At 47.6% G+C, this 72,089-nt stretch overlaps 2 long non-coding RNA genes across 2 annotated transcripts; one reads left to right on the top strand and one right to left on the bottom strand.

Annotated features, from left to right (window-relative positions):
• Positions 1-59,580: 59,580 nt before the first annotated feature.
• Positions 59,581-60,417, top strand: LOC311244509. Its single transcript, XR_014620699.1, has 2 exons — positions 59,581-59,721; positions 59,947-60,417. It is a non-coding gene; the product is annotated as an uncharacterized lncRNA (long non-coding RNA).
• Positions 60,130-60,811, bottom strand: LOC311244508. Its single transcript, XR_014620698.1, has 3 exons — positions 60,692-60,811; positions 60,414-60,562; positions 60,130-60,268 (listed from the first exon to the last, which is right to left on the bottom strand). It is a non-coding gene; the product is annotated as an uncharacterized lncRNA (long non-coding RNA).
• Positions 60,812-72,089: the final 11,278 nt, after the last annotated feature.

The raw sequence follows: 72,089 nt of genomic DNA, 5'->3' as shown, positions 1-72,089 counted from the left end.
TACCCTATCCCCCCCCCTCACAGTGAGCTGTGGTGTTCCACAAGGAAGCATACTAGGACCGCTACTGTTCCTAATTTATGCAAATGACATGTCGTCAGCTTGTGACTGCAACTTGTTCCTGTTTGCGGACGACTCAGCCCTGCTGGTCTCTGACAAGAACAAGTTACAGGTTGAAAAAACCCTCAGCTCGGAACTAGGCAGAATCTGCATATGGCTCGCTGATAACAAACTATCATTACACATGGGCAAAACAGAGTCCATTCTCTTCGGTTCAAATAACAAACTCAGCAAGACCGACGGCTTCTCAGTTACAGTGGGTGACAATATTGTCACAAGGAAAGATGAAATTACCTACCTGGGTTCCATCCTAGAGGCTAATCTCTCCTGTGACAAAATGGCATCCAATGTAATAAAAAAAGTCAACCAACGAACTCGATTCTTGTACCGGATCTCCTCTCTGGTAAACAAGAATACCCTGAAGACTCTGGCAGGAGCACTCATTCAAGGGTACTACGACTATGCTTGCACCTCATGGTACCAAAGCACCTCAAAGGCGCTAAAAACAAAATTACAAACATCTCAAAACAAACTGGTCAGACTACTGCTTGACCTTACTCCTAGAACCCACCTCACCCCTGCCCACTTTGACAACCTAGGATGGCTTAGAGTAGACGACAGAGTACAGCAACTTGCAATGGGCCTGGTCTACAAGATACACTACACGACCAAGGTACCCATGTACATGTCAAAATACTTCCCAAAGGTCAGTGAATACCACGATCACAACACCAGAGGGAGCTCCACAAATCATGTTAAACCCAGATTCGGCTCAAATAAGGGACTAAACACGTTTCGCAATTATGCCACATCAATGTGGAACGCCCTACCCAAAGCTGTAAAGGAATGTGGATCACTACCCACTTTCAAAACCTCTCTCAAGGGACACCTACGGGAGACTGCAATTCAACACTGGCCCCTGTAAATATCCTAACCCAACCCCCTCCAATGTACATTGTCAATAGTCCAATGTACAATTTTGTTTGTTTGTACAGTGTCTCCCCCCCCCCCTCAATGCACAGTTTTGCTTGTTTATACAGTGTGCCCCCCCCCCCCCAACCACCTCCAATGTAAATTACCCAGTATGGTTGTCAATATCCCAATGTACCCAACCCCCCCCCCACCCAACCTCCTCCAATGTACAGTTTCTACGTCAAATGTATATACTCCCTTTTCTTGACTCCTTCTGTATCACAAACAGTACTGTATTTGCAAATCTGGTATGTCATAAATGTATAGATGTAGCAGTACTGACTATCTGTATGTCATGTATGTCATATATGTCCTGATGAATTGAAAATGGGGGACCCTGATGTAAACAAGACGAAAGTCTTTCTCTGGTCTGCATCCCCTTAACAATTGTGTGTATTGAGCTGTACTGTATTGTACCCATTCTGCAATCTGTTAATAAAGTTTTCAATCAATCAATCAATCAATCAATCAATCAATCAATCAATCAATCAATCAATCAATCAATCAATCAATCAAGTCCTGTCTGCAGTGGGACCAGGCTCCAGGCCCTGAAGTCCTGTCTGCAGTGGGACCAGGCTCCAGGGCCCTGAAGTCTGTCCCTGTCTCTCTGTCTCTCTGTGCGTGGATGTCTCGTGGTGACGACCAAGGTGGTGGATGTCCCATGGTGATGGCCAAGATAATGCGATCCTCTCTACGTTGCCCCTATACTTCCGATCCGAACGGAATACATACTCGTGTGCAAACGGAATATGACTCTGATATTTTGAGCCTTGACATTTTTAGCCTCTATCCTATTTTCATACTAGCGCTCGTTTCCCTATGCTTTAAGAGATAAGATAAGATAAGATATTCCTTTATTGATCCCCTTGGGGAAATTCAGGCATCATAGCAGCATGGGGGGGAGGGGGGGGGGGTACAGGTAGTAAAACAACACAGTATACAGGTAGTAAAAGACAACACAGGCAGTGTAAACAATTTGATCAATATGGTCAATATAATTTACTATCTGACTAGCTGAGGAATATTCACATTATTCACAGTGTCACATGAGGTGCAGTATGCAAGAGGTAGTGTTATAATTTGCTATCTACTGAGTATACATTAATCAAAGTACCAGGGTAGTCTACTTTGTCCCCCTTGGGTTCCTATAAGTCCCAGGTCAATGTCTGGTAGCAGTCGCTGTCGCTGCCCCCTGTTGTGGGGCCTGGAGGCTGCTAGTCGCTGCCCACTGTTGTGGAGCCTGATGGCCGCTGGTATGAAGGACTGTCCGAGGCGGTTAGTTGAGTGTCGGGGGGGGATGAGTCTGTGGCTGAACGAGCTTCTCATCTTGACTAGCTCGTCGTAGAGGGGGTGGTAGGGGTTCTCCATGATGGCATCCAGCTTCCTTATCATCCCCCTCTCTACCATCACCTCAAGTCTAGGTAGCTCGACTCCCACCACGGAGCTAGCCTTCCTCACCAGCTTGTTGAGCTTGTTGGTGTCCCTTGAGTTGATGTAGCCTCCCCAGCATGCCACAGCATAGAAGAGGATGCTGGCCACAACAGACTGGTAAAAGGACTGCAGCAGTTTGTTGCACACATTGAAGGACCTGAGTCTCCTCAGGAAGAACAGCCTGCTCTGTCCCTTCCTGTAGAGGGCCTCTGTGTTGTCCGACCAGTCCAGTTTATTGTTCAGGTGTACCCCAAGGAACTTGTATGAGTCCACCATCTCCACATCCACCCCTCGGATGGAGATGGGAATCGGGGGGGGGCTCTTCTTGCCCCTCCGGAAGTCCACCACCAGCTCCTTGGTCTTACTGGTGTTGAGTTGGAGGTGGTTGCTGTCGCTCCACCCCACGAAGCTCTCCACCAGGGCTCTGTACTCCTCCTCATCATCGTCGGTGATGTAGCTTACGATGGAGGAGTCGTCTGAGAACTTCTGCAGGTGGCACCCGCTGGAGTTGCGGCAGAAGTCTGAGGTGTAGAGGGTGAAGAGGAAGGGTGACAGCACAGTTCCCTGGGGGGCGCCGGTGTTGCTCACCAGTACGTCAGACTGACTGTCCTTTAGTCTGACGTACTGTGGCCTCTCAGTGAGGTAGTCCTTGATCCAGGCCACCAAGCCGTGCTCCAGCTGCATCGCAGAGAGCTTCTCCGCTAGCAGTGACGGCTGGATGGTGTTGAAGGCGCTGGAGAAATCAAAGAACATAATCCTCACTGAGCTGCGCGGCTTCTCCAGGTGCGTGTACGCTCTGTGGAGCATGTAGATGATGGCATCCTCCACCCCGATGTTTGCCTGGTATGCGAACTGCAGGGGGTCGAGGGAGTCACGCACCAGGGGCTTGAGGTGTTGCAGGACCAGTTTCTCAAACGTCTTCATGACGTGTGACGTCAGAGCGACTGGCCTGTAGTCGTTGGGGGTGCTGGGACGTCCCTTCTTGGGCACCGGGACAATGCAGGAGGTCTTCCAGAGCTGGGGCACCCTCTCCAGCCTCAGGGAGAGGTTGAAAAGATGCTGGAGCGGTGCTGCCAGCTGCTCTGCACATACCTTGAGCACCCTGGGATTGGTGTTGTCCGGTCCTCTGGCCTTGTTTACATTAATTTTGGAGAGCTGCCTACTGACCTGACTGGTTGTGATCGTCAGGGTTGGGGGTGGTGGGCAGTCTGCTGGTGTTGGGGGTGGGGTGCCGTTGCTGATGGGTGTGGGGGGGTGGGGGGTGGGGGGGCTGCTTTGTAGGTGTGATCTGGTGCTGGTGTCGATGGGTGGGGGGAGGGGTGTGGGGAGGCCACTCTGGTCAAAGCGGTTGAAAAACGAGTTGAACTCGTTTGCACGCTCTGGAGGGCCCTCCACAGCTGTGCCCTGCTGTTTGAAACCAGTGATCTTCCTGACCCCCGCCCACACCTCCCTGGTGTTGTTGGCCTGTAGTCTGCCCTCCAGCCTGTCCTTGTAGCTGACCTTGGCTGCCCTTAGCTCTTTTTTGAGCTCCCTTTGGACAGCCCTGGCCTGCTCAGTGTCCCCTGCCATGAAGGCCCTCTTTTTCCTGTTTAGCAGGTGTTTAATGTCCTTGCTAATCCAGGGTTTATTGTTTGAGAAGCAGCGTACCCTCTTTGTGGGTACGATGCTCTCCTCACAGAACCTGATGTAGTCTGTGATGCAGTGGGATAGTCCATCAATGTCATCACCGTAAGCCCTCTCAAACTCAAATATCCCAGTCTGTCGACCTGAAACACTCCTGTAGCTCCTCCTCGACGTCGTCAGACCACTGTGGGACAGACATGGTGGTCGGAGGCTGTCTCTTAATGAGAGGCGTGTATGTGGATACAAGCCTCACAAGGTTGTGGTCTGACTGGCCGAGGGGGGGGCAGGGAAGTCGCACTGAAAGCCTCCTTCACGTTAGCATACAGGAGGTCCAGAGTTTTGTCTCCCCTGGTTTTGCAGGTGACATACTGGGTGAAGTTTGTCAGGGTCTTGTTCAGTCTGACATGGTTGAAGTCCCCATTGATAAAAATAAATGCATCCGGGTGTTTTGTCTGAAGCGCCGCGACGGTGGAGTGTATGACGTCACTCGCCTGCGCCGCCGCCGCGCTGGGTGGAATGTAAACAGTGAGAGCCAGGACGTGTGTTATTTCTCGCGGTAAATAGTATGGCCGCAGACTCAGTGCCAATAGTTCAATGTCGGGGGAACAGATACGTTCCTTAATGGTGATGTGCCCCGGGTGGCACCATTTGGAGTTAACGAAGACAACAAGCCCTCCGCCTCTCCGCTTGCCGCTCTGTTTACTCCGGTCGGCGCGCACCACCGTGAAGCCCTCCTGTTCTATTGCACTGTCCGGGATGTTCTCGTTCAGCCAGGATTCGGTGAAGCACAGTAGGCTTGCCTCCTTGTACTCACGCTGGTTGATCATCAGGGCTGAGAGCTCGTCGGTCTTGTTGACCAGCGATCGCACGTTCCCCATGACGACAGCGGGCAGGTAAGGCTTGAATCTCCTGCTGTCCTCTTTCCTGTCCTTCACGCTCGTGCCAGCTCGATTTCCCCGTCTGCGAATCCTTATTTCGGCTGGTAGATTCCTCGGTGGTTCTGCAACTCTGTTTCGAAAGCAGAGGAGAGCCTCCCTCGGGTAAACCAGCCCGCCGTTGTTGCTGTTGTTGTTGTTGTTGTTGTCCTGCCGCGGGTAAACCAGCCCGCCGCCGGTGTTGTTGTCCATTGTTCAGAGCTGTGCTCGACCGAACTGCCTAACTCAGCTAACTTCACAGAAGTTGTTACAAATGCCTTAACTTGGTCTAAAGCAACGCACAGTCACTTATACACCTATTATGTAAGTATAATCACAAAAAGAATAATTAAGAAAGTAGTAAACGCGATAAGAAGTAAAGGGGTGGGAGCTGCTATGAAAAGGCTGCCACTCTCCTCGGCGCCAAATGTAAAAAAAAAAAAAAAAAAAGAAAAAAAAAATAGCTCTATTCTATTTACATCTTTAACATTTTATCTTTTTTTTTAAACTTAAGTTTGTATTAACATTTATAGACAAACAACACAATACCTACAATGACATCAATAACACAACAGTATATCAACATGGGCCCCTTGAATTTGGCTGCGTTCAGCCTCCCAGACCCCCATGAGAGGGACCCCTCCCCCTCCCGCCATCCGCCCCTAGAAACCGGGCTCCCCCACATCCCAGGTCCGTCCCACATGGGACCGAGCACTCAGCGACACGGGTCCCTTGAATTTAATTGGGCCAGGCTCAGTGGAGGGGCGAGGGGTGGTACTCCCCCCCACCGAGCCAAGCCCGCTACCTCCCATGTCACCAAGCCCCCCACCCCCCGCACAACGCAACCACAACCCACGAGACCCCACTCTCCCGGCACAAACCGCGGAAACGATGGTCCCCCCCCCCCCCCCGACATTCCCCCCCCTGAGTTAAGCCCGTAGAACTCCCCCATATCCCAGGCCGATGCGCACGGAGCCGGGCCCCCAGCGACACGGGTCCCTTGAATTAATTGAGCCAGGCCCAGCAGAGGAGAGGGACAGATTCTCCCCCCCACCGAGCCAAGCCCGCTACCTCCCATGCCACTGGGCCAAGCTCAGCCACTCTGACCCCCACAAGAGAAACCCCTCCCTCCCGCCCTCCTCCCCGAGCAACAGAGCACCCCCATATCCTGGTCCACCATGCACAGAGCCGAGCACCCAGAGCCCCTACCCGCCCCCGCCCCGACCGCCAGCCCCCCGGCCTACGAGAACCCCAAGCCCAGGCCCGCAGAAGGCCTAAGCATCACGCCTCAATGGTCCCGCGACCCCAAGCCCGGTGCCCCCCCGGCCCAGTGACCATACCGCCCGGGCCACGGCAGTATAACACGCAAGGCCCCCCCTCCCCCGGGTCGAACCGCTGGAACGATGGCCCCTCCCCCCGGCAACCCCCCCACCGAACTCAGCCTGCCCGCCTCTGCACCTCCCATGTCACCGATATCACTATATACACAAAATAGCACTGACAACACAATAAGAAAAAATTATAAAATAAGCCATATGTTTAGCACTCTTTCCCCCGTTGGTGGTTTGGAGGGGAATCAGCTCTCCTATTGATGAAGCCCCCCCCCCCCCCCCCTAGAGACGGAGATATCCCCCAAAGGAGATTCTCCAAGCCTCTCTTCATGTCCAACATTTTGAATTCTTGTCCTTCACAATTGTCCATGTGCACATTCAAAGCAACTGCTATTCTAACATAACTCAGAAACAAATATTAAAGACAATTGGCACTTCCCAGGTAATTCTTTTTAACCCCGTTTAACCCCCGTTAGCGGGCTGGAGGGGTAAGGCTCTCCTGGAGAGGGCCCCTCCTACAACGACGGAGATTCCCCAATGGGGATTCTCCAATGTCCCTATTATTGTCCAACATTTTCTTTGAATAGTACAGTTGAATAGTCTTTCTTATGATAGTACAGTTCCAGAGCTCCCGGTCAGGTCTCCGAATGTTTTTCCCCATGTTCCCCGTCAGTTTAGTCTAGTACGTGTTATTTATATTATATGTCCCGAATCAAGTCCCAATTTTCCCAACTAATGTGTTTACCTTGTCTGTATTCCCAGTGGTCTGTGTGTTATCTGCAGTGTGTCTCGAATCATAACATCCATTCACTATCAAATAATATGTATATGTGGTATTGAATCTTGGTCATTGTGTGTGACCTCAGTGCTCGAGTCCTGTTTGGTGTGTGAGATCTCGTTATTTGGATCCTGGCTGGTCTGGCTGGTCTGGTTGATCTCGGCGCTCGGCTCCCGGTTGGTGTGTGTGGCCTCAATGCTCGCATCCTGGCCGGCCTGGGCGACCTCCGTGTTTGCCTCCCGGACGGTCCGGCCGATCTCGGTGCCCGATTCCTGGTTGGTCCGATTGTATCCAGCGTCTCTTTGTCTCTCTTTTGGGGGCCGTCCGTTCCACTTCTCCCGAATTAGCCTCCATGCTCCTTTGAATATTCTGTATTGCATCGAGTCCAGTCTGCGTGTTGGTTTGCACGTTAGCATCGTTAGCATTCTGTATTGCTTCCAGCCTGATCCGGATGCTAGCTTGCATATCCATCATGCTAGCTTCCATGTTAGCTTGTAGCTTCGTCTCCGGCCTCGCTGTTGTCTAACTTATTTCTTTCTTTTGAATTAGCCTCCATGTTCCTCTGAATATTTTGTATTGCTTCGAGTCCAGCCTGCGTGTTGATTTAGCATTCTGTATTGCTTCTAGCCTGATCCGAATGCTAACTTGCCTATTCATCATGTTAGCTTCCATGTTAGCTTGTAGCTCCGTCTCCAGCCAGACCTCGCTGTGGCCTAATGTTATACTTGCTGCGTTATCTCCTCGTGTTGTACCTCTCCCTTTGTCGTATTTTCTTTGTCGGGGGTCACTCTTCTCTCACTTCTCCTCGAGTTTTGTGCACTGGGTCTTGTCATCTTTCTTTTATCTTCGAGTTGTTACTTTTTATCGTGTTTTATAACTTTTTATTACCTTTCTTGAATTTTGGACCGGGAGCTCTGTTCTGCAGCTGCTCACCCGCTCCTCCGGAGGCATCTTTTCATCCAACATTTTTTCTTATGTACCCCAGTTGCTATTGCATGTACATATTTGTGTTTTATTACACATATATCATACATACCAACTATTTAGACAGTTTTCTCCACCCAGCGATCATCCATAGCAACACTACTATCACCGATATCCAAGAAGGGGGATTCCCCCTTAAACGGCCCTTCTAAGGTTTCTCTCCTCCACTTTTTTCCTATTGCTAGGCTTTTAGTGAGTTTTTCCTTACCTTCGCTGGGGTATGTCTGGGAGTGTTGCATTTATTTATTTTACATTTATTTTGGATTTCATGGTGGGTTTTTTGTTCTTGATTTATTGTGATGTTTCTTCTTGACTTGTTTAAAGAAGACTTGTCCAGCCCATGGGGACATTACCTTGTGATTGCAGGCTTTACATATACATTTGATTTAAGTCCTGTCTGGTATGTCTGGTATCGTCCTGTGAGACTCACCTGGAGCCTCATCACATTTCCCTGGCTTTCATGAAACACAAGCTAATTGACCCTGCAGAGAACATTGAGGACAAGATATGTAAGAACCACAATAGACCTATGGAGCTGTTCTGTTAGTACTGACCAGATGTGTGTATGTCAGTTCTGTTAGTACTGACCAGATGTGTGTATGTCAGTTCTGTACTAAGACAGACCACAAGTTACATCACATTGTTCCTCTGGTAGCTGCATTTGAAGGAAGGAAGGCTCAGCTGGGGAAGACAGAGGCTCAAGTTCAGCAGATGATCCAGGAATGACAACTGAACATTCAGGAAATCAAACACTTGTCTGACTTACCACCTAAACTGCACAGACTAACGTTTGACATATATCATGCCAGTTAGGGTACCTTATGTATACTGCACCTGTTTATACTGTATACTTTACTTACTCATAGTTTATATTCAGACTATAAGTGTTTAGTGCCCATATTTATTGTATTGTATAATATAACTGATAGGGCATACAGACCCTCATCTGTACCTTCGATTACACTGCCTACCTGCTCATATGCTTATATTCAGAGCTAATGATATTGTTTACACTGCTTATTTTTATCTGTACTATAATTGTATTGCCTATATTATGTATTCTACTATTACCCTGCCCATACCTGTACCTCCCCTCCCCCCTCTTATCTTATCTAGTAGAGTTCAGCAAGAAAGAGGCAGACAGAGAGATAGCAGACAGTGTTCATGTCTTCACTGCTCTGGTGGCCTCCATTAAAAGAAGCCGGGCTAAGTGGATTGAGCTAATGGAGGAGAAGCAGAAATCAATAGAGAAACAAAGCAAAGGCTGGTGGAGAGATTGAGCAGGAGATCACTGAGCTGAAGAAGAGAACCACTGAGCTGGATCACACTCACACACTGAAGATCACCTCCGCCTTCCTCCAGAGCTTCCCATCCGTCTCCACCGTTCCACACACCAAGGACTGGACCAAAGTTATGTTCAGGGACAGTGAAGAGAGCTCAGCTGGAGGAGAACAATCATTTGATTTTAATTATTTAAAATGTAATTATATACGTTTTTAATCCAACTGTACATTGTTCGGGTTATAACAGAGGAGGACATTCTCATAAGTCATTCTTCTACATTCTCTCATTGGGATAATGTCTAGTGAATACAATATTAGTCAAATTAAACTATTTCTCGTTTTGCTGGTGACCCCTTGGAACCATGTGAAGGACCCCTGGGGGTCCCCGGATCTCACTTTGAGAACCACTGAGCTAAAGAACATCCAGCAGTATGCAGTGGATTGACTCTGGACCCTGATACAGCATATCCCAAACTCCTCCTGTCTGAGGATGGAAAACAAGTGAGTTATGGAGACATGCAGTAATAAAGAATCTCCCAGACAACCCAGAGAGATTCTCCTCTGGCACCAGAGTTTCAGGAAAGCAGAGCTTCTCTTCAGGGAGATTTGACTATGAGGCTCAGATTAAAGAACCATTGCACTACTTGTATTGTCTTTTATACCTATTCTTATGTCTGCACTTTATGCATTGCTTTTATTCTGTATGCTAATTGTATGCCTGTGTTCATTTTATGCTATTTGCTGTGAAGCACTTTGAGCTGCTGATGAACGGTGCTATATAAATAAAGTTCTATATCGTATTAGCTGCCGCTCAGCGTCAATCTGCACATATCTCACTCCAGTGACGTGCACTGAATAAAAACTTCACAAATGCACCTTTACATACCAGCATCCGTCTGGCCACACCCCCATCTGCTACCTACATAAGCAGGGGTGGGGCCACACACTCATCTCCTTCTCAAATTTCACCCCAAGAGAGTGCCTGTATACCAATCACTTGACGTGGGAAAGAAAGTATTTAGCTGAAGAAAGGAAAACAGAAGAACAAGGAGATACGTTGATGTTATATCTTTATTTTCTCTCTCACTTTTTTCGAGAAAATACGGCGATAATGTCTTCGTCACTGGAGTGTCTGGAAGATGATGATCATTCTGACCTCCACCGGTTTTTTCGTATTAGGGGCTTGCGTCGCTGATATACTCCCCACCTGCAGTCCTCCTTGCTGCGGCTGGATAGGTATTGAACCTCCGGTTATACAGCTGGACTGTGGGAGGCACCGGCTGTTGTGAGAAACTGGTTGCTTCCGAGCTGGGTGAGTAATGTTTTGCTTGCGAGCGCCAGTTGTCTGCTAATGCTATGGGGGTTAGCTGACAATTTTACGAAGGCCGGCCCCAGATTGGGGTCCTCTGCTCGGCCTCTTAGGTGGCGGACGGAGGGTCCTGATCTGACGCCCATAATGGTCAAACTAGTGGGCCGCGACCGAGATCTGGTTTGAACCCGGGATTCTCTGGACAAGCGGATGCTTCTCTGTCCCGTGCAGGCCCCATCTTTCACATGAATGTGAGAGTACACCCTAAAACATGAGGAAATGTGGGTATGGATCTTCTTTATCGGTAGTTCCATGCTCAAGTCGGCTGCAGCCCGTATGGGAATTGTGCCGACTCCGCTGTATGTCTGGTAAATCACTGTTGAAAACTGTGTTTGACATTTCTTTTTCTCTTCTCTCTTAGGATGAGGAGGGTTTCAGGCGGCGGCCTGTCTGAAGTGTGGCTTGTTATGTCGTTGTGTACAGTTCAGGTGATAGCTGCTTAGCTTGCGTGCTAGTTTGTGGCCTACTGTTAGCCAGTCAGCTGTTAGCTGCGGCGCTAGCTTGTTGTGTTCACTAGGCTAGGAAACGTTAGCTTGTTGCTATCAGTCGGGCGGCTGTTAGCTTAATGCTACACTGTTGAACGTTACTGTGAGTATAACATGCCTTAAACACTCTGACTACGACGTCATCTTTGACAGGATGTTAGTCGACCCTACACCGGGTGCCATGCCAGCGAGGACTTCGTCAACATGGAGAACGGCGGCTGGGTGGCGTAGCGGACATTACCCTCGTCACCAACGCAGGAGATGCCGGGTTCGACTTCGGTGTCCCGTTAACCAGTGTTGCAGTCCTCTCGGCCTGCGCTCAGGGTGGAGGTAGGAGTCCTGACCGGACTTTAAACACTTCTTCTTTCCTTCCCTTCTAAATGTTTTGTAATAACGATGTTTTCCAAAACGTGTGTTGCTGCAATAGATTGAGGATACGACGCGTGTTGTGTGTGAATTGTCTTGTCACTGGTATAGCTTCTCTCTACATAGAAAATCGGCGTTTGTAAAAATGAACTGGTTAGTTGTGATGAGAACATGTGTGTTCATGTAACGTTTGTAACGTGGGTGAACTCACAACTAAGTGGGTTAATTAACCTGTGAAGCTATGCTTAGTGACATGCGATTGAGGAATGAATTCTTTTCTCAGCCTGTGATGACAATGAACAGCATGTTCACATATTAACAGGGGTACCTGTTCAACCTGGTCGTATCAAGGGTAAGGTAGGAGGGGTGACCCCCCCGGTTTTTCCCTGGGGCTTCCCCCCCCTCCTCTCAGACATGTTTGTTTACAATATATTGTGTCACTGTGTTTGTGGGGATACGATGTAACCCTCAGCTTAAGCTGCTGGGGCTGTGTGTCTGCTTGAGAAACGATTCTTTTCCTAGGGAAAAGGTTGTTTGGTCACTATCATGTGTGCTTAGCAAGGCCTGTGGCCAATACGTAATCAAGGACTTATGTCTCTCTCATTATGAAAAACGGCGTTCCTCTGTAGTAAGAGTGTACTTTTGCCATTTTTTTTTGTGATGAAGGGTTGTGTGTGTCGTTGAGATCTACAACTGGGTTAGGTTTTGGCCCACAGAAGCACATGTGTAAGTCTGGTACCGGGGCTCTTAAAGGGGCCCTCTCTGTTCTGTGTTTTTTCCTTAGTAAAAATCAGATAGCAGGTTAGCACATGAGCTATGTGAAGCTGTTAAATGCTTCATGTAGCATGCTATGACTGGGTCATGGCTCTACTTTGTCATTACATCGTATCAGGGGTGAGGGGTCGTAAAGGGGTGAACTGGTAAACCTTTCCTCCCCTTTTCTGATTGGACAGGGGTTAAAACCCCCTGTCCTTCAGGGTTCCTGTCACGTTGCTGTTCGGCACGTTACAGGGTAGGGGGGGGTGGTTTCCTGGTCCCACGCCCTGAAAGATTGGGCGTGTGCACCGCGGAAATTCCCCCGCCATAGAGTACGTCACTGAGCGCGTTTCTATTGGTAAGACTTCCGTGAGTTGTTCAGGTTCCATGTTATGGATCTGTTTCAGGGAGTTATCAGAGCCTCCTCCTCACGAAGCTCCTCCTCAGGGAGAAGTTCCTTCTGTGAGTTCGGACCCTCCTTCCCAATGAGGGAGCCTCCTCAGAGTTTCAGAGCCTCCTCCTCAGATTGTCAAGGTGAGTAGAACTTCAAAAAGGAGTTCTGCTCTATTGTATGTGTATTCGATTCAATTCGATTATTGAGTGTGTATTGGTTCAGAGCCTCCTCCTCGGAGAGTCCTAACCCAAGTGTTACATAGCTCAATGTTGCAATATTTCTTTTCAATCTATACAGCTCGCATGGGAAGTCTCTCTGGGGGTTCCCCGTCCTCTCCTTTTTGGAGTAGGTGGACGGGGTATTGTTAGGGTTTCCCTGACTCCTCACCTTACGGGTCTGTTGAGTCATGGGTTTCCCCCCGTCATAGGGGTACGTCGCTCACCGTCCCCTCTTATGAAGTGTGATTGACGGGGTGGTGTTTCCCTCAGCCGCGTCGCATGGGACCCATGTCCGTATTATTTTTTCTTTTTTCTGAAAAATTTAAAATTAAAAAAGCAGCTTCTTGTCGTTCCCCAGGCGGCTTGGAGGAACGGTATCTGGTGTCTTGTTAGACTATCCATTGATGTGTTTTGGGTCTCAACGCGTACATAGTGCTGGCTCTGGGTGTTTCTGATAGGAATCACGCATGAGACTGGTGCGCCTTGGTTGCTCGTTATTAAAACGGCGTTTTTATAGGGCAACTGGGATGGAGTTTGTCTCTTCCGAGCGCCAGTTTACTAGGTTTGTCTCGACGAATTCTCATTCATATCTGGGGGATGTTAACGGAATAGATCAAAGCATAGGTAGAGGGGTCCCACGCCCTGAAAGATTGGGCGTGTGCACCGCGGAAATTCCCCCGCCATAGAGTACGTCACTGAGCGCGTTTCTATTGGTAAGACTTCCGTGAGTTGTTCAGGTTCCATGTTATGGATCTGTTTCAGGGAGTTATCAGAGCCTCCTCCTCACGAAGCTCCTCCTCAGGGAGAAGTTCCTTCTGTGAGTTCGGACCCTCCTTCCCAATGAGGGAGCCTCCTCAGAGTTTCAGAGCCTCCTCCTCAGATTGTCAAGGTGAGTAGAACTTCAAAAAGGAGTTCTGCTCTATTGTATGTGTATTCGATTCAATTCGATTATTGAGTGTGTATTGGTTCAGAGCCTCCTCCTCGGAGAGTCCTAACCCAAGTGTTACATAGCTCAATGTTGCAATATTTCTTTTCAATCTATACAGCTCGCATGGGAAGTCTCTCTGGGGGTTCCCCGTCCTCTCCTTTTTGGAGTAGGTGGACGGGGTATTGTTAGGGTTTCCCTGACTCCTCACCTTACGGGTCTGTTGAGTCATGGGTTTCCCCCCGTCATAGGGGTACGTCGCTCACCGTCCCCTCTTATGAAGTGTGATTGACGGGGTGGTGTTTCCCTCAGCCGCGTCGCATGGGACCCATGTCCGTATTATTTTTTCTTTTTTCTGAAAAATTTAAAATTAAAAAAGCAGCTTCTTGTCGTTCCCCAGGCGGCTTGGAGGAACGGTATCTGGTGTCTTGTTAGACTATCCATTGATGTGTTTTGGGTCTCAACGCGTACATAGTGCTGGCTCTGGGTGTTTCTGATAGGAATCACGCATGAGACTGGTGCGCCTTGGTTGCTCGTTATTAAAACGGCGTTTTTATAGGGCAACTGGGATGGAGTTTGTCTCTTCCGAGCGCCAGTTTACTAGGTTTGTCTCGACGAATTCTCATTCATATCTGGGGGATGATAACGGAATAGATCAAAGCATAGGTAGAGGGGTCTCACGCCCTTGGGGTGGGCCACTGAGCGCGGTACGAATGGGACCGTCTGGGTGGCGCCCTCTATAATGTTTTAGATCGACATGCGTACCTACCCCCCCCTCCTGGAGTTGGGGATGTCGGCGTGATTAGGGCACGGGACTGGTTCTGGTCACGCTGGTCCAGGTCAGTTAACCCGTTCTCCGCCGGGGACGCAGATCTTCTGTTCTGGTACCCTGAGGGACTTGTGCTTTTTTCAGGGGGAAAAATGCCGGGTCGGCCCGGGTGTCACAGGGTTGGGCGTTTGGAGACACTGTTGTTTGGTACATGTTGTACCTTGTGCTGTCATGAAGGGGCTTGGTTCTCCATTCTTTTCGCCCCTCTCTTCTCCCGCTTACGCATGGCTGAGAGGGGGCTGTTGAGGTGGTCTTTATAGAACTCCTCTGGCATCCCTGTGTGCTTCCCGGTCCGCCGGGCCCGGTCCGAAGTTGTTTTCATCGACCCGTAGGCCTAGGATAACCCCTTTTTGAAAACTGAAACACTTGTACTGCGGTATAGCCAGTATATACCCGCAGGTGTGTTTTGGAGTTTTTTCCTGAGAGGTTATAGGAACAACCACCGCATGTGGAACCAAGAGGGTGGTTGATTCCCTGGTGTGTTGGAGCGGAGTCAACTCCCGGGTTACCCGGTTGAGTGTGCCCCTGCATGTTCATGACGTCTGCCAATCGTGTCAGCCTTCTCTGCCTCGGCCCCTCTAGAGCATCGGGGTTTTTTGGTGGAGGCTTTGACATGGTGCTCAACAATGCCAGCATACGCCCCTTCCGCTGGGGTGCTGTTTTCAGTTGACCCCTTTGGCGCCTGTCTCATCCGCAGTGCTCCAGGCTCGGGTCAAGTGCCTGCTGCCTGGATTGAGGGATCGGCCTCTTCTGGAGGTCGTCTCCCCGGTGCGCTGCCTGCTCCCGCTGTAGTGTAGCCTCTTGAGTGCTTCGAGTTACAGCCATGCTGACTGCCTGAGTATGCCAGGGTCAGTGTGCCAGGCGGCGTGCTAGTGGGGGGAAGGGCCTGCTCTTGGATGGGCCCTGTCCGAATACGCTGGCGATGTGGGGGGCGGTGTCACTAGTGACCGCCTGGTGAGGTCTTGATGCTGTGGCGTCATTGGCCTCTCCGGGCCCCCCTTTTTCCGGGGGGATCCAGTCCCTTCTGGGTCTGGGTCTTCCTTCGCGCTCCGCTGCTACGGCCTTGCCACGGGGTTGAGTTGCTCTTGACCCCGTGATTTTGGGGGCGGTAACGAGGTTTGTTCCTTCCGTTCGTTCCCTGGTGGCATGCGGGTTGTGCGTGTGCGTAGTCGTGGGGTCAAACCACGATCTGCTCACCCTGTGTGTTGAGTTGCTCGAGTTCCTCTTCGCACGGTCGGATCCGTCTCCCTCCCGTCCTCCAATAGGGAGGGTATCCCTCCATTAGGGAGGGTCGGGGGGCTCGGTCCTCCCCGGTTCTGATGGTTGTGGGGGGCCTCAGCGGGGTACATTTGTCGAGCTTCAGCTCCCGCTCAGCTCCTGTTGTTCAGATTGACGCTGAGCGGCAGCTAATACGATATAGAACGTTAGGTTATGAATATTAGTGACGCTCAGCGTCTAGACGCCACTGCGGCCCTTGATCTTACCTTGTGGTGAAATGATTGAGAAGGAGATGAGTGTGTGGCCCCACCCCTGCTTATGTAGGTAGCAGATGGGGGTGTGGCCAGACGGATGCTGGTATGTAAAGGTGCATTTGTGAAGTTTTTATTCAGTGCACGTCACTGGAGTGAGATATGTGCAGATTGACGCTGAGCGTCACTAATACTCATAGAACTATGGTTATATTCATAACCTAACGTTATTATTATTATTAAAGGGAAGACTCGTTGGGATTTAGGAGTGGCTGCAGAGTCCACCAACAGGAAGGGAATTATGACACGTAAACCTACAGCTGAATTGTGGGCCATATGGTTGAGGAATGATGAGTACAAGGATTTTGCTGACCCTGCTTCTCCTCTCTCCGAGAGAAAAGCCCCAGAAAGTGGGGTGTTTGTGGTCTCCTTTTATGATCTGGAGGCCAGAGCTCCTATCTACTCTTACACTGGCTGCACCTTCACTGAGAACCTCTACCCACACCCTTGCTAGTGGCAAAAACTCTGCATCTCTGGTGCAGCTCTCACACCCGCCACTGCACTTTGTATCAGTCTTTAGGATGGTCCTCTGTATCAAAGAAGACAATCACACATGTTGATTTTTATCCTGAAGTCATTGCTAGGTAAGCTGCCCTTATATATCTCCAGACTTCTGTCCTTTTATACTCGGTTTTTTAATACCAGACGAGCAGCAAATGGGATCCTTTTAAATGTCCCTTTGATGCAGTCAGAGCTTGGTAAAGCTGCATTCTCCCACTATGCTCCCTTTTTATGGAATATGCTGCAAGTGAAACTTTGTCTAGAGGCACTTCCTACTGTGAATGATTTTAAAGGTATGCTACGATTAGCCCTTCATGAAACATGTAACTGTTTACCTGATGCTATTGCTGATCTGATTATGCTTCTTGCCACTGCACAAATGGCCTTCTGTGTTTGTATTTGATTTGTATGTTTTTTGTTTAATGCCCTTGTTTTTATGTTGAAACTTGTTGTGTGCTGTGTTGGTCAGGACTCCCTGGAAGAAGAGATCTTGTATCTCAATGGGACATTCCTGGATAAATAAAGGATCAAATAAATAAATCTCTCCTGCTAAAATAGGTTAAATTAGTTACAGAAGACTGAGCTGGTTCATGTTCATGCATGGTAATAGTTTTACATAGCTATGGGGTAATACTTTTTAATTTTGTAGTTAGTTAGTTAGTTAGTTAGTTAGTTAGTTAGTTAGTTAGTTAGTTAGTTAGTTAGTTAGTTAGTTAGTTAGTTAGTTAGTTAGTTAGAGTAGACAATAGTGGTATTCAAGCATTAAAGGCTTCTAATCTACAGTAGTTGTAGTATTGTAAAATAATATATGTTTACCTTGTGGATATACCACCTGTACTGTAGACCTATTAGTAGATTCTTCCAATGGAGAGATCTTCATGGAGACAAAAATGTATTCTAGAGCCAAGTTTATTTATATCTGTGAAACCAGTCCAAGTCAAGTCTCAAGTAATTTAGACTCTTTTAAAATACAGTGCAGTCACTATGAATGAAAGTACAGGTAGGTACAATGGCAGTTTGTCATGTGAGGGTCATGTGAGGACTCCCCAATGCAACACACACAGAGCATTATCAGCTGTAATGTAATCGTTGGGTTATGACTATAACCAAGTTCTGTTAGTTAGGGGCGATGCTTGGCATCGCTACTGCACTATCTCGCGTACGTGCACGCGTACTGAATAAACCACAAATGTACCTCTAATACCAGTATTAGTCTGACCACACCCCTCATCAGCTTACCTTCATAAGCAGGTGTGTGGTCACCTGCTCTCCTCCTTCCCAAGCTTTCACCACAAGGTGAGGACAAGGGCTGCAGCGGCCGTCCGATGCCAAGCATCGCCCCTAACTAACAGAACTTGGTTATAGTCATAACCCAACGTTCTGTATCGTTAGTGGCTTAGCTTGGCATCGCTACTGCACAAGGGAGGCCAAGCGGAGCCACTTGGCTGACAAATACACCCCGCTGACAGCCCCCCAAAACCATCAGAACAGGGAGGGCCGAGCCCCCCCGACCCCCCCTAATGGAGGGTAGCCCCCCTATTAGGGACGTCACGGGAGGGCGACGGACCCGACCGTGCGAAGAGGCACTCAAGCAACTCAACGCACAGGGTGAGCAGACCGTGGCTCGACCCCACGACTACACACACGCACAACCCGCATGCCACCCGGGAACGAACGGAGGAACAACCTCGTTACTGCCCCCAGAATCACGGGGTCAAGGGCAAACCCAACCCCGTGGCAAGGCCGTAGCAGCGGAGCACGAAGGAAGACCCAGACCCACCAAAAGGACTGGACTCCCTAGAATGGGGGCCCGGAGAAGTCCATGATGCCAGCATCAAGACCCCACCAGGTGGGCACGTAGTGCCCCGCCCCCCACATCGCCAGCGTATTCGGACAAAGGCCCCTCAGTTACTGCACCTGGTATTCCCAGGCGGAACCAACCAGGCCAGAACCTGCCCAGCTTCCGAGATCGGACGAGATCGGGCGTGTTCAGGTCGGTATGGCCGTAAGCCGAGCGGGCCCCGTCCCCCCAATAGCACACCGCCTGGCACACTGACCCTGCAGAATAGGCAGTCAGCATGGCCGTAAGCACACAAAAAGGTTAACCAACGGAAGCAGGCAGCGCACCGGGGAAAAACCAGGCAACAGGCTGTTAACCCTAGCCTGGAGACTGCGGACGAGACAGGCGCCAGAGGGGACAGCTGAACACAGCCGCCCCGGCGGAAGGAGCGTAAGCTGGCGGTGTTGCATGACCAAGCCTCCATTTAACAACCCCCACCCAGAGGGGTCGAGGCAGAGAAGGCTGACACGATTGGCAGACGTCATGAACGTGCAGGGGCACCCTCAAACGGTGAACCCGGGAGTTGACACTGCTCCAACACACCAGGGAATCAACCACCTCGGTGTTACCCAATGCGGTGGTTGTTCCTATAACCCCTCAAGAAAAAACTCCAAAACACACCTGCGGGTATACACCGGCTATACCGCAGTACAAGTGTTTCAGTTTCCAAAAAGGGTTAACCCAGGCCTACGGGTCGCAAACATCACTTCGGACCGGGCCTGGCGGTACGGGAAGCACAGGGTCACCAGAGGAGGTCAAAAAACCACCCCCACAGGCCCCTCTTCGCCATGCGTGAGAGAGGAGCGAAAAATAATGGAGAACCAGCCCCTAAGCACACCGTACCTGGTATTCCCCGGCGGTCTCCCAACCAAGTACTAACCAGGACCAACCTGTGTAGCGGCCGAGATCCGACGAGATCGAGCGCGTACAGAATGGCATGGCTGTAAGCCATGACGACAGTGCTGAGTAAAAACATACCCAACCAGGGTCTCCATAGCGCTTAACCCTGTGACACCCAGACCGACCTGGCATTTTTCCCCCTGAAAAAAGCCCAAGTCCCTCAGGGTACCAGAACAGCAGATCTGCATCCCCGGCGGACAACGGGTTCAACTGATCTGGACCAGCGTGACCAGAACCAGTCCCGTGCCCTAACCACGCCGACATGCCTACTCCAGGAGAAGGGCAGATATGCGTGTTGATCTTAACATGAAAAGAAGGCGCCACCCAGACGTTCGGACGAACCGCGCCTGGTGGCCCACCCCAAGGGCGTGAGACCCCACTACATATGTTCAGATCCATCCCGTCATCATCCCCCAGACATGAACGAGAATCCGTCGACAACCCACCCAGGTCATGGGATGTGGTCGCCGGAAGAGGAAAAACCCCCATCTCAGTTGCTTTATAAAAACGCTGTTTCAACCACAAGCAACTAAGGCGTGCCAGTCAATCGCCTGTTTACAGCGAGCTAGCACTATACGTGCGTCGGGACACACCCCCATCAATGAACAGGCTATTTAGACCTGTCATTGAATCCCCAAGGCGCCCAGGGGAACGACAAGAGGGGTGTGACACTCCCTAACTCCAACACTTCTGGAATAGAAAGAAGGAAGCATCAACAGTATGTATCCCAGTCTACACAGCCGGGGTAAAAAATGTTCACATTTTTACATCCCACCACCCTCCCATAGGAAAGAGACGGGGATCCCCAGAGAGACTTCCCACGCGAGCTGTACAGATTGAAAAGAATATATTGCACCTTGAGCCATGTAAAAAACTGGTTTTAGGGCCTCCGGGGAAGAGGCACCGAACCCATACACACTCAATAAACGAATTGAATCGAATATACATACAATAGAAAAGGACCCTTCTAGAGGGTCCACTCACTTTGACAATCTGAGGAGGAAGGCTCTGTACTCTGATGGAGGCTTCCTCACATGGAAGAAGGAGTCCGAACTCACAGAAGGCCTGAGTAGGCGCTTGGTGAGGAGGAGCCCTGACCACCCCCCCTGAAAACAGATCCATCACATGGACCTGAACAGCACACGGAAGTCCTACCAACAGAGACGCGCACGGTGACGTACTCTATGGCGGGGGAATTCCTGCGGTGCACACGCCCAATATACCAGGCCGTGGGACCAGGAACTCCCTCCCCCCCCCCCCCCCCCCCCCCCCCGTAACGTGCCGAACCGCCACGTGACGGGAACCTTGAAGGACAGGGGGTGTACCCCTGACCGACAGAACAATGGGGAGAGGAAAGGTTACCAGTTCACCCCTTTACGACCCCACACCCATGATACGACGTAACGACAAAAAGAGAATATGACACAGTCATAGTCAGCTCTATGAAGCGTTTCACAGCTCCACACAGCGCACGAGCTAACCTGCTATCTGATTTTTACTAAGGAAAAACACAGAATAGAGAGGGCTCTAAGAACCCCGGTCCAACATACACATGTGCTTCTGTGGCCAGTACAACCCAGTTGTAGGTCACATGACACACACAACCCATCATCACCTACAAAAAATGGCAAAAACACTCAACAGAGGAACGCCGTTTTTTTCACAATGAGAGAATACATCATTCTTGATTAGTATCGACCACAGGCCTTGCTAAGCACACATGACAGCAACCAAACCAATTTCCCTTTAGGAAATAAGTTTCTCCAGCAGATTTAGCACAACCTCAGCAATCAAGCTGAGAGTTACATCGTATCCCTACCACACAAAAGACACAATTAATGCACAACATGTCTGATAGGAGGTGATAAAGTCCCCAGGGAACCGGGGGGGGAAACACAATCCTCCTATTTTACCCTCAATACGGCCAGTTAAAACAGGAAAACCTGTTAATGTGTGAACTCACTGTTCATTGTCATTACAGTCTGAGAAAGAACATTCTTTTACTCACTCGTCACCAAGCATAGCTTCATAGGTTAGTTGCCTTAGTAGTGAGTACACGGTACACATAAACACCATGATGTTTCTCACACAACAACCAGATCAATACATCACGATCTGCACGGAGAAGCTAACTGCCAGTGACAAAAACAGCTCACACACAACCCGCAACGTACCCCAAATGCATTGCAACAACACACGTTTTGGGAAAAAACACCGTTATTCACAATACATTTAGCAAGGTAAAACCAGAAGACGTGTTATGAGGTCTGGCCAACCCCGTACCTACCCGGAACGCAGATCAGCGAAGTGCAGTCACAAGATACCGTAGAACACAGCCGTCCTGTGTTGTTCGATCCGGGCAGCGTCGCCGCTCCACCAGTCGCTACAGTCCTCTTTGTTGACGCAATCCCCGTCTAGGCTCAGGCAGGGTCGACGAACATCCCCTGTCAAGGATGACGTCGTGGTCAAGAGTGTAAAACATGTTAAAATCAAAGCACGTTCAACAGAATAGCATCAAGCTAACGGCTGCTCCAACCGTTCGGGTGCTATTGCTTCCGCTCGCGAGACGCCGATCTACGACGCACGCGATCAGGAGCGAGCTCCCGGCGGCGCGCGAGAAGCCAAGCTACCCCGCGCCAGGCCACCGACCGGCTAACCGTAAGCTATGAACATGTAAACAATGACATAACACTCACCCAGACAGGCCGCCGTTCTGAACCCTCCTCACTTTTTAAGAGAAAAGAGAAAACAAGACGTCAACACCGCTTCACAACGGTGACATTACCACGTCCGGCGGAATCAGCACAGTACCAACTGGCCTGTATAGCTGACTTTGAACATGAATCTGCCGCTATCGCACATTACATGCACATATCCCCTCGTGAAGGAATACTCTCATTTGGATATGAAAGATGGGGTCTTAACACGGTGACAGAGAGAATCCACTCGTCCAGAACACACAGGGATCACCAGTGTCAATGGTCGCGGCCCACTAGTTAAAACTATAATGGTCGCCAGACCAAGGCCTTCTGTCGCCTAGACGGCTAAACAAAGGACCCTAGCCTGGGGCCGGTTTCCATAAACTTTGTCAAGTAGCCCCCATAGCACTAACAGACAAGTGGAGCCCGCCAGCAAACACTACTCACCCAACCTGGAACGCACCGCTCCTCACAACAGCGGCATGTCCGACAGTTCAGCTGTGGCCTGACAGGTTTCACCCCAACAAACACAGCAAGGAACTGCAGTTGAGAAGCATGCAGCGGCGTGCTCCCAATACGAAAACCGGTGGAGGGTTTGTAGAATGATCATCATCTTCTAGACACTCCAGTACGAAGACAATATCGCCGTATTTTCTCGAAAATAGTGAGAGAGAAAATAAAGATATGATGTCAACGTATCCTTGTTTCCCAAGCTGTTCCTAATCCAATTTCTTCCATCATGGTGTCAAGTGTGGGGATCTACCGAGGCACCTCTTCCTTGTGGTGAAAGCGAGAAGGAGGAGAGCAGGTGACCACACACCTGCTTATGAAGGTAAGCTGATGAGGGGTGTGGTCAGACTAATACTGGTATTAGAGGTACATTTGTGGTTTATTCAGTACGCGTGCACGTACGCGAGATAGTGCAGTAGCGATGCCAAGCTAAGCCACTAACGATACAGAACCTTGTCTCCACTAGCCAGGGTTTAGCCATGCCTGTAAAGGCAGCCCAAGAGTGCTTCCGCGTTTCTCTGATTGGCCGCAACGCCCCACGTGACAACGCCTAGCACGCCCCGCGGCAGAGCGGAAATAGGCTGCTGCTCCGGCGAAAGAGACAGGCATTCTATTGCCATGCTCTGCGACAAACTCTAACCTTAACCAACTCCGAAAGAATGTCTAAACTTAACCCTAATCTTAACCAACTCCGAAAGAATGCCTAAACTTAACCCTAACCTTAACCAACTCCGAAAGAATGCCTAAACTTAACCGGCGCAAGAAAGAAAGGCATTCTATTGCCATGCTCTAAGACAAACTCTAACCTTAACCAACTCCGAAAGAATGCCTAAACTTAACCCTAACCTTAACCAACTCCGAAAGAATGCCTAAACTTAACCGGCGAAAGAACGTTTATATAGAGAGATGATAAATTAATTAAACATAAAAAAAAAATTAAAATTAAAAATCAAAGTGATTTGAACTTGTCCCCAACTGACCACAGGATCCACAGCAACCTGAGGAACGAGTTGAGCTAACCGTCAATGTTAAAACAGGGGAGATTAGGAATACATAACCTATGCACCGCTGCCGCTCTGCCGCGGGGCGTGCTAGGCGTTGTCACGTGGGGCGTCGCGGCCAATCGGAGAAACGCGGAAGCACTCTTGGGCTGCCTTTAATATATAGGCTGCCTGCGTAGCCTGTCTGGCACACAGTGAGCGTCTCCATTGTCTTTAGGAGATTGTTAGGTTTTAGTGAGTTTTTCCTTACCTTCGCGTGGGGTACGTCTGGGAGTGTTACATGCATTTATTTTGAGCTTATGGTATTCTTGTTTTTTCTTGACTTACTGTGTTACTATGTATTTTATTATTATTTTTTTTATCTCTTTTCTTGACTTGTTTAAAGAAGACGTGTCTCTGTTAAGCACTTTGAGCTGCACTCCGTGTATGAAAGGTGCTATATAAATGAAGATTATTATTATTATTATTATTATTTAGAACTTGGCCAAATCTGGCTGAACCCCGGCTGAGACAGCCACCGTTCACAACTTGACCAGACTTGGCCAAAGCGGGCTGGGACTGTTGTATCATCATGGTTTAGCTTGTGTACCACGGTTTGAATAGTTGCCTATATAAATATAATAATATTTACTGTAGTTGCTGGTGTGGTACTGACTTTTAATGTTCCCAAAGACAGGACGCGTGTATCGCTTCCGCAACGGAATTTGGTTTCCGGGTTCCTCTGATTGGCCGCGACCCCCACGTGACCCGCCCCCCTATCCACCGCTCTGTCGCTGCCGCGCGCGGTAGAGCGAGCGGCCACGGACTCGCTCGCTTCCTCAATTTATACGCATGGAAGTATTGACTGAATGAATGAATGAAAACTTTATTTAACAGATTGCAGAATGGGTAGCCTACAGTACGGCTCAATACACACAATTGTTAAGGGGATGCAGACCAGAGAAAGACGTTTGTCTTGTTTACATCAGGGTCCCCCATTTTCAATTCATATAGAACGACTACGCCGTAACAAATCATTAAAAAAATATACCGTTAACTGGAATATGTTGTGCCTTTACACATATGTTGGATTATGTAATTGGTTTGTCATGACAAACAAATAAAAAAATCGCGATTTACCCGCTGGCTACAACAACACACAGTGACTGCATGTAGAGCTCAGTTGGGGGTATTCATCAGACAAATCGGATGCAGGGATTCGGCTCCCATCAGGCGGGCAAGAACTGCGGGTTTTCAGCCTCTCCCCTCTCTCCTGGAGCTTAAGGGGGAGCTTAGTATTCCTGCCGCGGAGGAGGTGGCTACAACATCAACACACAGTGACTACATGCAGTCACTGTGTGTTGTTGTAGCCATTCATTCATTCATTCATTAATTCAGTCAATACTTCCATGCGTATAAATTGAGGAAGCGAGCGAGCAGAGCGGCCACTTGCTCTACCGTGCGCGGCAGCGGCAGAGCGGTGGATAGGGGGCCGGGTCACGTGGGGGTTGCGGCCAATCAGAGGAACCCAGAAACCGAATTCCGTTGCGGAAGCGATACACGCAGACAGGACAGTAATGGCTAGAAGGCATCCACATTACAGCCGGCTGCATTGCATTGTGGACTCCTCACATGACCCACCTGACGTCACAGCAGCTTTATGGAACTATGCCATTTCAGTGACTTTTACGTCTCCAATTTTACTACGGATGTCAATGGATAAATCAGACATTGAAACTTTGTGTTAGGGTTTGTAACCGACCTCAAGCGCAATGGCACAGAGAGAGTTGTTTCAGAGTTAGCCAAAGCAAGGGCGTATTTATTCTCAGAGTCACAAGGTTGAATTAAGTTGAGCAACAGAACAAACGGGGAATCTGGCATGTGAAGATTGTTGCGGCTCTGCAGATTCTCCCAGTAGGTGATGGTGAGGAATTAGCTTGTGACGTCTGAAGCCGCTCTGCAGATCCTCCCAGCTTTCACTCCAGGTGGAAACGGAGAGAGAGAGAAATCTGAGTTAGCCCAGCGCACAACAGAAACAGAGAGGTGACTGATCCAAATAAATATCCAAGTGACTTGATCTTCGGTGTAACACACAGAGTTAGCAGAGTCCAGAGAAAAAACAATACGGTAATCCAAAGTGTAAATCCAACACAAAAATAGGTGAGAACAGTATAACAAAAACGGGATCTCTTCGGTGTTTCACAAACACACAAAAAACTGGTGATCCAAAAAGAACTGTTTCCAAAAACTCACCAGAGCGCAACGCGTAAAGCGGGCAGATAAACGAGGCGCAGCTTTGTACGGGGAATCAGGTTCTCCACAGGGATTACTTCACGAAAGTCCTGGGGAGCAACAGACAGGGAACAGCGACGGGAAAGACAGGCAAATGCAGGAGTATATTCAAAACGATCCAACCTCGATATTAGGGGGATCAGGGTATATAAAGCCACAGGGCGCTGATGACAAGCTGTGACAGCTGCGGGATGAAATTGATCATTGCTCCAGAAGCGTGTGGTGGGGAGAGCACCAATCAACACGGCACTTTACAGGAACGGAGCGTGTGGCGGGGAATGCAATTAATCAACAAAGTACCTTAAAGGAACGGAGCGTGTGGCCGGGAACGGACCAATCATCACAGTACTTTAAGAAGCCTGTGGTGGGGAAAGAACCAATCCTCACACTTTGACTTTTAATAATGCATGGTAAGACATTCCTGTTGTGATTATGGGCACTGGATAGGTGATCATATCCAGCACCACCACTGCCACACCCATAATTCCAAAATATTTAGTTATTTTTTTGTATCTACTTTTTCTCCTCCTTTTTCTGTGATTTTTCTCCCCATCCCAATTTACATCTTGTGCCAATTCTCCCTCCCCTGTCCTGATCGTTGCTCGAATATGCCCCCCACTGGCCGGTTGTAGGGAGGATAGAAGCCTTGCATCACCTGCCCCCTCCGATACATGTGGAGGCAGCCTGTCACATCTTTTCACCTGCCAGCGCGGACTCTCATTTGGCGAGGAGTAACGTGTAGGAGGCTCACACTGCCCCCGCCATTTTTCCTGACTTTGCTGTGCAGGCGCCGCAACCGACCTGTAGGAGTTGCTGTTCACAACGACCAGACTACCACCCTTCGACTTTCCACCCGCTAACTCTGCCAATTGAGTTAGTATGACGGCCGGCCCAAGCCGGAGGCAACGCCGACAGCCGGATTCTAACCCGGTGTCTCTTGCGTTGGTGACGAGCACAATGTCCGCTGTGCCACCCAGCCGCCATTTATTTTAGTTTTTAAAAGGAGAGTGGCCAGTCCACTCCACTCATGATGATTCACTGAGGCAGTAGGGATGCTGAGAGAGAGAGAGAAAAAAGTCCTGCTGTCCTCCAATGAACCCTGAGAATGGATTATGTGGACTATATGGCAGAGGAATGGAAATGAGTACAAAGCTCTTGCCCTGATGGCCTCCTCTCTCTGAGCGAGAAGCTCCAGAAGGTGGGGGTGTTTGTGGATTATGAGGAGGGTCTGATCTCCTATGTAGAACCCAGGGATCACTCTGGCACTGGCTGTACCTTCAGGAGAAACTACCCATGTTTTCGTCCAGGTGTTAACGGTGGTGGTAAAAACACTTCCTGTCTGATAATCTCTCAGATTAATCACACAGATTAAGGTAATCCTTGGATTTTCAAAGAGGATACATTATTGTAGCCATGGCTTCCGGTCCAGTGCAGGGTTGATTTTAAACTGTTATTGACCGTCTTTAAAGCCCTAAATGGCCTTGCCCCTCCCTACCTTGCAGATCTCCTGCATTTCCACACCCCGTCCAGAGCTCTGAGGCCCTCTAACCAGATGCTCCTGGACAAAACCAGAGGCGATCGAGCCTTTGTTGTGGCTGCCCTGTGCCTGTGGAACAGTCTACCTGCTAACATTAGGTCTGCCCAGTCACTTGCCACTTTTAAATGACTGCTTAAACCCATATTATTCAGCCTGGCCTTCTAAATCCGTTGTATAGAGCATCCGCCTAGTTTTAATGTGATTTTATATGCTTTAATAGTTTGATATGGTTTGAATATAGTATCTTGAATTCTGTGTAAATTGTTCAACACTTTGTCAACTGCTGTTTAAAATGTGCTATATAAATAAAATTAACTTGACTTGACTTGACTTGACTTGACTTGACATTTTCATTTGAGATACGAGATTTACACATTGTACTGGTTTAACTAAGATTTACATGGGATATGCATACTGAAGATGCTACCTGGTAACAAAAAGCCAATAAAGTAAACCTGAAGTGTGTAGAAGTACCAGAATTTCACAAAATGAAGTCACAATAGGAATGAGGTAGAACTATTTAAGGAGATGTTATATTTCGTATATAGCTTACGCTTTGCTCTATTGGAACTATCCCTTTAATCATATTCTATAATGAAAACTTTCACCACGTGTACGCACCTGCCCACCTGCCTGACCACTCCCACATCTGCTCCTATATAAGCGGGGTCATGGCCATACTACACCTCCTTCCCTACTTTCACCACCGAAGCCTGTGTAAAGCACTGCTTTAAGTTTAGTGTTAAAGTAGTTAGTTGGTAAAGGAGCTGCGTTGACATTGTACCTTTTTTCTCTCTCACTGATTTTCGGGAAAAAATAAAGCGAAAATGTCTTCACCACCGGAGGACTTAGACAACTACCGTTCTAACCTCCACCAGTGCTTCACTGTCGAGTCTGTCGCGGCTTCCTCCGTGCGTCGTGGGGCGTCCCTGGCTCCACGTTTGTGGCAGGCAGGTGCGTCTGAGCGGCGTCCGGAGGAGAGTGTGTGTCGCTGAGGCGCAGACTCTTCACCTCCTCTCGCTGCAACGGTGAGCAGCGGGGGCGGACAGCTTAGCGGCGGTCAGGCCCGGACTGGCCATCGGGAGCACCGGGAGTTTCCCGGTGGCCTGGCCTGCACAAATTAAAAAAAAAAAAATTATTAAAAAAAAAAAAAAAAAAAAATGTATTATTATTATTATTATTATTATTATTATTTGCCAGGCCATTGTTTCTAGTTGTGGCGGCGGCGCGGCGCGATAGTTAGATAACCTAGGTGGGTGGGGAACAACCAGGATTTCACTGTCTGCAAGTGCAACACAGTTGGAGAACTATCTGACTCTCCCTCACGCGGATCACACACACACAATGGAGCCGTGCTGCCGCTTGTGATTGGTGGAGGCGGGACCAGGCGATACAACTGATTGACAGCGGAGGCGGCGAATGGAATGGCAGACGGCACTCAGATGCAGAATAACAGCCAGGCAGTGAGCCAGTACAGGTAGTGAGGGACTCGGGAGAGATACAGTAGAGCGAAAGTCAATTAACGTTGATGTCAAGATGGACAGTGGAAGAAAGAGAAAGGGTGGAGGAGAGAGGGATAAAACAAAGAAAAAGAAAGGCCCTTACAGGAGAGAGTGGTTAACTGTATTATAATAGTAAATAGAAAAATATGTTGTGCTCTTGCTTTTTTCTTTTTGAAGGTGGAGGGAGTAGCATTGCTAGTGCCACAACAGTTTTATTTGAGGTCCATAACAGTACATTGTACTAAGCAATTGTTGGCTCATTAGTTTGTGATTCACATGCACTAAAATTCACCAGAATGCAGGAAATTAAGTCTTTGTAACAAAAAATGTCCTGGTGGGGGACCCCCAGATCCCCCGCTTAAAAAGTGGCCTGATTGGGGCTATATTTCGCGCTATATCTCCCGGTATGAATTATTTCACCAGTCCGGCCCTGGCGGCGGTGTTGAGCTGGCTCCGAGCAAGGATTCCCCCGCCTCTTCTCCATATCCGATGGAAACTGAGGATTTCATGGAGGAGGCGGGGACTTTCTTGTTCGAAGGCCCAGGGAGACAAGGCACTCTCCCTCTCGGGGAGTGACAGAGGTTGCTGCGTCTTCCCGGGGACCCTCGTACTCAGGGTGCGAACCATGGGTAAGCTCGGTGAGCCATTGGCTCCCCTAGATCAGACATCAGCTCCCCTGAAAACATGATTTGTGCATTTTTGGGGGGTCTCTAAATTACTGAAAATAAATGCTATTTTTGCCATGCATTTCTAATTTTTCTGTAATTTTCTGTATCATCATCGTGTATAATAATAAACATAGGCTATTTTGATGTAATTCACACACACCGTAATATGGCAACATGCATGTTATTCTTGCAATTACCATTCGGAGCGCGGCGGCGCTGCAGCCTGCAGGCACGCACGGCACAAATCAAACTTGACCCACGTTGTAACCTGTGAGTGACAGTGAAAATTTGACAGGTGTGGTGGATTTTGACGTCTCCAGGGATGGTTAAGTAAAATACAGAGACAAGAGATTGGCCTTAAATCAGCGTGCAAACCACCAGGTTCTCCACGGACATCCAGCAGCCTAAAACAGTGTCACACTGCGAATCAGATATTCTGAAATAATGAAACAGGAGCAGAAAGACAGCCGGAATACTCACGTTAAATGAATACAATACAGGTTTATTGGAAAAGAAAATATATATATACAGTACGCCCATACGGACGGACTTTCAGTCTGTCAGAGTGCATATTCACAGGTCTGTCAGAGTGAAAGTGAAGACCAAGCAATATTGTAATGGCTTAACACAGTGAGATAGAGACGTCTCCTGGTGGGTGACCCCCGCTTAAAAAGTGGCCTGACTGGGGCTATATTTTGCACTATATTTCCTGACCTGAATGATTTCCCCACTCTGGCCCTGGTTAAAAGCCTCCAATGCTTATTAGTGTGTGTGCGTTTGAACGTTTGCATGTTTCAACCATACATTTCCATAAAAATTTAAATAAATATATGAAACCCCTTTTGTGTGGAATATTTGCCTCACCCAGACTCCAGGTAAATTGAGTTTGAGACCCCTGAACTAAATGGATACTTTTTTTTTATCATGGAATGTGCTGTGCAAGCCCAGACCGTCCAGACGGCCGGACCACAACAACAACAAGTGAGTCTATTACAATATGTGTTCTGTAGTTACTGAAACTGATTGAATATATGACAAGATTCAAGAGGTTTATTTGTCACATACATACATACACAAGGCCTACTACAGGCTAGTATGTCGAGTACAGAAAGCGATCACAGTATCCTCCGACAGTCCGGCTCCCCCGAAGACCATGCTATGGTTTGCACACTGCTCGTACTCCGGGACTGGGTTAAAGTCTCCACCCCCGAGACGAGATGCCCTTCTATCGACCGCACCAGATGCTGGCTCCCGCCTATCCATTGCAGACAGTGTGTGCAGCCGCCCGACCGCGAGGGATGCGAGCGAGATGGAAGAAGGTGTGCAAGGGGAGTTGCGTGCCTTGTTCCCTGTGCTCAAGACGGCGGCAGCCCGCATAAAACGGAGCTTGCTGCCGATGCCACTGTATCTCTGGTAACACCATTTTGTGAGAGGGACGGGTGTTGCCTCTCCTTTTTTCTTGGGATAAAGAAGAGCAGTCGGCTGTCTGTAGTGATCGGGCCTGCATCACTATTCCTCACGTTACACAGCTTCAGTAGTAGCCGTTAGCTAACAGTGGGCCCGTCAGAGCTAGTCGTTAGCTTGCTGCTGCGTAAGCCGACGGTGGGCCAGTCAACCTGGAGTTAGCTGTTAGGCTAACCGTTGGCGTTAGCCGTGGGGAGGAGCGGGCCCTGAACACTCTGACTCGGCGTCATCTCTGGTAGAAGATGTTGTCGGCCTGTACCATGACCGGCTGCAGGATGTGGGCAAAGCGCCGGAGCGAGGCTCCAGTCGTCGCCACTTCTGGCCCCGCCAGCTAGAGGCCTCCTCAACATGGTGGACCGGCCATTTGTTGCGGCCATTCATCCTGCGTCCGGGAGTCAGGTAGGACATTACACTATGCCCCACTCTTCCTTCCTCCCCCCCCCCCGAATGTTTTTGGTTAATAACAATGTTTTTGTTTAACAAAACGTGTGTTACTTCACTGCTCACTGCATCAAAGAGAAGTCGCCTATTCTCAATCCTTGCCCCACAATGGTGGAATGAACTACCCACCCCAGTTAGGACAGCCGAAACACGTCCAATCTTTCGCCGTCGACTAAAGACGCACTTCTTCAACCATTATCTGAATTAAAAAAAGAAGAAAAAAAAATTATCTAACCCTAACTAACCATACTGTCATGCACTTGTCCTAATAAATTAACCTACACTGTAGCACTCAACACTTTGATGAACATTGTTACTCAGCTGATAGAGTTGTGCCCTTCCTGATGGCTTGTCGTACAGAACTTGTAAGTCGCTTTGGATAAAAGCGTCAGCTAAATGACTAAATGTAAATGTAAATGTAAATTTTGGGGGATACGACGTGTGCTATGTGAACTCACAGCTACAAATGCTGGGGTTGCGTTTCTTGCTTAGAGTGTTGTGCAGTTTTCTTTGAAAATTGTGTTGGTCGCTATTGTGTATAGCTTAGCAAGGCTTGTAGTTCTAGCACTTGGCCAAGGCTTATGTCCTTCTCTCTACTTAAAGACAGCGTTCTTCTTACGTGAGTAAAAGTGAACTGGGGTTTTTTATTGTATGATGAGAGTTGTGTGTGTGTTTCATGTAACGTTTAGGTAAACGTAGCATTGAGTCCACAACTGGTCTGGGTGTTAGCCTACAGAGTAGTACATATGTGGCATATGACCAAGGGCCTTGAGTCCCTCTCTTTAGCTTGATATTTTTTCTTTGCTTAAGAGTAATGATAAAAATAACGGGTGGCAAGTTTTCACACATAAGCCAGAGTCGTGGAGACATGTCAGTGAGTTACAGGGCCTGTACTACAGACTAGGGCTGCACGATTTTGGGAAATAATCTAATTGCGATTATTCTGACAGATATTGCGATTGCGATTTGCGATGCGATTATAACAGGCGCCTGTCTAGTTCACAGTGCTCCGGGCGCAGGTCGAGTTCTGCTCTTGGGACCTGTCGGCCTGGATTGAGGGATCAACCTCCGGCTGGCCCCACGATATTGTGGGGGGGAAGCCTCTTTGGGAGCGCTTCGGAGCGGCGTGCCAAGGGGAGAAGGGCCTTCACCTGGTTTAGGCCCTGTCCGATACGCTGGCGATGTGGGGGGTGGTGTCACCAGTGACCGTCTGGTGGGGTCTCGATGCCGCAGCCTCGTTGACCTCACCAGGCCCCTTTTTTCAGGGGGTCCTAGCTCCCGGGGTGGCCTGGGGCTGGGACCTCCTCCGCACCCCGCTGCTACGGCTTGCCACAGGGTTGGTTTTTTTTATCCCGACCCCGCGATGTTGGGGGCTGTGACGGGGGTTTTGCTTCACGTCCGTTCCCTGGTGGTGTGTGGGATGCGCGTCCGAGTAGTCGCAGGCCCTTCTAAACAAAGGTAAGTCCCACAGTCTGCTCACCCTGTTCGTTTGAGGCGCTAAACCCTCTTCGCACAGTCAGGGTCTGATCTCCCTCCCGTCCCTCGCTAGGGGGGGCCCGGATGCATCTATTCTTATCCTAACCCATGTTTGCTTCCGCGTTCGTGTTTTGCGCGCTGATTGGCCACTGACGTACGCTAGTTTTGCCCCCCCCCCCCCCGGTATGAGCGTAGAAATAATGCGTGGACACTTTGAAATGGGTATCACAGTAGTAAGTCCTACTGTAGAACATGACATATTAGTATGACATCTGATTTATTAATGCCAATACTAAAGATTAGGAACAAACGCAATTGGCACAAGTGTAAATCATGGAGTGTAAATCTGACTCACTGAGGACCCCACGGTCTTCCGTTTCGGCGGTGAAAGACTGGGGAAGGAGCTGTAGTATGGCCATGAACCCGCTTATATAGGAGCGGATGTGGGAGTGGTCAGGCAGGTGGGCAGGTGCGTACGCGTGTGGTGAAAGTTTTCATTATATAATATGATTAAAGGGATAGTTCCAATAGAGCAAAGCGCTCGCTATTACTCATATAACTAGGGTTATAGAATAACCTTAGTTTATTATTATTGTTGTGAAGAATGATATAATTTCAGACCGATTTATACAACTGCATTATAAATGAAAACATTTCTTTCACATGAAAAAGATTTTATGTAATACATTTCTTTTTTTTAAGAACTAGGCAGAGACTTGTCTGTGTTCGGCCAACAATTCTGACATGCATTTTTGGCCATGGCTGTTAGAGGGTGCAGTGTAATCCATCAGAATTTCTCAAAATATTATGTACAGAAGGTTAACCCTTTCACTGTAGTGTGGTAGTGAAAGGGTTAACCTTCTATAGTGTGGTAGTGAAAGGGTTAACTGTCTGTAGTGTGGTAGTGAAAGGGTTAACCTTATATAGTGTGGTAGTGAAAGGGTAAACCGTCTGTAGTGTGGTAGTGAAAGTGTTAACTGTCTGTAGTGTGGTAGTGAAAGGGTTAACGATAGATTATGAATATAACCGTAGTTCTATGAGTACTAGTGACGCTCAGCGTCATTCTGCACATATCTCACTTCGTGCATATGCACTGAATAAAAACTCACAATGTACCTTTACATACCAACATTCGTCTGGCCACACCCCTATCCGCTACCTTCATAAGCAGGTGTGTGGCCCCACACTCGCCTCCTTCCCAATCTTTCACCACAAGGCAAGATCAAAGGCCGCAGTGGCGTCTAGACGCTGAGCGTCACTAGTACTCATATAACTACGGTTATATTCATAACCTATCGTTCTATATCGTACTAGCTTCCGCTCAGCGTCATTCTGCACAACGGGAGCTGAGCGGGAGCTTGAAGCTCGACAAATGTACCCCACTGAGGCCCCCCACAACCATCAGAACCGGGGAGGACCGAGCCCCCCGACCCTCCCTAATGGAGGATACCCTCCCTATTGGAGGACGGGAGGGAGACGGATCCGACCATGCAAAGAGGAACTCGAGCAACTCAACGCACAGGGTGAGCAGACCGTGGCTTGACCCCACGACTACGCACATGCACAACCCGCATGCCACCAGGGAACGAACGGAAGGAACAAACCTCGTTACCGCCCCCAAAATCACGGGGTCAAGAGCAAACTCAACCCCGTGGCAAGGCCGTAGCAGCGGAGCGCGAAGGAAGACCCAGACCCACTGAAGGGACTGGATCCCCCGGAAAAAGGGGGCCCGGAGAGGTCAACAGCATCAAGACCTCACCAGGCGGTCACTAGTGACACCGCCCCCCACATCGCCAGCGTATTCGGACAGGGCCCATCCAAGAGCGGGCCCTTCCCCCCACTAGCACGCCGCCTGGCACACTGACCCTGGCATACTCAGGCAGTCAGCATGGCTGTAACTCGAAGCACTCAAGAGGCTACACTACAGCGGAAGCAGGCAGCGCACCGGGGAGACGACCTCCAGAAGAGGTCGATCCCTCAATCCAGGCAGCAGGCACTTGACCCGAGCCTGGAGCACTGCGGACGAGACAGGCGCCAAAGGGGTCAACTTAAAAGAGCACCCCGGCGGAAGGGGCGTATGCTGGCATTGTTGCGCACCATGACAAAGCCTCCACCAAAAAAAACCTGACTCTCCAGAGGGGCCGAGGCAGAGAAGGCTGACACGATTGGCAGACGTCATGAACGTGCAGGGGCACACTCAACCGGGTAACCCGGGAGTTGACTCCGCTCCAACACACCAGGGAATCAACCATCCTCTTGGTACCATATGAGGTGGTTGTTCCTATAACCCCTCAAGAAAAAACTCCAAAACACACCTGCGGGTATACACTGGCTATACTGCAGTACAAGTGTTTCAGTTTTCAAAAAGGGGTTATCCCAGGCCTACGGGTCGATGAAACACAACTTCGGACCGGGCCCGGCGGACCGGGAAGCACACAGGGATGCCAGAGGAGGTCCATAAGACCACCCCAACAGCCCCCTCTTCGCCATGCGTAAGAGAGGCGCGAAAAGAATGGAGAACCAGCCCCTTTATGATAGCACAGGGTACAACATGTACCCACCAAAAGGGTCTCCATAAATCAAATCAAATCAAATTTATTTATAAGGCCCAACAACACACGTTAATGTCCCCATGGGCCGTACAGGTCTTCTTTAAACAAGTCAAGAAGAAAACATAACAATAAGTCAAGAACAGAACAAGGACACCATAAGGTCCAACAAATTTAAAATAAATGCAAATAAATAACGCCCAACCCTGTGACACCCGGGCCGACCCGGCATTTTTCCCCCTGAAAAAGCACAAGTCCCTCAGGGTACCAGAACAGAAGATCTGCGTCCCCGGCGGACAACGGGTTAACTGACCTGGACCAGCGTGACCAGAACCAGTCCCATGCCCTAATCACGCCGACATCCCCACTCCAAGAGAAGGGGTAGATACGCGTGTCGATCTAAAACATTAAAGAGGGCGCCACCCAGACGGTCCCATTCGTACCACGCTCAGTGGCCCACCCCAAGGGCGTGAGACCCCTCTACCTATGTTTTGATCTATTCCGTTAACATCCCCCAGATATGAACGAGAATTTGTCGAGACCTAGTAACAGGCGCTCGGAAGAGAAAACCTCCATCCCAGTTGCCCTATAAAAACGCCGTTTTAATAACGAGCAACCAAGGCATACCAGCCTCATGCGTGATTCTTATCAGAAACACCCCAGGCCAGCACTATTTACGCGTCGAGACTCAAACACATCAATGGATAGTCCAACAAGACACCAGACATTGTTCCTCCAAGTCGCCTGGAAGAACGACAAGGAGCCGTCGTGCTTCATGTTCTTTCCTCTTTTTTATTAAAAAAGAAAGAAAAACACAGACTGACATGAATCCCACGTGACGCGGCTGAGGGAATTTTTTTTCTCATTTTTACATCCCGCCAACCTCACCACAGGGAGGAGACGGGAATCCTCAGAGAAACTTCCCACGTGAGCCATGAATTGAAAAGTCACGGTAACATTGAGCCATGTGACCAACAGACTCAAGTTACACATATATCGAGCGTAGCAGAACACCAAGTTCCTACGCTCTGCCCCGACAACTTGACAATAACAGAACCACACATGGGTCTGAAAAAACTCACGGAAGCCGTCGTCCAATAGAAACGTGCCCAGTGACGTATTCTATGACGGGGGGAATCCCATGACTCAACTGCCCGTGATAGGTGCGGAGTCAGGGACCCCCCCCCCCCTGCCAAACTGCCTAACAGCTTGGCCGGACAGAATGAAAAAGAGGGTAAAAAAAAACCTGACCAATAAGAAGAGGGAAGGAGGGGTTTATCCGGTACCCCCTCGCAAGCCCAACCCTCGAATACGACAACAACAAATAGCCATATGATACCTTAAGTAGCCAGTATGCTAATGAACAGCGCAAAGCTAACTCAATGCACGCTAGCCACAAACAAGTCTGTGAACAGGGTTTATAACAAGGCCAAAGTTTTATATGTGCGAACCCGACACCCGTGTTTATGTTGCAAGACACAGAAGATTTGATAGAGAGAGAGAGCGGCCTGAAAGACTGCGGTACCTTTACACACACAAGCATTACTGCAGACCAACACAACAGTATTGCGGCTCAATATCACTGTTTAAGCAACAGAGCACACAACTAACCTCTACCTGTATGTGAAGAACCTAATCTTCAGGTCGAGGCAGAAAAAATCTTTTTCAACCGAGTGTAAGCTGCAGGCCTTGCTTAAGCTCTATAACATGAAATGTAGCGACCAACAAGACTATAAGTCTAGCCCTCCTATCAAACCCACACTAGCGAAGGTTCACACATCGTATCCCCATCATATGTAGTGAATAAACACACAGTTTGTAACAAAATACAGTCCCTCCTAGGAGGGACCTTTTATTTAGACAAAAATCATATGTTGGGCCGGGAAGGGAACAGGGGGAACCAATAGAGGGAAAAAGTCACTAGCGACGCCTGCCACGAGCCGCTCGGGGTTTGCCACCCCGGGGAGCCCCGGAGGGACGGTAAAGGACTGGAGGCTGGTCTCGACGATCCCTACCGTCACCTCCGAGCGTGGATGGGCCGGCTGCAGTGGCCGAGGCGCCCTCTCTCCTCCTGGCCTTCTTCGCTGAAGGGCCAGCAGTGGCGGTGGTAGCAGCGGCGGCTTCGGCGGCGGAACCTTGACCAGCTGGATCAGATGCAGGATGGCTCCTGCCGCCTGGGCGAGCTGATCACGTTGCACTTCGGTCAGCTCCGTACCGCCCGTCATTATCCCGGACATGAATCTCGCCAGCTGCGCGATGTTAGACGTGGCAGCCAGAGATTGAGTCGCGGAGATGAATGACTGGTCACTCCAGTAAGCCAACCGCCTCGCCGATTTCCCGTGGGGAACTGGCTTCCGTAAAGGCTCCCACACCACCTCAGGACAAAGGAGAGCTGCCATCGGCCTATCAAGCCGAGGCACCCCCTCCTTCATACCTTCTACCAAACCCACCACCCTCGTGACTCGCACGTAGGCGGGGGTGAGGCCCGTGATGTGGGAGACCACCTGTCCCTGACGGACGTAGGCCTCCATCGAGGGGAAAAATGGGCAGACAACGCCCGTCTCTCTCACAGGACGACGTTGCCATAAATGACCTATGAGATCATCAGGGACAGGAACAGGCAGTGGCTGCGGCAGCGGCACGCCGTTTGTGACTGCCGCCGCCGCCATGAGCTCGGGGAACAAAGCACGCAGTTCCCCCTGCATACTTTCCCCCACCGAGCTTGCGTCCCTCACATGCGGCAGACTACTGGACATCGCAGAGCCACATTCCGATGTGGCTGATAGCAGGGTATCCCGCCGCTGAGTCGGAGGTTCTAACCCAACATCAGCGTACGAGGGACCCCAAGGAGACCTATCACCCCCTGCCAGTGTAACCTGGACGGGAGGCGGACATGTCTCCACCGGGGCGTCAAACAAGAACCCATCTGCCTCTACCATGTAGTCCTCAGTTTCCATCGGCCACGGAGAAGCAGACGCATCCTCATCCGGCTCCAGCAACTCCCCAAAACCAGGCCGTTTGCGTCTACAAGCCACCATCTTACGACGGGAGCGAGCAGACGCAAAAAGCTTGCGTCTCAAATCCTCCGCCACCAGAGGAGCCGGCCGCCCAACAGCGGACGACTCTCCGGCGGCAAAGGAACCAGAGCAGGAACCAGGCCATCTCACAGGAGACGGCGCTGGTGCACCAGCTCCTTGGAGAGGCAAACTACCCACCGGACGCCTACCGGGCGCGGATGCCGTCCACAACAGTGGCGTCAACCCCGCTCCAAGACGTACGGCAGAGGAGGAAATGAAGAACCGCTGGTGAAGGGTAATGTTGCTAGCGCGACCCTCCGAGGTAAACATTATGACTTAGCTTTTTTCTTTGTAAAAGTATGAGAGAAAGAAAAAAGCAAGAAAAAATTTAAACACATAACTCAACTTTCTTCAGCTTAATACCCTTGTCAAGTGATTGGTATACAGGCATTCTCTGGTGAAAGTGAAGAAGGAGGCGAGTGTGGGGCCACACACCTGCTTATGAGGGTAGCGGATAGGGTTGTGGCCAGACGAATGTTGGTATGTAAAGGTACATTGTGAGTTTTTATTCAGTGCATATGCACGAAGTGAGATATGTGCAGATGACGCTGAGCGGAAGCTAGTACAATATAGAACCTTCTATAGCATGGTAGTGAAAGGGTTAACTGTATGTAGTCTGGTAGTGAAAGGGTTAACCGTCTGTAGTGTGGTAGTGAAAGGGTTAACTGTATGTAGTCTGGTAGTGAAAGGGTTAACCGTCTGTAGTGTGGTAGTGAAAGGGTTAACTGTCTGTAGTGTGGTAGTGAAAGGGTTAACTTTTTATAGGCCATTACTGCTAAAGGAATCTGCATCGCTCCTCATCTGAATCTGAACGCTCCCATTAACTTAACAACTACTATGTACACAATATGAATGAGCACATAATGAATGTCACTCGTGAAGTGATGGAAGTGAATTTCTGACTATATATGTTTTCCCATTGTAAAGAAGAAAATGTTTACAAATGTTCCATAATAAATAGAAATGCAGTATGATAATAGAATGTCAGCTATGCCCCGAAATAACATTTTCATTTATTTTGAAAAACTGGGTTGTAGTTTCCAGCCTTTGGCACAATGAACTTGCTTATATGTTTAATTCAGCAGGTAGATTTAGCACTCTCAGCCCTTATTTAATATCTTATTATGCTTATATTATATGCTGCATTGCTTTTATTCTGTTTATTTTATGCAAATTGTATGTATATTTTACTGTATTTTATGCTGTAAAGCAATCCTTGTATGAAAGGCGCTATACAAAGTTTGCTATACAAAGTTTATTATTATTATTATTATTATTATTATTATTATTATTATTATTATTATTATTATTATTATTATTATTATTATTATTATTATTATTATTATTATTATTATTATTATTATTATTATTATTATTATTATTATTATTATTATTATTATTATTATTATTATTATTATTATTATTATTATTATGTTTTCCTGTGTATATTCAGTGGCATGTCACATAATCAACAGTCAGGATGTGTACGTCTGTTTGTATCCACTAGGTGGTGGTATAGCCTAAGAAGTATTTTCTCAAAGGTTTTCACATGCGTTCACAGTCAAGTCCACAAGAATCACAATAGTCAATAGATGGCGCTGGAGATTTATCAGTTTGGGAAAGGTAACTGCATGTACATTAGTAGAAATCCATGATCCAAATGATCAATTTAACAGAAAATTAAAGTCACATTATTATTAATTTGTTTTCAAAATCACCTTAATGGATGACAACAATATGCCTTATGGTTTATTCATCTGTAAATTAGTACTTTAAGAATTGATTGATTGAAACCTTATTAACAGATTGCAGAATGGGTACAATACAGTACGGCTCAATACAAACAACTGCTAAGAGGATGCAGACCAGAAAAATACTTTCGTCTTGTTTACATATGGGTCCTCCATTTTCAATTCATCAAGACATTTATGACACACAAGACATACAAATATACAGTACTGTGTAAGAAAAAGATATCATAAAAAAATATACATCCGAAGGGGAAGAAACTGTACATTGGAGGGGGTTATTCCCTTGCCACTACCTGGTGTGGGTGACAGTAACCTGCACTGATTGGCAGAGTAGGCTATATCAGTTCTCCCATTCAAAGGTTGTAAACATGATTGGAGTGGATGGAATTCATCTGACACTTGGAACAGTTAAATTCAACTCAAAGTCAGTTTCAGGTGAAACCAATAAGCTTTACATCACATCCTCGTTAGTCCAACCATTTGACTCTGAGGATTTAGGAAAACATATACATACAATGAATATATATATTTTGTTCAAATTAGAAATGTATGTTTATAATTGAATATGTTTATATCAAATAATGGTGATGCTTAGTTTCTATTATGGACTTTAAATGTTCTGGTTGTTTTCAGTTGTTTGATGATTCAGTAAATATCACTTTTGTGTATGTAAGTGTATTATAGTTGACTGAGCTTAAAATAAATAATGATGATACTATGAATAATGTACAGTACACCCTGAAGTATAGGCTATGCCCTTTGGTCCCCCCCCCCCCTTTACATTTCCTATGGGGAGTGGGGTGGAGGCAAGTCATTTTGGGGATTTGAAGGCCTCAAATAAGATGCCTGGCTAAGCACCTAAAACCAACAATTGAGGAGAGCAATTTATTTGATTTAGCTAAACGTTTGTTAATACAATGTAATTTAGTTTAAATTATTTGGATTGATTTGTTTTAATCAATAACTATTTTGGAAAGTGTAAACTATTGTTGCTGAATTGTATTTCTGTAATGGAATGACTGGTTGTGACTGGTTGTGAAGACTGAACGCTTCATAAAATGTATGTGAAAACTGAGGGGCTCTTAAAGGGTAGGTTCAGAATTTTCGACCCTTAGCCTTATTTCCTTTTCAGAGTCCTTTCTCAGCGCAACCCATGCTGTGCTTTTATACTGGATACCCAGCCAGCCCCTCCTTAGTTATCCACAAAACTAATGGAAAGTGAATGGGGCCACGGTAAAAATAAGCGCTATTGCTATTTTTGGAAGTGGTGGAGAGCACCTACTGTCTGTCTATGATTATGGAGTGGAGAAAGTGCCTAGATTTGGTTCATCAATAAAAAAAAATTAAAAAAAAATGGGGCACAGCTCCCCTCTCATGACACCCCTGGTAAAAAGCACTTAAACACACTCAAAACAAACTGCTTTGCTTTGGGTACACATGTGGATTAGGTGCACTGTGGTTTTCAGTGTTTATTTCAGGGTTTGTACATACTGAAGTGTGGCCCATTACTTTGCAATGGTTTTGTGATAACAAGCAAGAGCTGTGGGTATCCAGTATGACAATGTGCCAGATAGTATGACCTCTCGCTTGCCCACATTCAGCCTGGATTGTGCTGAAAAGCGACTCTACTGATAGACAACATCACTGAGAAGTAGGAAATTGTGTTAGGGATCCAACATTCCGAACGATAGGTTATGAATATAACCGTAGTTCTATGAATACTAGTGACGCTCAGCGTCATCTGCACATATCTCACTTCGTGCATATGCACTGAATAAAAACTCACAATGAACCTTTACATACCAACATTCGTCTGGCCACACCCCTATCCGCTACCTTCATAACGCTGCTGGCGGGACAAAACCTCATAACTCCAAAATCCCAACTTTTCAGCAGATGAAAAAAACGAACACAGATTTGAGGGTGAATAGAGTTAGGAGGTTTAGACAGATGATCGGTTTAATGCTTTCCCATTGTTTAAACTTTGTAAAACCCACACACACATAATATGGAGGATGATCTACGGAGTTGATTTATATAAAAAAAAAAAAAAAAAAAAAATGGAGTTATGAGGTTTTGTCCCGCCAGCAGCGAAAAAGTGTGTGGCCCCACACTCGCCTCCTTCCCAATCTTTCACCACAAGGCAAGATCAAAGGCTGCAGTGGCGTCTAGATGCTGAGCGTCACTAGTATTCATAGAACTACGGTTATATTCATAACCTATCGTTCTATATCATACTAGTTTCCGCTCAGCGTCATCTGCACAACGGGAGCTGAGCGGGAGCTTGAAGCTCGACAAATGTACCCCACTGAGGCCCCCCACAACCATCAGAACCGGGGAGGACCGAGCCCCCCGACCCTCCCTAATGGAGCATACCCTCCCTATTGGAGGACTGATTGATTGATTGATTGATTGATCCGACCGTGCGAAGAGGAACTCGAGCAACTCAACGCACAGGGTGAGCAGACCGTGGCTTGACCCCACGACTACGCACACGCACAACCCGCATGCCACCAGGGAACGAACGGAAGGAACAAACCTCGTTACCGCCCCCAAAATCACGGGGTCAAGAGCTAACTCAACCCCGTGGCAAGGCTGTAGCAGTGGAGCGCGAAGGAAGACCCAGACCCACTGAAGGGACTGGATCCCCCGGAAAAAGGGGGCCCGGAGAGGTCAACGACGCCACAGCATCAAGACCTCACCAGGCGGTCACTAGTGACAACGCCCCCCACATCGCCAGCGTATTCGGACAGGGCCCATCCAAGAGCGGGCCCTTCCCCCCACTAGCACGCCGCCTGGCACACTGACCCTGGCATACTCAGGCAGTCAGCATGGCTGTAACTCGAAGCACTCAAGAGGCTACACTACAGCGGGAGCAGGCAGCGCACCGGGGAGACGACCTCCATAGAACTTACCCTTTAAATATGTGGAAGTCTTCTGTTTTTATTAACTTGGTTTTAGGGCTAACCCTAACCATAACTAAGCATAACCCACTTCGAAAGAGGGCCAAAGCATAACCACTTCGAAGCATAGCTGTCAACATTGGCATTTGAAAAAACGGGAAATGTTGGCCCCGCCCCCTCCCAATGTAGTCTCCTCCCCCTCGTATGTATATCTGTTAGGATGTTTGTTTGACAGCTATGACTTGGACCTCTCTGCTGAGCTGCCTCGTCGCTGCCATCTGCTGGTCAAAACCTGTATGTACCCATTACAATCTGTTAAAAGTTTTCAAGGGTACACAGTGAATCCTAAATCTCCACTAGGCAACCACTTATCAGTCCAACAAGGACTGGGTGAACTACTATTACTTGCTACATTAAATTAATCAGATACCTGGTTGAAAGTGAAATGCTGTGAACATCCCTGCATTAAATGAATGGAAGTGTAAGACAAATTCAGTATAAATTCACTTTATGTAGTAGTATAGCATTAACATGTTCATATTTATTGAAATCTTACAATTCATACATAAATGTTATGATGAATTGAAAATGGGGGAAGAAGTCCTTCTCTGGTTTGCATCCCCTTAACAATTGTGTATTGAGCCATACTGCATTGTACCCATTCTGCAATCTGTTAATAAAATTATCTGTTAAATCTGTTAAATAAAGTTTTCATTCATTCATTCATCATCACCTTACCTTTGATGAGTTGGGTGGCTTTCGTTTTCCCAGCCGAGTACCTCTGAGCAATGGCGGAGTCGGGGAACATATCTGCTACGCTCCGATTGAAATCGTCGCAGAAACTGAAGGCCACGTTGGCTTTAGCAAGAAGCATGGACATTTTAACTTCAGCTTTGGTGACTTGATCAGCCTCTGATGTGTTTCTCGTCACGAACGTAGTCATAACACGGGCATTTTTCATAGCCTCTATGCCTCGCCTATGTTTCGCCGATTGGTCATGCTGACTGACATGCTTTTTCCTCCGTGTGCGACATTGAAATCAGCGCGGCATAATTTACAAAAAGCATAGAGTGTTGAAACGTTGCTTTTCGTGAGGTACGGGAACGTCTCCTCCCCAGTGTGCGAACCATAGCATGGTCTTCGGGGGAGCCGGACTGTCGGAGGATACTGTGATCGCTTTCTGTACTCTACATACTAGCCTGTAGTAGGCCTTGTGTATGTATGTATGTGACAAATAAACCTCTTGAATCTTGTCATATATTCAATCAGTTTCAGTAACTACAGAACACATATTGTAATAGACTCACTTGTTGTTGTTGTGGTCCGGCCGTCTGGACGGTCTGGGCTTGCACAGCACATTCCATGATATAAAGTATCCATTTAGTTCAGGGGTCTCAAACTCAATTTACCTGGGGGCCGCTGGAGGTAGAGTCTGGGTGAGGCTGGGCCGCATCAAATATTCCACACAAAAAGGGTTTCATATATTTATTTTTATTTTTATGGAAATGTATGGTTGAAACATGCAAACGTTCAAACGCACACACACTAATAAGCATTGGAGGCTTTTAACCAGGGCCAGAGTGGGGAAATCATTCAGGCCAGGAAATATAGTGCAAAATATAGCCCCAGTCAGGCCACTTTTTAAGCGGGGGTCCCCCACCAGGAGATTTTGTGTTACAAAGACTTAATTTCCTGCATTCTGGTGCAGGAATTGTTTTATTTGTACCCTTTAAATGCCAGTGTTTGTGAAGACATGACTGCAAAAATAAATAAAAAAAAAAAAAAAAAATGGGATTTTTTTTTTTTTTTTTAATATTTTTTTATGGAAATCATCTGGGGGGGCCGCAAAATATCATCCAGCAGGCCGCAATTGGCCCGCGGGCTGCGAGTTTGAGACCCCTGATTTTAGTTAGATTGGATAGATCCAACACTGTCTACAGTATCTCGTGATTATCTCTCCGACTCCTGACTTAGTATAGGGCTATCCTGTGTTCTGATACGACCGCCGGCGCCGGCACGGTCACCGGGCGTTGTCAGAGACATAGTCCCCACCGCAGCAGCGCCAGCAGCAGGTGTAACATTGTCGTCGGCAGCTGTCAATTTGTCTGCTATCGAAGACGTAGATGATCCCGCCTCCTGCTCTGTCAAGTCGATTGGCTGCTTCACCTTCTTCTTCAAACCAAAATTGGTTAAAAGGCTTACTTGTTGCATTTTTCGTTTCGACATTATCCTGAGTGATTACCTTATTTACCTGTCAAACTATCACTGTCACTCACAGGTTACAACGTGGGTCAAGTTTGATTTGTGCCGTGCGTGCCTGCAGGCTGCAGCGCCGCCGCGCTCCGAATGGTAATTGCAAGAATAGCATGCATGTTGCCATATTACGGTGTGTGTGAATTAGTGCGCAAATCATTAATCATACATCAAAATAGCCTACGTTTATTATTATACACGATGATGATACAGAAAATTACAGAAAAATGAGAAATGCATGGCAAAAATAGCATTTATTTTCAGTAATTTAGAGACCCCCCAAAAATTCACAAATCATGTTTTCAGGGGAGCTGATGTCTGATCTAGGGGAGCCAATGGCTCACCGAGCTTACCCATGGTTCGCACCCTGCTCCTCCCACTTGGCGAGATATTTGCAGCTCTTCTTGGCTTTCTTAGCTGGTGGAACCGCACAATCCTCTCTCAAGTCCATCGTAGAATGTAATACATTTCGAGCTAAACCCCTCCTTTATCCGGTCGCTGTTCTTCTTCTTCGGGTCCCAACCATCTTCCGGTCTGACTTCCTGTGCTAATGTTCTAATCTACACTGCTGCCACCTGTCGTCACGGAGGGGAATTGCAGCCATTTTGTAAAATTTTTATTTATTTTTTAAATGGGAAAAATACGGGAAATATTTTAACGGGATGACGGCGGGAAGGAAGGTTGAAATACCATACAATCCCGGGAAAAACGGGATGGTTGACAGGTATGCTTCGAAGCAGAGAATATATGTACAAGTTGGACATTTCTATCCCAGAGCCCTTTGGAGCTAAACCAATCAGAGAGGGTCTTCGCTGTACGCGGGCTAGCCAATCAGAGAGCGTCTTCGCAAACTGCGGCTACGGAAAAAAATCACACATATGAGGAGAGGGCATCCAGAGCTCTCAATGAGCGTTGACATTTAGAAAAACTACCTTTCCCAGCCGATTCCAGCTTCCTGCAAGCAAATTACTTCCTGATTATAATATTTTATTTCTCTTATTTCTCTGGATTATCTACCACAAAACTGAACGTTATTGGCATAGATTGGAGCTCAGTTAGTGTGTCTACCTTCTGTGAACATTTAGCAACAATCCGCGTTGCAAACGGATTCAAAATGGCGGAGCCATATCCATTCTGCGCCATGCAGTATGCCCATCTTATACCACTCTCTGCCAGCGCTGTAACCCTATGGAGTGGCTCACCTTCTTTGCAGGGCTATAACTTTTTAAATATTATAGCTATATCGACATTACTATGGCCCATTCAACATCGGTTATCTATCGTTCCGGATGTGGGAACGTTATATTTTTCCATTCATACATTGTCGTGTTAGTACCGTCAAGAATATAAGTATGTTTTTAGACTGTATAGCAGTAATTCCTAGAACGCGCGTTATAGGCCCTGACGCGTATTACACATAATCGATTGGCGTTTCGTTCCTATACACGCTATATTAAAAAATTCAAATGCATATTGTAACTGAGGGGTACAATTCCCTGACTGTATGGTTAGATATGATACTTACTACCACTACCTCTTGTACTTTAGACTCTGGCCACCCAGTACTAGGTATGAATATGTTGAACACTCCCACCTGATAAACGGATCCAACACAAATGTACCAAATCGAAAGTTTGAGTTTTAATACATAGCAAAAGGTATGTACAACGATCACTTAATTACATTTATGATTTGAAATAGTATGCACTTTTATGGCAAATGAGTATTCGTAGGTAGATCAATATCGAATGTCCAATCTCTGATTGCGCAGGAAGCAAATATACAACCTGGAATATTTAGGGAACAATAGCGATGATACTTGAATGATTATATAGCTGGATACACTAGGGGAAGGTTCCGACTGCTTGTAGGACAGCTGGAGGGGGGGGGGGGGGGGGGTTAGAGAGTCACTGGCTGGATCCCGTCTGGCCGAGGGTATCTTGGGAGAGTCCACAGTTGTGCGACACGGTGCCCAACGATCCTCGATCCACAGATGAATGCAGTTGGACCCTCTGTGGCCGGCGTCCTCCGGTCCACGACGGAGAGACGTGAGGCGACCTCACTGTGCAGAGCGCCGTCTCACCTGTCGTCCTCTCCGGGGGGGGGTATTTCCAACACACCGCAGTGTTGGCCTTTATCCATAGAATAATCAAAGTACTCAAAGCATAATCCAAGCCGGGGAAGGCTAGCCGTCGTCGGTAGAATAATCCAATATACAGGTCCACTCGCTCTTTGGCCTGGAGCTCCTCGGGTGCAGCTTCACGTGGGGTCAACCACCCTGGATAAGCGTCCAGCTGATGCCCGAAACGATGGGGGTGCTGATTACTATAGAACTCTTACCGCACGAGGCACTACATATGAATAGACTATTATTAGCTTAATAGAATACGTCCAACTCGACGATATAGTGCCAAATATGACTATTCAAATATTAATATACACGATGTCTCAATGCCGATACTGGGCCGAATTGGCCTTACTGCCCACACGTGGTTCGCGGGGAGGCTTTTGCGTCTGTCACTCTGTTGGAGGGTAAGGAACTGGACTAAAAAAAAGCTCTACTTTAATAGCGCAGTATATATACGCACTATGAACAAATAGTACCATTAGTGGTGCGGTAGACATATTCCTATGCGGAACTAGGACTTGTCCATACATGTTGAGCGGTACGATTGAACTTGGTCTGAGGGGTATGGCGACCTGGCACCAAGGTCTCGTCCAATGGTAGAATGGAGACTATTATGGGATGTTCAGTAGACTAGAAGGGATATTCAATGCATATTGTACAAGGAATATACAAGGGATATCAGGGGATATACAAATACAATTAAATATATATATATAAATAAATATATATATTCGGTTTAATCTGATCCTTCAGAACAGCCGCCCCCTAATTGGTCCCAACCTAATTAGTTAAGCAGAGACAGATTAACCGCATTGTCTACCACTCAAGGGTTCGCTGTAAGGGTCAGTCAACTCACAAAGTCATAGGGTCATGGTCATCATCGATTGTGTCTGGGAGTCGGGGCAGTTCTATGAGCCTCGCCACAGGACGGGTGTAAATGCGCCCTTGGACGAGTACTTCAGCTGCTCGGACCTTGCCATCGGCACCGGTGATCACTTTGCTTACGCGGCCAGCCGGCCACATAGCTCTGGGTAGTGACTGGTCAATAATCATGACGACTGTTCCTTCCGTCAAATTGTCTCTCTCTTTTACCCACTTCTGGCGGGTCTGTAGAGACGGTAGGTAGTGCAGTAGGAAACTGCTCCAAAACTTGTCGGCTAATACTTGGCTGTACCTCCACATTCGTCGGCCGTTCGCTTCTTCAGGCCGGTACATTGTCTGGGGTAACGCGGGATCTAGCCGCCCCATCAGGAGGGTGTTGGGGGTGACTGGGTCGACATCTGCTACATCACTGGAGACGTAACCGAGGGGCTTTGAGTTCAATACTCCCTCAATCTCCGTGAGGACTGTCATTAGGACTTCTTCCGCCACAGTCTGGGCCCCAAGTACTGCGTACAGGGCTGTCTTTATAGAACGTACTTCTCGTTCCCAAGTTCCACCGAAGTGGGGTGCGTTTGGGGGGTTGAATTGGAAGTCAATCTGGGCTGGAGCGAGGTGGGTCTTAAGTTCTGGGCCCATAGCTTGGAAGCTCTCCCTCAGCTCTCTTTCTCCGCCTTTGAAGTTTGTCCCGTGATCGGACAATAATGTAGACGGTTTTCCTTTCCGTGATGTGAATCTTCGGAAGGCCATAAGGAATGAGTCTGTGCTCATGGTCGGAAGGAGCTCGATATGTATCGCTCTGGTGGTCATGCATTTGAATACAATACCCCACCGCTTCTCGGTGCCTCTTCCTTTCTGTGCAGCGGGCCAAAACAGTCCATGCCTGTTGAGTGGAATGGCTTGTCGCCGAGTCGGAGGCGACATGGAGGTAGGTCAGCCATCCGTGGTATGCTGGGCTGCGCGCGCCACTTTCGGCAGTCTAGACAGGTTCGCTGGAAGCGTCGCACCGCCTCTCTTCCTTGAAGTATCCAGTAACGACGTCTGTTCTCCGCGAAGACTCTCTCTGCTCCTGCGTGGTGTACATCCTCGTCGTATTTCTTTATAATCAGCTCTGTGACCTTGTGTCGGCTGTTCAATACGATCGGGTACTTAATGTCATCCGGTAAATTGGGGGCTCTCCGCAGGCGACCACCCACTCTGATGAGGGTATGTGTGTCACTCTCGGGGGCCAGATGAATCAATCTGCTGTCTGATGGGACGGGCTTTCCTCCCTGTAGACAGTCTAGTTCATCGGGGAACGAGTCTCTCTGGGCTCGTTGCAGTAGAAGCAGTTCTGCTTCCTCGTAGTCAGCTGCTGACATATCAGCGGGGGACTGAATCTCTGGGTGGTGCCGCAGGAATGTCCGTTGCTGCGCACTCTCTATGGTAATGCAATCGTCTATGTTGGGGTCTGCGGAGACAACAGTGCTCAATCCACAGAACATAGGTTTCTTATTCTCAGCCTCCTCGTCACTTGCTTCCCTCGGGGTGGGCGTGGGCCAATCTCCTTCCGGGAGCTTGAGGAATGCTGGTCCGTCACTGTAGATGTTATGACGGGTTAAGTCATCTAGGGACATTCCCCGGGTGATGACGTCAGCTGGGTTGTGTTTTGTATCAACATAGCGCCAGTTTGCTTCTCCGGTTAACTCTCCGGTTAACTCTTGAATCTCAGTGACTCTGACTCCCACGAAGACTTTGTATTTGCATGAATCCGATTTGATCCAGGCGAGTACTGTCGTGGAATCTGACCACAGGATTGTTCTATGCACCGGAATGGTGAGCTCACGTTGGATGAGCGTGGCTAGATGCGCTCCTGCGAGGGCTGCGCAGAGCTCTAGACGTGGGATAGACTGTTGCTTGCGTGGGGCTATTCTCGAGCGGGCGAGGATGAATGCTGTGTAGATCTCTCCCCCCTCTTCTTGGGCCCGCAAGTAGGCTACTGATCCGTAGGCGACCTCGGAGGCGTCACTGAAGACGTGTAAATCCATTTTACATGTCTCTGGCCTCACCGTGGGTGGGAAGTAGCTTCGGCGTATATTAACGCCTGGGAGTGAGTGGAGTTCCATCTCCCACTCTCTCCAGGTGGATGCAAGGAATGGGGTCGTCCCAGCCCTGGTCCTTGTCCCACAATGCTCGTACAATCATCTTTGCCCTGGTGGTGTACGGTAGTATACATCCTAACGGGTCATATTGTCGGGCGAGTGTTCTGTACACACTCCGTCTGGTGGTCGGTATTGCCGTCGACCTTCCCTGCTCCGTGGTCAGGGGTTTGTGTCTATAGTGGAGCGAATCTGTTTTGAAGCGCCACACTAGTCCTAGTGTCATCTCTTGGGCTTCTCCTGGGATTGTGGCCATCCAGGTCTCGCTGCTCGCTGCCTTGTCCGCGGAGGAGAGGCTGCGCAGTACGTGCGGATTGCTGCTGGCCCACTGCCTGAGATCAAAGCCGCCTTTGATCAGAGAGGCGCGGAGTTTAAGTAGGAGAGCCTCGGCTTCTTCCTGGGTCGAAACGCTTTGTAGACAGTTATCTACGTAGAAGCTGTTCTTCACACTGTGTCGGACCTCTTCGTCCGCTGCTGGGTCCTCTGCGACATGTCTCTGTAGTGCAAATGTAGCACAGCATGGGCTGCATGTAGTTCCGAAAGGGAGGACTTCCCATTGGTAGATGGCTGGGTGCTCATCTCCTGGCCTCTCTCTCCATAGGAACCGCAACAGGGGCTTGTCCTCCTCTACTAATCTCACCTGCAGGAACATCCCTTTGATATCCCCGCTGATAGCCACCTTGTCCTGGCGGAAGCGGAGTAGTACGCCTAGTAGGGAGGGGCCGAGGGTAGGACCGGGCAATAGCTCTTTATTCAGATTTTGGGATCCGATCTGGTAGCTGTAGTTAAACACGATGCGGTCTTTGCCGTTGTGATGAACCTTGTGGTGGGGCACGTACCACGATTCAGTCGTCTGGTCGGCCTCTTTAATGTCAATCTTTGTGACATGTCCCGCTGTGATGAGCTTCTCAATCTCAGCGCGGTATACACTTTCTTGGGCGGGGTCCTTGGCTAAGCGCCGCTCTGTGTTTAGTAGGTACCGCTCTGTGGCGTCTTTCTTTGCGTGAAAGGTAGGCATCCCTTCCCGCCGCAGGAGTGGCGTGGCGTATCTCAACACGCCGCTGACTGGGACTCTCTTTGTTCCCGTCTCGAGGAGGTTAATGGCGTAGATGTCGTCTTTAGAGCGAATGTCTTTCTTTTCGTTCTTAAAGGGCATTTGTTCTAAGGTCCATAGCCTCTCTACATGCTGCAGGAGTGCGGTGTCTCCCTCTGTGACTCGGGAGTGCAGACAGCTAGTGGCTGTGGTTCGGTTGAGAGATTTGGCGAGTGGGCCTTGGAGAGTCCATCCTAGGCGGGTCTCGACTGCTGCAGGACAGCCTCTGGGTCCGGTATGAACCCGGTCTATCGGGACAATGAGGTCTGCATGGTCGGAGCCTATCAACAGTGTCGGGGTAGCACCGTCTATGAGTGGGATCGGTAGCTTGCGTAGATGTACATATTTCTCCATCAGCTTGGCTACGAGGTATGTGTACCGCGACAGTCCTATTTCTTGGCTGGTGAAAGCATCTGTAATCCTGTACCGTCGCTCGGGCTGGCCGCTTGCTGCGATAGAGAATGAGACATTCTCGCCCTTTATCGTTTTCAAATCTCTTCTTATTGTCCGAATTGTCATTTGGTTTTCGCTCCCCCGCAGCCCTAGCTGGGCCGCAGCGGACGCGAGCAGAAGGGTCTTCTCTGACCCGTCATCAAGGACGGCGTAAGTGTCCATGACTTTATTCTGGTAGCTCAATGTCACACGGACTACCTTTAAGAGCACTCTGGCTCCGCTGCTGCTGGCGGGGTCGATGTACATGACGCTTGCTTTGCTGCTTGATGGTGCGGGTGGAGGCCGCCGTCTGTTACTGTCGTGGAGTATGTCCAGATGGGCTCCATCGCACCGACTGCACTTTTTCTTTAAGCGGCATTCGGCTGCCATGTGTGATCGCGCACAGCGAAAACAGCGTCTGTTGGACTTTATCCATTGACTCGCTTCCTCCGCATTCATCTTGGGGAATGAGTCACATTGTGACAGCCAGTGTTCTTTCTCACAGTAGGGGCACACTATCTTCCACTTCTCCTTTCTTGAGGGGGTACTGTGGCTCCTACTGCTTGGCACTGACTCCGATTGGTGCATGACAGTCACCGATCTTCCATCATTTAGTCTCCTGGTTCCTTCTCTGGAGCCAGGGGTGCTCCGTCCGAATGTATCTAGCCGTAAGCTGCTGACTTCTCTCGCCAGGAAGTCGGCTAGATCGAGGAGGTTCGGTTCGGGGCCATTAGGGTCTCGGTGGTCTCTCTGCCGCCTAAAGCGCTCCTGTCGGGCGGGCGGTAGCTTCTCCAAGATCCTCTCTACATTTGAGTTGGCGTATAGTTCATGCCTACCCTTTTCCCTCTGCGCTCCCAGCATCCCTACCAGGGACTGCACTCTGATGGACAGGTCGTCCAGTGCTCGATTGTCTGTTGCTGGGGGTAGGCGGTCGATGTGCCTGATCTCCTGGATCACGTAATCCCGTATACGTCCATATCTCTGGTCCAACGCTACCAGCGCTGCGGTGTATGGGGTCGTGGAAGTGGCGTAGGCGAGCGCTATGTTGTGCGCGCGGGGTACCTTTAAATGCTTCAGTAGTATCGCGTATTTATGGCGTTCATCAATGACATCCACCAACATTGTCTCCAGACACATGCGGAGCTCCGTATACTGGGCCCGGTTCTCCTGGGTGAAGTCTGGTACCATAGGTGTGCCAATGTATGACGCGGATTGTTGATACATCGGCGAGCGTTGGGGGAGAGGCCTCCTAGGCGAGTCTCCTCCTGCTCCTTGGCGTGGGCTGGTACCGGCTGTGTACCATGGCCCGCTGGTCCAGGTGCTGTTCCTCGGTGCGGGTCGTGCGTCGTGCTCACCCGTGAATAGCGTCGGGGGTCTGTAGCGCAGCTCCGCGGGGGTATAGCCTGGGCTGTACTGGACCTCCTGGTCCGGTAGAGTACTGTGCTGTCGTCGGGCGTGGTTCTCCTCCTCTTCCTCTTCGTCTTCCGTTAGGTCATCCAGGGCTTGTAGTCTCTGATTTAGCCTCTCCGCAGTGTATGCTGCTCCTTCCCGGTGGCTGGGTCTCGCTTGGACCGGTTGGGGAAGGGGGTCTGCGGGGGGTATAAACCTCGTCTGTTGGTCAAGTTCAGGGTCGCTTACTCGGCTAGGGGATGCCGCCCTGGAGTGATGTCTAGACGAGTTCCTGGAGCCTCTGGTGGAGGGAGGGGGTGTTGTCCTTCTGATCAGCTGTTCTATTAGTTGCGCTTGTGCTCTGTCGCGCTCGGCTTCGCGCTTGGTGAGATCCGATTCTCTCTGGGCACCGGTGGCGGCGCGCTGGGCGTCGGCCCGGTCTCTTGCCATATTCTCTTCCATCTGAATGCGTCTTATTTCCAGGCGTATGTGCTCTTCTTCGCTCCGTTGCTGTATCTGCAATCGATCGCGTTCACCCTGGAGTCTATCGCGTTCAGTAGAGGCTTTCAGGCTGACGAGGAATGCCTGCTGTAGTGTCCTCTCTGCCTCGCTGGGAGAAGACGGTTGTATAGGGGAGCCGTCCCTTGGGGTACTCCGTGCGGAGTCTTGGAGCTCTATCTCCACGGTGCTCTCCTCATCTTCTTCCGTGCCGAGTTCTCTCTCGGTAGTGTTGTCTTCCTCCCGGGACTCGTCGGGGACTACTTCTTCGGTATTGGCGGGGTGTAAAGTCATGTCTGGTTCCCCCTGGTCCCCACCGTGAGCTTGGTCAGTTACATTAGAACCCATAGGGGCCTCTATGGTCGGGGTAGCCTGGTCGTTAGGGTTAGACATAATTTTACTTTCTAGTTTTACCGCGTTTACTGTTGGTAGAAGACTAGGTTGTTGACTGACAGCGTAAGCCTCTAGGTACTGAGGGAGCTGTCGTTTGCGCCGCGGGCGTTGTTGGTTAGGAGGATCGTTTCGTGGAGTGTTCATCATAGGCCATTTTAATATTAATAACACTATATTAATGTTACACTGATTACCCTCCGGCTCGAAGGACCAATTGTAACTGAGGGGTACAATTCCCTGACTGTATGGTTAGATATGATACTTACTACCACTACCTCTTGTACTTTAGACTCTGGCCACCCAGTACTAGGTATGAATATGTTGAACACTCCCACCTGATAAACGGATCCAACACAAATGTACCAAATCGAAAGTTTGAGTTTTAATACATAGCAAAAGGTATGTACAACGATCACTTAATTACATTTATGATTTGAAATAGTATGCACTTTTATGGCAAATGAGTATTCGTAGGTAGATCAATATCGAATGTCCAATCTCTGATTGCGCAGGAAGCAAATATACAACCTGGAATATTTAGGGAACAATAGCGATGATACTTGAATGATTATATAGCTGGATACACTAGGGGAAGGTTCCGACTGCTTGTAGGACAGCTGGAGGGGGGGGGGGGGGTTAGAGAGTCACTGGCTGGATCCCGTCTGGCCGAGGGTATCTTGGGAGAGTCCACAGTTGTGCGACACGGTGCCCAACGATCCTCGATCCACAGATGAATGCAGTTGGACCCTCTGTGGCCGGCGTCCTCCGGTCCACGACGGAGAGACGTGAGGCGACCTCACTGTGCAGAGCGCCGTCTCACCTGTCGTCCTCTCCGGGGGGGGTATTTCCAACACACCGCAGTGTTGGCCTTTATCCATAGAATAATCAAAGTACTCAAAGCATAATCCAAGCCGGGGAAGGCTAGCCGTCGTCGGTAGAATAATCCAATATACAGGTCCACTCGCTCTTTGGCCTGGAGCTCCTCGGGTGCAGCTTCACGTGGGGTCAACCACCCTGGATAAGCGTCCAGCTGATGCCCGAAACGATGGGGGTGCTGATTACTATAGAACTCTTACCGCACGAGGCACTACATATGAATAGACTATTATTAGCTTAATAGAATACGTCCAACTCGACGATATAGTGCCAAATATGACTATTCAAATATTAATATACACGATGTCTCAATGCCGATACTGGGCCGAATTGGCCTTACTGCCCACACGTGGTTCGCGGGGAGGCTTTTGCGTCTGTCACTCTGTTGGAGGGTAAGGAACTGGACTAAAAAAAAGCTCTACTTTAATAGCGCAGTATATATACGCACTATGAACAAATAGTACCATTAGTGGTGCGGTAGACATATTCCTACGCGGAACTAGGACTTGTCCATACATGTTGAGCGGTACGATTGAACTTGGTCTGAGGGGTATGGCGACCTGGCACCAAGGTCTCGTCCAATGGTAGAATGGAGACTATTATGGGATGTTCAGTAGACTAGAAGGGATATTCAATGCATATTGTACAAGGAATATACAAGGGATATCAGGGGATATACAAATACAATTAAATATATATATATAAATAAATATATATATTCGGTTTAATCTGATCCTTCAGAACACATATGATCGCTATACATTATGCTCAATCATGCGTGAAGGAAAGGGGGGGGGGGGTCGTTTATGATTCCTTGATTGTCACTAACGGCTTTCTTTAGTACGACGTCGATCGGATAGATTGCAATGAAATAAATGGAAAAATGAAAAAAAAATCCAATTATTTAATGTCGATCTGCTATATCCATTTTCCGCTTGTATGACGCAATAAACGCCGAAAACATATTGATTCTTGCGTCTCGAAAGCTATCCCATGCACTCGAGTGTGTATCTTGATCCACGTTACAAGATATCTCTGCCGGAGCTTTTTCCCCGATGCACAGAGCGCCACTTCTGGTATAGAGTGGAGTGCAACTCGCCCGAAATCCACCAGGCGGCGGTATTGAGGCGTTGCAATATCAGACAGGGTCCAGCTGGCTCCCAGAGCCTTCCTGGATGAATTATGAATGCCAATAGCGAATAAAGGAAATAACGATCATAAAAACTAGTTTACTCGTTGTTGGCGCTATTCGATTGGCGGGCAATAACGAGATAACTCGTCTTTGGCGCAAGATGTGTGTTAAGAATGGAACTGTACATACACTGTAAGAAAAAAAGCTGCAAGAAAACGATAAATGTCTGGCATCAATGGTTTACAAATACTTACTGTCAAATTACAGTAAAATCAAATACATTTACAGATTACAACCTTTATTTAATGGTTAATATTTTGATAAAAGGTAATTTGCTGTATTGTTATGGTATTTACACTTAAAGTAGAAAAACAAAGGTAATCTGTAAAATAATACAGTGAATTTCCTGTGAAAATATATATTTTTTTACAGTGTACATTTCATTCTCGGTTCTTCCTGCACGCATGGTGATACTAAATCCAAATTGAACTCTGGCATTGGAAAGAGTAGATTTGGCCGATCCATAGATGTGCAAGTTGGCTGTAATAAGGTCATTTATAGCCTGATATTCTATATTCTATAATAATATTTCAAATTGCATGTGTCCGGATGGCAGAATTCAGTACTGTATCTACAAAACCTTCTGTTTAATCATCTTCCCTTTATTCATTTCCTTAAATTATTTGTACACGTGATTTAAAGAAGGTGCTGAACGAGCTCAATGTCTGGTAATTTTTGTCATTTTTAGCATGGTGATATTCACTGTCAACGATGCAAATAAAAATCATAATTTATATTCTCCTTTGTTTCATCACAATTTACTCAATCCTAGTAACAGACACAATATTTCTGACACTGGGAATACATTCCCTGAGATCCATAGATGTCCATAGATACCAAGAACATGTAAATGGACCTTGTAGAAGTGGAGCAATCTTCCATTTACTTAGGTATGTATTTTAGGCGGATTTTCAGAAAATAGGGCTCAGGCTTAACAGGAAGGAATAACTCTCAACTTTCTTTGTCTCCCTCAACTTTTAAAGGCACACGTTTACATTATGGGTGCTTATATCGTCTTCTCCAGAGTCAGACAGACTCTCTCTCTGCGTTCAGTAGAAAGCTATCCGGCTGCAAGCTAGCCTAGCTTAGCACAAATGAATGGAAGTGGATATGGACCAGCTCTCCCGGAGTTTTAAAACTAGGCTAGTGGTCTGTATCCGCTTCCATTCATTTGTGCTAAGGTAGGCAAGCTTGCAGCTGGATATATTTCTACTGGACGCAGAGAGAGAGTCTGTCTGACTCTGGAGAAGACGATAAGCACCCATAATGTTGACGTGTGCCTTTAAAAGTTGAGGGAGACAAAGAAGGTTGAGAGTTCTTCCTTCCGGTTAAAGGTGTCATGCAGTGCTATTCCTAGCACTATTTGGGCAACTTTACACACTTCCTGTGAGTCTATGTAACACATGTGTAATTTTTATTCCAAAAATAATCATTGTTTTATATTTCTAATCTTGTACTCAAAACCAGCATTTTTCAGCCTCATGAAATCAGGCTATTATTTGGCTTGGCTCCACCCACACTTTGAGTGACAGCCACCCACCAAATAGCTCCGCCCATCTCCCCGTCATTCCATCCAGGTAGAGGTCTGAGGTCTTAGGTTTCAGGTTTTTATTTCGACACGCAAAAACATATACCGATTTTACTAACTAATACAACATGGCTGTACATTATGTTTGGGATCCAGAGAGCGACCCACAGTTTGATCCCGAAGAAGAAGAAGAAGGCGATTTGCTACAGCGAGGCTTACATTACATCGTTTCCGATTGGTAAGTTGATTAATTGCACTATTAGTTACTTACTGTTATATAATAGTTGTGTACTTCTGTCGCGCGCGGCCCGTCGAAAACACACACTCACTAACGTTAGATTGTACTGACACTAACCCCCAAACAACAGCGATCGAGGCTTACGTTACATCGTTTCCGATTGGTAAGTTGATTAATTGCACTATTAGTTACTTACTGTTATATAATAGTTGTGTACTTCTGTCGCGCGCGGCCCGTCGAAAACACACACTCACTAACGTTAGATTGTACTGACACTAACCCCCAAACAACAGCGATCGAGGCTTACGTTACATCGTTTCCGATTGGTAAGTTGATTAATTGCACTATTAGTTACTTACTGTTATATAATAGTTGTGTACTTCTGTCGCGCGCGGCCCGTCGAAAACACACACTCTGTCCCGATGAGAGTCTCTGCTCGGAGACTGTTGCTTCTGTGAACAGTGTGACTGAAAGATAAAGATGATTGACTGTTGCTTCTGTGAACAGTGTGACTGAAAGATAAAGATGACTGACTGTTGCTTCTGTGAACAGTGTGACTGAAAGATAAAGATGATTGACTGTTGCTTCTGTGAACAGTGTGACTGAAAGATAAAGATGACTGACTGTTGCTTCTGTGAACAGTGTGACTGAAAGATAAAGATGATTGACTGTTGCTTCTGTGAACAGTGTGACTGAAAGATAAAGATGACTGACTGTTGCTTCTGTGAACAGTGTGACTGAAAGATAAAGATGATTGACTGTTGCTTCTGTGAACAGTGTGACTGAAAGATAAAGATGATTGACTGTTGCTTCTGTGAACAGTGTGACTGAAAGATAAAGATGACTGACTGTTGCTTCTGTGAACAGTGTGACTGAAAGATAAAGATGATTGACTGTTGCTTCTGTGAACAGTGTGACTGATTGTACTGACTGACACTAACTGTACTTGACGATTGAAATTGGGGGACCCTGATGTAAACAAGACGAAAGTCTTTCTCTGGCCTCCATTGATTGATAATTTCATTCACCCTCAAATCTACTAGGTGCACGTGCGGAAATTGTGAACGGATGCCAACAGAGACTGAGAATGTATGCTGCATGGAAGTTCCACAGGTAAAGTAGTAACACAAACTTGCATCTTGGTAGCACTGAAAACCATGCATATGGCTAACGATTTAATTTTCTATATATATAGGTCAGACGTCGAATTAACCAGGAACCAACTGGACTACTGTGCATGGTTGATCATCCGGGATTGGATCCAGTGTGCTTCAACCCCTATACCATCCAAATGGCAACTAATATCTACAAGGCAGATTTTGGCCGGATACCAGAAAGCGGAATCAATAAGTAAATAATATTTATTACAGATTTATATATTTTTTTACAGGTGTTTCTCCATCTTGCATCTCTCAGACTATACTAATCTTTCTTGCAAACACAATCTAATCCTTATTGCACATCACATATAATCAATGCTTGCTACTGTCCAATGACATGACATGACAAATGGTTATTTCCCAGCTTTTTTTTTAATTTTATTTGTGCATAAATATAATACTTGATTTTCTTCAGCCGTTTCAGATATATCGCGTACAGATGCTTTGTCGCGTGGTGCTTCGGCTACTTAGGCCGCAGAGTGAGGGTAGTAATCCCATCCTGTGTCGTGGTTCGAATCCGCACAGAATTTCCGGATGTTGATGGTGTCTATACTGGCTTCAGACCGGTACAGGATTGAATCGTGACACATAGCCGGCTACCGCTTCTTCCATGGAAGGCCTGTCGAACTGTGCGCACAAAGGTTCTGGGATGGCAATCGCCTCTACCACCTGGATATATTGTTGGGGGTCACGAACGACGGAGTCAAACAGGAGCGCCATCAGCTGGTTGACATAGTCTGTAAATGAGAAATTGTTATTTGTTTTGTCATGTTAAAAAGGTTATTATTTATTCAATTTATTGTATTCCACTGTAAGTGGAAATATTTTTCTATTTATATAGGTCATGTGTGTGCAATAATAAATGTTGATATTTTTACTTACTGAATGTCGCTGGGATTTTCCTTGGTTTTATTGTGTGTCCACCTTTTTTGGCCTTTGGAAAACTCATCTTGTACGCCGGCTCTCCAGAAGCGTTTATGGCTTGCTGGCGATTTGAGTTTTCATTGAAATGCATGGCAGCTAGGTATAGTCTGAAAGGAAAATTTCAATAAGCACAAGCAATATATTTGTAGTTGATCTGAGGTTATCTAATGCAACATAATGAGTTATTTGACAAATCAGGAGTCCATAATTAGTCATTTGTACACAATATAAAATACCTGCAAAGCATTCCTATGTACGAAAAAACCACGTTTTTTGGGGCAAAACGTAAAATCACACTGTGATAGGACTCCAATGAAGACGTTTGATGGTGTGGACTCAATTTGGCGACATCTTTGATGATCCTTGTGTTTAGCAAAACCTTCTCGAGCTGGTGGGCCGGTTTTGAGTCTAAAGTAAAAAAGAAATTGCATTCAGATATTTCATTAGAGTATATTACAGTAGATTAGAATTATTCAAGCAAGTATACATTTGAAAATCACACCAATCTAGAATGAGGACATAAATAAATATTTTGAGTATATATTCATGATGAAAGACAGACAGACATACCAGGTTTAACCCACTTGCTACTATCTCTTGATACACGGTCAGCATGAAGACAACGCGGATAGAGTGGTTCTTCGTCGTGTTCATGTACATTCATCATGTGATTGAGACATGACTTCCACCTAGCAACCCTCTCATCGGCAGACTTCGACGTGGCAGCTGTCCAGTAGAGGTGGTTTGAAATGTGCAGGCGCCACTTTTTTATGACCTTGCAGTCTTTCGCCTGTGCAATTTTGTCAAGCTTCTTAGACAGACCTTGAATTACATAACATAACATAACATTACATAACAGTCGTATGACATACATGACATACAGATAGACAGTACTGCTACATCTACATTTTTTGACATACCAGATTTGCAATTACAGTACTGGTTGGGTGGGTGGGGGGGGGGGGGGGTTGGTAGGAGGGGTGGAATTGAATGTGGGATGCCTTTCGACATACCTTTGGCCACGTGCCACACATCGTAGAAGTGTTTGATGTCGTGATCTCTCAGGTACTTTTGGATCTGCGGGTGACGGTCTGTGACAATACAGTCCAAGGTCACGGATTTGGCGTCCAGAAGAGCGAGGCTTCTCCTCAAGCCCTCCAGTTCCATATGGTAGCTGCCTCCCACCTCATTGCTCTGGAACAAGGAAGGGAATAGCCTTTTCAAAATTCCACAATTAACATTTCCTAACCCCCGCTCACACACACAGCCAGCCAGACCACTTCACACCCCGCTCACACACACAGCTACAGCGATTCAAGATTCAAGACCGAGAGCTTTGTGTTCGTTTGAGCACAATGAAGGGTGCAGTGTCTCTTCAGACTTGTTAATTACCTGAATTAGTTGGACGTCTATGACATGATTGGTGGCGAGTTCCATCACAGAGTAACTTCCGTACTTAGCACTGTGGCCTGTTGAAAATAATAATAACAATTTCAATCAATGTAGTGCAATATTAAAAATGTATTCATAAAGTAGGAATTTGTCATTGGGGAGCTTTTTCTAACCTGGACTATCGGCTCGCATGTCACCGCCGATTATCACGCTTTCTTTCTCGCTTAATCTGGCGAGGGTAACGTCTTGGTCCTTGGTCCACAAACTTAGAACAGCAGGTTCCAAGAACTTCTTGGCGTGTTCCCGAAACGCTCTGTACTTTATTGTGGAGACGTGTAACGCATTTAGGACCTAAAAGAATAAATGAATAACGCTTTGTTAATATGCACGTGTGAATCACAAACAAAAACATAATGTATATCTGACTTGTCAATCAAATCAATCAAATCAAATACCTTCTCCATTTGGGTGAAAGATGAGCCAGTGAAAAATACTGCTGCAGAAAGCTGAATATTTCCAGCTGGTGTGATGCCGATGAGAGGCTGACTCGCCCATTTACGGCTGTATTTACAACCGGGGCAAACTTGGGAGACAGCCAAGAAGGTCCCTCGCGTAGTTTTGGTGATATGACATTGAGCATTGCACACCGGACACTGTTGAAATAATTCCAGTAGACTGTCTTCGTAAACGATGTATTTCTGGACCTCATAGATTGGTTTTGACGGTTCCCTGCTCGAGAAAAACACAAATAAATAACACGGCACAACTATATAGCTTTTGTATTTTTACGGGCCATGGAGATGTTTGTAACAACTAACTTACGCTAGAATCGAGGGCTCGCTAATCAAAGAGTCAATGTTGAAAGTGGAATCCTGCGGCGGCTCTGGAACATCGATCGAGCTGTCGGTCACTCCATCGTCATCGTCATCAGACTCCAGTCGTGGTCTTTTACTGGGTCTAAACCCCTTCACAGGTGTTGACGTGGATGGTCCCTGTTGATTAGACCAGTATCCAGTATTTTGTGTCCCCACCGAGAGCGACACGACTTTCGCCTGAACACCTATTTACAAAACATAGTTTAGTCAAACAAGGGATTTATTGATAACTTTGCTCACTCACTCACTCACTCACACACTCACACATTGTGACCTGCTCTGGCGTAACAGCAACATGGTCACCACACTAGAGCTAGCATTGTGACCTGTGTAACACCAACATGGTCACCACACTAGAGCTAGCATTGTGACCTGGTGTAACACCAACATGGTCACCACACTAGAGCTAGCATTGTGACCTGGTGTAACAGCAACATGGTCACCACAATAGAGCTAGCATTGTGACCTGTGTAACACCAACATGGTCACCACACTAGAGCTAGCATTGTGACCTGGTGTAACACCAACATGGTCACCACACTAGAGCTAGCATTGTGACCTGGTGTAACAGCAACATGGTCACCACACTAGAGCTAGCATTGTGACCTGTGTAACACCAACATGGTCACCACACTAGAGCTAGCATTGTGACCTGGTGTAACACCAACATGGTCACCACACTAGAGCTAGCATTGTGACCTGGTGTAACAGCAACATGGTCACCACACTAGAGCTAGCATTGTGACCTGTGTAACACCAACATGGTCACCACACTAGAGCTAGCATTGTGACCTGTGTAACACCAACATGGTCACCACACTAGAGCTAGCATTGTGACCTGGTGTAACACCAACATGGTCACCACACTAGAGCTAGCATTGTGACCTGGTGTAACAGCAACATGGTCACCACACTAGAGCTAGCATTGTGACCTGTGTAACACCAACATGGTCACCACACTAGAGCTAGCATTGTGACCTGGTGTAACACCAACATGGTCACCACACTAGAGCTAGCATTGTGACCTGGTGTAACAGCAACATGGTCACCACACTAGAGCTAGCATTGTGACCTGGTGTAACACCAACATGGTCACCACACTAGAGCTAGCATTGTGACCTGGTGTAACAGCAACATGGTCACCACACTAGAGCTAGCATTGTGACCTGTGTAACACCAACATGGTCACCACACTAGAGCTAGCATTGTGACCTGGTGTAACACCAACATGGTCACCACACTAGAGCTAGCATTGTGACCTGGTGTAACAGCAACATGGTCACCACACTAGAGCTAGCATTGTGACCTGTGTAACACCAACATGGTCACCACACTAGAGCTAGCATTGTGACCTGTGTAACACCAACATGGTCACCACACTAGAGCTAGCATTGTGACCTGGTGTAACACCAACATGGTCACCACACTAGAGCTAGCATTGTGACCTGGTGTAACAGCAACATGGTCACCACACTAGAGCTAGCATTGTGACCTGTGTAACACCAACATGGTCACCACACTAGAGCTAGCATTGTGACCTGGTGTAACACCAACATGGTCACCACACTAGAGCTAGCATTGTGACCTGTGTAACACCAACATGGTCACCACACTAGAGCTAGCATTGTGACCTGTGTAACACCAACATGGTCACCACACTAGAGCTAGCATTGTGACCTGGTGTAACACCAACATGGTCACCACACTAGAGCTAAATTTGATTTGCAAATACAGTACTGTTTGTGATACTGAAGGAGTCAAGAAAAGGGAGTATATACATTTGACTGTATATACTGTATATATACTGTATATTGACAACCATACTGGGTAATTTACATTGGAGGTGGGGGGGGGGGGGGACACTATACAAACAATCCACATTCCTTTACAGCTTTGGGTGAAAGCGGTGGGTGAAGGGGGCCAATCTAAACAATTCTGGGTCACATTATTACACATTATTACATTACATCACACTGAGTTACAAACCTACCTTGACTCTTGACATGCGAACGAAGTGTTTTCATAGAAAGCTGTGTACCAACAGAACGAATCTTTGGGTTGTCTGTCTGGCAACTGAAGTCCCTTGAAGCAGGAGAAAGGCGTACATTGCCGCTGGAACTTGTGGTGGCCTAAGAGTTACCAAATCGTAAATCAATTACAATATAATACAAGCCACTAAATATAACGTTACCTTGTTTACCTCTCACTAGTTGTGTTCTTTTATTTAGAAGTTATGACTAGCTTGCTTCAATAGTTTTCTATAACGTTACTTTATAAAGAGCAGCAGTTACTATAACGTTAGATGGTATTTATGATAACATATCTCACACGACATATCTACTTACTATTTCTTGTGTCGGGTCGCGTATTGAAGGCACAGCTCTTTTGGTTAGCACCAACATGGAGACCACTCCAGCATCAAAAATACCTTGATTGGTGACGTCGTCGGCGGAGAAATGTGCAGTACAAACCCGAGTATTAGACGTTGCAACGGAACTTGGAGGGTCACCAAAAAGGAACTTGTTCCATTGTTGGCGAAGTTCGGCATCAACGGGGAAACTGTGCAAAGACTTCTCGGTAGCTCTACAACCAGGAACATTACATCTGCGGGGTTTGCTGCTCATCGTGAAATTGAGGCGAGTGACGGCAATTTCTGTTTCCAGGTTGTATCGGCTCCAGGTACCAAGAATGGAGGCGGGCATTAGGTAAAACCACACAGCCAATCACATCACCTTGCGCTATAAACAGCGCCCCGTGACGTTGCCCAGCTCGTCAAATCAACATGACCTGATTTACTAGAGGCAAATAGGGGATGGGCTGTAGCTGAGGAATTCGTCAATATAGTATTTAGGCCCAAAAACACATTGATACGAACTCCTATTACTATAATACAATGCTAGAGACTGAAAAATGACATTTATAACGCATAGCCCCTTTAAGCCTGAGCCCTATTTTCTGAAAATCCGCCTAAAAAGAGGAAATTAGTACAGTATCTATCTTCTTGTCTGACTCTGGAGAAGATGGTAAGCGCATTTCCTATAATGTTGCCAAGTTCCTTTAGCAGTAATCTGTTGATTGATGTTTGTATTTCAGTATGGGGATCAACAATTAACGTTACCATTTAAACTAGACTGAAAATGTTCATTTTATAATTACCATGACTATGGTTATTGTCACAATATTCACTCTGGCATCTTGATAAACTAAATAACACAGCCAAACTCCAATCAGAAATGATTCAGCTATGTAAACAACCGACTTCTTAATAGGGTTTGTGTCAAATTAATTGCGTTTTGGGTCATTTCTGTGTGGTTTTGGACATATGAAAGAGACATGCCATGCAAGACACTGTTGGCCATAGGGCTTTGCGGTATTCACTACCTACTCTAGTTTCAGAAGGATTTTCTCTATGGCTGTAGTCTCTACTGAAAATAATGATTTGCAACATACATTTGACTATATAACACAACCCACAGTTCTCCAAGATCATAAAACAGTTGCATAGACTTATTTGGGCTTGTTGAAACCAGTGGTGTATGAAGTACTTGAAAGCCATACTTGAGTAAAAGTAAAGATATCTTACATGAAAGTGACTCTGGTAAAAGTTATAGTCACCCATAGGAAAATCACGTGAGTAGAGGTCTTAAAGTAGCTCGCATTAAATTACATTACATTACATTAAATATCATAACGCTGCTGTCGGGACAAAACCTCATAACTCCAAAAACCCAACTTTTCAGCAGATGAAAAAAACGAACACAGATTTGAGGGTGAATAGAGTTAGGAGGTTTAGACAGATGATCGGTTTAATGCGTTCCCATTGTTTAAACTTTGTAAAACCCACACACACATATGGAGGATGATCTACGGAGTTGATTTATATAAAAAAAAATATAAAAAAAATTTAGTTATGAGGTTTTGTCCCGACAGCAGCGATAAGTAAAAGTACAAACATACAGACAGAAATTGCTTTATTGCATGCCTGAAGACGGATCAAACTTAACTTTTCAAAATAGCTCGAACAAGTTGATGGTGGCCAGTGTTGGAAAGCAATTGCTTGACATAACTTGATGCAATAATAAAACAAACATTTCAAACGATGTAAGCATCCTGCCAACAGTTTTTATACAGTATACAATAGCGATCTATAGGTATATTTCATGCTGGTTGCTTGCTTCGCCTATTGAACTACTCTCACACTGATGGCGAGGTCAACACTGGTCGCCGTCGGGTTAGCTCAGCAGCGATTGTGCGTACTTTTTGTTATTGTGTTTATTTTTAGTACTTTATTTTATAGAAGCAACACTGGCATTGACGATATACGATCCCCAGTCACTGATTGAGTTAAACTCCGGCCTGAAAGAAGGGTTTAACAACACTTTTTGCCAAGGCTGGCCACCGGAGATTCGGCGCGACAACAACAAAGGAAATGGCTGTGCGACCAAACGTAAACACAGAGGATGCATAAGTGGAATAAAGAAGAGACTGAAAGGTTCTCCTTACCGGCCAGGTATCCCTTCAATCCTGCTGGCAAACGTCCGGAGCATGGAGAATAAGATGGACGATCTACGAGCGAGGGTCCGTTTTGACCGAGACGTGAGAGATTGCAATAATGTGCTTTACGGAGACATGGCTCAAAGCATCCACTCCGGACCACATAATATCTCCGTCCGAGTCCTTCTCAGTCTTTCGAGCAGATCGTACAGAAGAGTCCGGGAAGAGCGTTGGAGGAGTACTACTTCTTCTGACCAATAACAACTGGGTCAATCCGAAGGAGGTAAAGATTCTGTCCCGTTCATGCTCACCGGACCTAGAGCATTTGTCGGTTCAATGTCGCCCGTTTCACCTACCCAGAGAATTCACCGCCATTATCATGACGGCGGTGTACATTCCTCCACAACCAATACCGCCAGGGCACTGGCGTATCTACAAGGCCACCTAACTAAACAACAGATTAAACACCCAGACGCAGCTATGATAGTAGCCGGTGACTTCAATCAAGCAAACCTGAAGAAAGTGATGCCATCCTTTTTTCAGCACATCGCTTGCTCCACAAGGGGAGGAAATACGCTGGACCATTGTTACACCCCATTCAAAGCCGGTTACAGGGCAGTACCGGCCGCTCCTTTAGCTGGAGAAACGAGTACATCAGACCACGACTCCATATTGCTTATTCCTGCCTACAGGCAGAGATCACGTGACGCCGTCGTGTCACGTGAGGTAAAGAAGTGGTCCGACCAATCAGAGACAGTGCTACAGGACGCACTTGATGACGTCGACTGGGGTATGTTTCAGACAAGGTCCAGTGGCGTCAGCGAGTTCGCGGATGTGGTTGTTAGCTTTATAGCAACACTAGCTGATAGTATTGTCCCCACAAAGACGGTCCGAGTCTTCCCGAACCAGAAACCGTGGGTTGACAGTACTATCCGAGCAGCTCTGAAAACTCGCACCACTGCTTATAACCTGGGCAGAGCGACAGGAAACATGGAGGAGTATAAGGCAACAGTCTATACTCTGCGCAAGGCTGTTAAACTTGCTAAGAGGACGTATGCTGATAAGATGGAGGCACAAATGGCCCAGAACGACACAAGAGGCTTATGGCGAGGACTGCGGACGATAACTGACTACAAAGTCAACGCCCCCTCAATGGAGAATGCCGACGCCTCTCTCGCGGACCAGCTCAACTCCTTTTACGCACGGTTTGGTGCAGACAGTGGCGACGCTAGCTCACCGGCTAATGACGTCACTGCAGCGCCGGCTGTCGTGGAGGGGGGGGGGAATCCGCGGGGGGCGGGGGCACTCTCTCATTGACGGAACACAGTGTGAGAAGAGCATTTATGCGGGGGTGGGACGATACATCGATCCAGATCGATATATCGATCTATTATCAATAATCAAATGGGATCGATGCAACGTAAAAAGATCGATTCATATTGCGATACTCTTATTTTGAAAATCCCGCGAGTCATATCCGCCCGCGCCCAGTATTGTGAAACTCCGTGTAGACATTACAGCAGAACAGCGCTACAGAGCGTCTATTTTGCGAGCCGATATACGTCTGTGCAGTTTTTTCCCCGCAACGGGTCAAATGCATCTAACATGCTTTGCATCATTGCCATTCCTTTATGCCCACGTTGCGTGGGCAGATCTAAATTAATGTTACGTTGGCTGCTTAAGCTAACTAAGCTAAGCAGCTAACAGTGAGAGAGAACAGGAGAGAGGAGAGGGGAAGGAGGAGGGGCGGGGGCAGGCTACCTTTCTGTGGGGGACTGGGGGAGGGGCATTCTGTGTGTGTGTGTGCGTGTGTGTGTGTGTGTGTGTGTGTGTGTGTGTGTGTGTGTGTGTGTGTGTGTGTGTGTGTGTGTGTGTGTGTGTGTGTGTGTGTGTGTGTGTGTGTGTGTGTGTGTGTGTGTGTGTGTGTGTGTGTCACAGTGTGTGTCACAGTGTGTGTGGACAGATAATGTTGATATTTAAACATGAATACATAATAAATGTATTCATGATCATCATGCAACATAAAACAATTGTAGGAACAGTTTGGGAGAGGAAGGGGTTTTAGCTTGCGTGTTGTGAGTTCCAAAACTTTTTACTTAAAGTTTAAAGCTCATAAAGGTCTATTTGTATTAAAAACAATAGATTGTTTTTCATTTAAATGTCTGGAAGAGCTCAAAAATAAAAACGTCAATTGATATTTCCGTAGCCTTTTTTTTGTTGATCTAAATGTGACTGCTTGTGTTCAATGGGCACATAATATTGCCTCATATCGATCGCAGGCACCTGAATCAAATCGTATCGTATCGTGGCAGACTTTGTGATATCGGCAAATATCGTATCGTTGTCCAAAGAATCAATATCGTATCGTATTGTGATGAACTGGTGATTCCCACCCCTAGGTAACACCAGGAAGGCAGCTGGCCCAGATGGGATAACAGGACGTATACTTAAGTCCTGTGCTAACCAGCTAGCCCCTGTGTTCACCACCATATTTAATCTATCCCTGGCGGAGTCCGTGGTCCCTGCCTGTTTCAAGGTGTCCACTATAATACCGGTACCAAAGAAATCCTCTCCAACAGGTCTTAATGACTACAGACCGGTGGCACTCACCTCTGTGGTCATGAAGTGTTTTGAGAGGCTGGTTAAGGATTACATTTGTGCCTCCCTCCCCAGTGATATGGACCCTATGCAATTTGCATACAGGCCAAACAGGTTCACTGGCGATGCGGTCTCCCAAGTGCTGCACAGCACCCTCTCTCACCTAGACTGCCAGAAGGGGGGCTATGTGAGACTGTTGTTCATTGACTATAGTTCAGCGTTCAACACCATAGTCCCCACCAGACTGGTGGACAAGCTGATCGAGCTGGGTCTGAGCCCCGCTCTGAGCGCCTGGATACTGGACTTTCTGAGTGAAAGGCCCCAGGCGGTCAGGGTGGGGGGTCAGACCTCCAACACCATCACCCTGAGTATCGAGCCCCCCCAGGGCTGTGTTCTGAGCCCCCTGCTGTATTCACTATACACACATGATTGTGTGGACAAGTTCAGCTCCAACTCCATAGTGAAGTTTGCGGACGACACAGTGGTGGTGGGGCGGATCTCTGACAACGACGAGAAGGCCTACCGGGAGGAGGTTGAGATACTGGAACGCTGGTTCCAGGACAACAGCCTGCTCCTGAACATTGGTAAAACCAAGGAGCTGATTGTGGATTTTAGGAGAACACAGCAGGGGACACACAACCACTGAGGATAAACGGGGCTATCGTGGACAGGGTGAGCAGCTTCAAGTACCTGGGGGTCCACATCTCAGAGGACCTGACATGGACAACACACATAGACTCAGTCGTAAAGAAGGCGAAGCAGCGCCTCTACCACTTGAGACAGTTATGGAAGTTCAGAGTATCGGGAAAGATACTCCAGTCCTTCTACTCCGGAGCTGTAGAGAGCATCTTGACTGGAAACATCACTGCCTGGTATGGAAACAGCACGGCACAGGACAAGAAGGCCCTACAGAGAGTGGTGCGCTCAGCCGAGCGTACCACGCGCATTGCACTACCACCCCTGCAGGCGTTATATAACAAGAGGTGCAAATCCAGAGCCTGCAGAATAAGGAAAGACCCTCATCACCCCAACAACAGCCTGTTCAAGCTGTTGCGGTCAGGCAAACGCCTGCGAACACCAGCAACTAGGACAGAGAGACTTCGGCTCAGCTTCTTCCCCCAGGCCATCAGTCTTGAACACTGAACTCTCCACACACAAGCACACATGAGCACACACACAACACACACACTGTATACGCTCACACACTAAGCAGTCACTTTAGCAAACACACACACACACACACACACACATGCTGCACACGCCCACACTCAATGGTCACCTTACACAATGAAAAGGTCACTTTAAAAAATAAGAACAGGAGTGGTTCTTGTATAGTATAACTGTAGATTGTATAGCATAGCATTGTATAGTAGTGTACATAAGACCCAGTGCCTCATCCATAGCTAATTGTGTATTGCACTATCGCAGGACCTTAGCATGTCTACCATGCTCTTTTTTTGTTTTTTTATCTACCTTTTCTCCCCATTTTTCTATTTTTCTCCCTTCCCCAATTTCGTATTGTCCAATTCTACCCTCCCCTGTCTCGAACGTTGTTAGGTGTCTACCATGCTCTTGTAAACTCGATGTACATATACCTGTTATTATTATTACTTGTATTATTGTATTGTATTATTGCACATTGTATTATTGCACAAATGTCCTATTCTCATTCCTGTCTTATTACTTGTGTTGCACATCGCTGCGGGCATGACCCCCCGCATTTCACTGTATGCTTGTATGCCGTGACAAATAAAACTCTTGACTTGACTTGACTCTTTAGTTTGCACCCATGGGCACTTGCTGAAAGAATTTGACTCCATAAACCTATCACTGACCAGGGCCACACCCCCCACCTGCACCATATAAGCAGGTGCTCGCCCTACAATCTCCCTCTTGCTTTTTTCATGCAGTAAGGATAGCTCATACACACCTTCAAGCAATGAGAAATCGTCTCCTCGTCACTTCATGGACAAGATTCCAGCACCACGACGGCCTTTTTCACCTCTCCAGCTGCAGATTGGGGAAGGTCACAGAGTTGAAGGGGAGAGCCAGTCCCGACACAATATGCCAAGGCGCTGTGATTCCGGGGGCTCCCATTCTCATTCCTGTGATATCTCCTGAGAGTGCTGTGTGTCAAATCAGTGGCCTCCGTGGGGATTTCAAGGGTGGTGTTCTTGGTTGCGATTTTGTTGAGAGTCATCACTCCCACCACTCCCTCGTGGGTCTCCTACAGGATGAGGATCTACGTTTCACACTAAACCAAAACTACTTTCAG

Source organism: Notolepis coatsorum (assembly GCF_963971535.1).
Source record: "Notolepis coatsorum genome assembly, chromosome: 17".
Lineage (NCBI taxonomy): Eukaryota > Metazoa > Chordata > Actinopteri > Aulopiformes > Paralepididae > Notolepis > Notolepis coatsorum.
The sequence above is the reverse complement of the archived record's forward strand: the minus strand, read 5'-3'. Positions and strand labels throughout refer to the sequence as shown.